This window comes from Solanum lycopersicum, chromosome 6, assembly GCF_036512215.1.
Source record: "Solanum lycopersicum chromosome 6, SLM_r2.1".
NCBI classification, from domain to species: Eukaryota; Viridiplantae; Streptophyta; class Magnoliopsida; order Solanales; family Solanaceae; genus Solanum; species Solanum lycopersicum.
In genome coordinates this window covers 33,545,355-33,617,443 of record NC_090805.1, presented here as the reverse complement: position 1 = coordinate 33,617,443, position 72,089 = coordinate 33,545,355, and the positions used below count along the sequence as shown (strand labels likewise).

Below are 72,089 nucleotides of genomic sequence, written 5' to 3'. Positions count from 1 at the left end.
AAGAGCGTTTTCGGAATATACACTTACAGGTTTATTGGATCTTCTGCTCAATATTGTCTTCTTAATTGTTCTTAGTTGAGCTCCTATGTTCATGAGTTGAGGTTGAAAATGCCTAGTTGGAATGGACTTCTTTTGGGGTTTTGGGGGTGGGGTGGTGTTATTGATTTTAAGCTGGTGGGGCTGAATCCAATGATTACAAGATAAACAATGAGGCAAGTGGGAGAAATTAAACTATTCTCCTTGAGTTAAATGAGGCAAGCGGGAGACCTTAGACAATTCTCCTAAAGTTCAATGGAGCACATTTTCATTAACCCATAAAGAGGATCACATATACCTATATTATAAGTATCTAGAGACAAAAAAAAAAAATTAGAACTGATCAAAAGATTGTTTCAGACAATGAAAGGAAAACCAGACACGAAGCTTAGATCATGAATCAACTTAGAGAAAAATCGAGCGTTCTGATTTGCCGCTGCTTGAGTTTATGACCTAAAATAAGGTTGCAGGATCTTTCTAAGGGTGGCCTAAAACACATATGCCAATACCTAATTTAATTTTTGTAACCTCTGTTTGGATGCTTCGTATGAAAAATAACTCTCTATTTCCTTATAAGAGATACATGATGAAAGTAGTTTTTGTGTCTTAGCTTGCTGGTCAAGGGCGGAACTAGGTAGAGGGAAGGGGGTTTAACTTAATACCCTTTGTTGAAAATTTACGTTGCCCAGTCTATTATGTTTTAGCAATATCATTGTGTAAATAGGTAAACAATAATCTTATTTTTTTGTTGGTTGTATTAAAATGTTGAATCCCCTTGAGTAAGGGAGAATTCTAGTGAAGCGGCAAAGGATAAATTCCTTTTGGTCATATGTTCAAATTCTGGTGTGAAATTCTAATTATTTTTTGCATAAATATTTACCTCTGCCACTTTTCTGCTGGTAGTACGGAATTGTTGTTAGAGATTTGGACATGAACAGTATGCTCATCCAGAGGTTGTTGCTGAAGGTTTATTGTGAAAACAGAGTAAAGAAGTGGAGAAGCTGTTTATTGTTTTTGTTCAGAAAGTGTGATGCGTGTTGTACAATTTTATTGGTGTAGAAGGGGAAAATACTTGGCGCTAGTAAAGTTGGGGCTCTGGTTTGGTATAATGGAAGCACAATGTTGATAGACATTGTTGAATTGTATGTTTACAGATCCAGGTGTTTTAATTAGATTTACTTTTAGTGTCTTTTCTTCTGCTCATCTTGGTGATTTCTATAGCTTAGGCTTCATTTAACAGAGTTCTTTATTGTAAAAACAGAAAAACTATTATATCTTAGTTGTATACAAGAGGTGCTCATTCTCAACAATGAAATTTGTGCTAGAGCTAACTAACTAAGTACATAATAAGGAAGGATGAGCTGAAGATTTTAACATGAGAGTAGTCTCAATTTCCCCCAAATTTGTCCATGGATTCAGGGCAAAGTATCCTATATCCTCATTGGAGAGAAGAAACATGGTGTTAGATGCAATATTAGTTGTACATGTTTGTGACTGCTGTAATATGTATCATGTTAAATGTGAGTGCAAATTATCATATTTCTTATTGAAATAGAATAGAAGCATGAAGTCTTCTGTTTTTACTGTCAATGCCTTCCTCTCTAAATAAGCATAGTCTAAACAGAAATGATAATGTTACATAATGTAAACTGTAATTCAAGAAGGTTTAGGAAGTATAAGGGGAAGGGAAATCAAAATTTGACGCAGACGTTAATCCAAACTCCATTCTTGAAGTTGCTATCTAAAAGTCACTATTTGGACTGTCTAGTCATTTAGGAATTAAAGTATCATTAGAATCACCTCTTCTTAATGAGTCAATCTTGAAAACCCTCCACCAGAGCTTGACTAACTACTAAATTTGATTTCTTTCATGTCTCTTCTTCAACTTTTTCCTGTTAAAGGATAATGAAACAACAATCAGAATCCGGTGTGATTCTTCTCTTCCTTTCTTCTTCACCTTTTGTTTCTTTGTTCTTAACTCTATGCTCATTCATCCATGCCTACACTCTTATCTCATTTCGTCCAGCATCTTCCCTTGCAAATTAGCCTCATACTCCACTTTTTCCTGATTCCCCTTATTATGTTCAAATGTAGTTTCCTTAATTGCGTGTTTGTTAGAATCTTCAGTCTGAAGTTTAACAGTGAAGTTTAACAGTGTTGCATTATTATGACTAACATGCAATATAAAACTTCTTTGCAGAAATTATATATGCTAGTCCCTTTGTTTCATTTATTATTGTGGTTTTTAACTGAACATCACCCTCCTTGTGGTTTTTTGCTGAGCATCATCCTCCTTGTCGTTTTTAACTGAGCATCACCCTCCTTAAATTCCACTTGTGGGATTATAACAGATTTGATGTTGTTGTTGTGTTTAACTTAGCATTGAGTTTAAAGAAAGGCATTGGATATTGTTTTGATGTGTCCTCAATTATTTAGTTCCTTGAGATGGCATCTTATCTTTCTGTGATTTAGCATGGAGTAATTGTGGGTTGCCTGAATATCAAAAACTAAAATATCCCTAGTTGAATTAGTTGTTCATTATTTTAGAATGCTGCCCTCACCTAGCATGTTTTTCTATCGAGTAATGACTGTTTTTATATGTGGTTCATAGGAGGAATATGATACCCATGATCCAAAAGGTCATTGTGCGATGGTACTTCCATTTCTTAAGAAAAGGTCAAAGATAATTGAGATAGTTGCTGCCCGCGATATTGTTTTTGCCCTTGCACAATCAGGTGTCTGTGCAGCATTTAGCCGAGGTAAAGAACAAAGATTAGTAATTCCCAATGTTACATTTCTTCTATGAGCACCTTTGTGATTGGAAGGGAATTGACACACATCATTGGTGGTACAGAATCAAACCGGAGGATATGCTTTCTGAATGTCAGTCCAGACGAAGTTATACGAAGCTTGTTTTACAATAAAAACAATGATTCATTAATCACTGTTTCAGTCTATGCTTCAGATAATTTCAGCTCCTTGAAATGCAGAACAACAAGGATTGAGTATGAAATTTTAATATTGTTGTTAAAAAAAAATTGTCCTTTGATCACATTCTGCTAATTATTTTTATCACTCCTAATACAATATATTTTTCAATGGTATTAGATACTTAAGAAGGGGTAAACCAGATGCTGGGTTTGCTCTATTTGAGTCCGAATCATTAAAATGGCCTGGTTTTGTGGAGTTTGATGATGTGAATGGAAAAGTTCTTACTTACTCTGCCCAGGATAGGTAAAATTTTGGCACTGAAGTCCTTCCTGTACGGCTGTACGATTTGATCAAGTTTTGTAATTTTGTTTGATGTACATATACCTTTGACAGCATATATAAGGTGTTTGACCTGAAGAATTATACGATGTTATACTCGATATCAGACAAGAATGTTCAAGAGATAAAAATCAGGTAACTTCATCACTTCTGCAAGCATGCATATGCATGCTCATTTTTGCCATGACTTGTTAGTGATATAACTATTGAGCATGGCAATGCTCCACGTAGTCTTGCGGTAGATGTCATTTACGGTATATGGAAGTGTGTTATTTACATTTGCTAGAGTTGCTAGCTCCATTTGTTCCTATGCTTTTGTAATTGTATTTTATTTGTTTTTTTTTTTAATGTTTTCCTGTTTTAGTGGTCTCTCTGATTCTTTTTGATGTGTCCTAATGTTGGTGACAGTTAGGTTTATCTCATCTACTACTATTATGGTTATGATTCTTTTGAGAGTCCTGTTAATTCTTGGAGACTGGGATGTACAATGCTCTTTTAAGTCTTGAGATCTGTAAGGTCGTGATTAAGTGAAAAGGATGGTTTCAATTGATGGAATAGTGTACTTATTGGCAGTTTGGTCTGTTGTGTTTATTCATATGCACTTCTCCAAAAATATGCTGTAGTTTGATTTCTTAAGAACTGGTTATCTTGACTTACAATTTCTGTTCTCTTCCTTTTCCAATTAGCAGTCCAGGAATCATGCTGCTAATATTTACCAAAGCTAGCGGCCATGTTCCTTTAAAGATTCTCTCCATTGAGGATGGCACTGTTCTCAAATCTTTCAACCATCTGCTTCACCGAAATAAGAAGGTAGATTTCATTGAACAGTTCAATGAAAAGCTTCTTGTCAAACAGGAGAATGAAAATCTTCAGATTCTTGATGTGAGTTACTATCACCTTTTCTATAATATCTTCTTATCTTTCTTTTTCGTTAAGTCTTATAGCTGTTGAATTTAATAGGTCCGCAATTCTGAGTTGACAGAAGTCAGCAGAGCCGAATTCATGACCCCATCAGCATTCATATTTCTGTACGAGAATCAGTTATTCTTAACGTTCAGAAATAGAACAGTAGCTGTTTGGAACTTCCGTGGGGAGCTTGTAACTTCATTTGAGGATCACTTGTTATGGCACCCTGACTGCAATACAAACAACATTTATATTACTAGTGATCAGGACCTTATTATTTCATATTGCAAAGCTGATTCTGATGATCCCTTATCAGAAGCAACTGGTACGTCAGTATGATAATTTAACAGTATTCTTGGTGTTTGAAAAGTATAATATACTTTTGGACGTGAGATTATATCATACTGCCTCCGGTCCCTATTAAATGGTGGTTCTTGCTTTTACATTTAGTCCAAAATAAATCTTCTTTTTACATAATTAAGAGGGTATTATCTTTTCCCCTTCCAACTTTGCCTTTATTTACATAAGCGAGTTTTTACAAAACCAAAAAACCTTAATAAATAGGTATAAATTTAAATAAGGGCAATTTAGTGAAAACACTTATACGTCTCGAAGGGGAACTTTGGGGGACATAAAGGGGACGAGTGGTGGAATGGGGAGGCTAAGTGGAAAACATGAAGGCTGCTTAAATGATGTTGGGGAGGGGGGGGGGGCAAATATGATGATGAAAAGAGGATGCACATGGAGAGGTATAAAATTGTGAAGAAGGAAGCAAGAATGACGATTATGGTGACTAAGATGACTACATTTGGACACTTGTATGAAGAACTAGAGAACAAAGGTGGTGAAAAGAAGTTATATAGGCTCACAAAGGTGCTCGTGACCTAGACCAAGTGAGGTGCATTAATGACGAGGATGATAAAGTACTAGTGGAAGAGGCACACATTAAACGAAGATGACAAGCATACTACCATCAATTCTTAAATAATGAGGAGGCAATAATATTGTGCTTGGTGATATAGAACACTTTGAGCATCATCGAGATTTAGGGTATTGCAGGTGTTTTATGAGAGAGGGAAGAGAGACCGAGCCAAACGAGATCTTTGCGGAATTGTGGAAGAGTTCATGCAAAATGGGTTTGGAGTGGCTAATTGGGGTTTTCAATGTCATTTTCAAGACAATCAAAGTGCCTGAAGAATGATACAATATGTATAAGAATAAAGGCGTATGAGATTACGACAACTATAGGAGTATCAAACTACTATGTCATGAATGTTCGGGAAAGAATAGATGATGATAAAGAGGAACCCATGTATTTCTGAGAACTGATTTGGATTCATGTTTGGTTGATGAACAACATAAGTCATTTATCTTTTAAGGAGATAGTTGGAGCAATATAGAGAGGAAAAGTGACTTACATATGATGTTCATTAACTTAGAAAGGCATATGATGAAGTCTCGAGAGAGGTTTTATGGAGATGCTTGGAGTCTAGAGGTGTACATGTGGTATTCTATGTCGCTCGGACTCACCAAAAATGCTGTTGCACTAATGTCAAATCCTTTAAATATGCATTACTTTTGGGGATCTGACACATGTCAACATTTTTGAAGAACCTAAGCAACATTGGTGGTATACATTAGAGTGATTATGGACATCTACAATGGAGCCAAAATCAGAGTGAGTGTAGTTGGAGGAGACTCTTAACACTTATCAATCAAGATGGGTTGCCTTAGGGATCAACTCTTAGCTCGTTTTTATTTGCCTTCGAATGGATGAATTGACACAACATATTTCAGGCTAAAGTACCATGGCACATGTTATTTGCAGCCGACATTATATTGATCGACGAGACATGCGACTAAAACTTTGTAGATAGACCCTAGAGTCTTAAGGCTTCTGGCTGAGCAGGATTAAGTCGGAGTACATGGAATGCAAGTTTAGTAGCAAAGAGGAGGTGTGTGTGTGTGTGTGTGTGATGATTGATACATAGATCATCCCCGAGAGGAGCGGCTTCTTGTATCTTGAGTCTATAATCCAAGAAGCTGGAGATTGAGGAGGATGTTACACAATGTATTGGCGAAGTGTGGATGACATAGATGCATGCATTCAATGTTGTATGTGATAAGAATGTATCATCGAGACTTAAAGGTAAGGTCTAAATTGGTTGTTTGACTGACTATGTTGTACGAGTGGAGTGTTGGCTAATCAAGAACTTGCACCTTCAGAAGATGAAGGTAACAAAAGTGATGCTTAGATGAATGTGTGGGCATACTAGAAGAGACAAAATTAGGAACAAAGATATATGAGGCAAGGTGGGAGTAATCTCTGGGGTGGGCAAGATGCGGTAAGTGAAATTAAGATGGTTCGTACATGTAATAAGGAGGAGCACATATGCCCCAATGTGGAGGTGCGGGAGGTTGGTGGTGATAGGTTTGAGGGGAGGTAGCAGTAGAGTGAGGAAGAATTGGGGAGAGGTGAGACATGTCACGTTTTCAGCTCACCGAGGACATAATCTTAGTTTGGAAAGCATGGATGTCGAGAATTAGGGTAGACAATTAGTAGGTACTTGAATATTTTCTCTTCCAAGTGGTAGGGCTTTAGGCTGGAGCACCTATTTGTTCCCTTATGGCCTCATTATTATTATTATTATTATTATTATTATTATTATTATTATTATTATTATTTCGCTAGCATTACCTTGTTTTTTGATTCTATCACTTCTATTGTTTCTTCTACATTGGTTATATATACTATTTTTATTGTTAGTAGTTTTATTTTATTATTATTATTATTATTATTATTATTTCGCTAGCATTACCTTGTTTTTTGATTTTATCACTTCTATTGTTTCTTCTACATTGGTTATATATACTATTTTTATTGTTAGTAGTTTTATTTCTTCAATATTCTCGTCATAACTTTTTACTCTTGCATTTCTTTCAAACCATGTTTTGGAAAACAATTTTTTTGAGCCAAAGGTCTATCGGAATCGATCTCTCTACTGACAAAGTTAGGGGTAAGGTCTATGTGTACCCCACACTCTCCCAACCCCCAACTTGTGGGACTATTTGGATTTTTTGTTGTTGTACCTCTTACTTTCTGGGAGTGAAGTTTTGAAGGGGTGTGCTCAAGCCAAAAAATACCATATAAAATAGCATGGAGGGAGTAATAAATATGATTAGAGCTCCTTGTTAAAAAAAAAGAAGAAGAAAGGATTAGAGCTGGTATGCATTTTATATTTCTATTTGTTCTCTTAAAAATATTGCTTTCGCCCACATTGCTAAGCTTGGAGAAGCGAAGTAAATGATGTGGTCATTAGTCATTATCTGGATTGTTTGGGAGTAGGGTGACTCAGTAAGTTTTGATGCTTGTTTCATGGTTTTATTATTTTTGATGTTCTATTCTTGTTTATAGATCTCTGAACATGAGTGATCTGGTTTTACAGCGGGATCGATCAATATCAGCAACATTTTGACAGGCAAATGCCTCGCTAAAATAAAAGCAACCGAAAGACGTAGATCAGATGATTGCAGTTGCAGTACCAATTGTAACGGGCATGGTGGCAGAAGTTGCAACGCTAAGAAGCGTATCCAAGCTTCCAGAACTAGAAGCACAGTTGCAGAAGCCCTGGAAGATATCACCGCCCTTTTCTATGACGAAGAGCACAATGAGATCTATACTGGAAACAGTTTTGGGCTGATCCATGTATGGTCTAACTGAAGGTCGACTGAATCCCCGTTCTCTGAATATATCAAAAAGGTTACACATATTGAATGCCATTTCCTCTTCTGGCTCGCTCACTCGCTGTGTTCTTTTATTTTATTTTTACTGTTCCCCCGAGAAGGGGAGATGATTTGATTTGTGACATATATTTACTTCACAGTGCATGTCAGTTAATAATTTGGTTTACTCAGTGATATTTCTTTTGAACTAGACTGAGTTGATAATTTCTGGTCTTGGGACTTGGGAGTGTCTTTAACTTTAGCTGTCTACTGTGTCTTTAACGTACATTTGTGTAAAATTGAAAAGCAAACCATAATATAGATGTGATGATGAATTAATTGGAAGTCGTTATCGCAGTGTTAATAAAAGCAAAATATTACAACAAATATCATCAAGAATCTGGTATAGACAAGAGTGAAGAAGATATTGTATAGAATATGCTGTGGTTGGCCTGTAATTGTCACCATAAATAATTCACATATAGAAAATGATCTGGAATGTGTCTCAACATTCTAAGTCGAGAAAGATTATCATATATGATTTAACGGTTCCATACGGGTCATCTGCATTTTTGTCCCGATTACTTTTTCGGATTGAAGGGTACAAGTTTATATCTTCGCATCATAATATTGGAGTTTGATTTCTAAAGGAAAGAAATTGCAAACCGGGTAAAAATTAAAGACCATCTCAATTTTATTTGAAAGACAAAAATTAAAGATCAATTCAGTTGAAGGATAAATCGAGCAATATTTGCCTGTCTCCTTCCCTTTTATCTCAAAGGACTGTTATTTCTCTTTTTAACGTTTTTTAGTACAAATATTACTCTGATAAAATAAGAGAATCTAAGATAAGATTACACTATAATGGTCTGCTAGGACGAATACTCCAAGGTGCAATATTTTGCACGAGGTAAACGTTTTACCTATTTTTAACTTCTAACTAGGTAATCTTTATTATAATAAATTTGCAAAATTCAAGATACATGGAGACTAAATGAAACCAAATAGTACTCACTTGTTTATGTCACATATTTTTCCTTGTAGTTTAATCTGAAACATCTAATAATTACTCAAACAAAACCAGAGTATACATCTAATGAATGCTCATCTAATCCAGCACCTAATTTCCATATATATACAAAAAAACAAAAAAAAAACTAAAAGCCAAACGCTATAGATTACAATCATTATGGTATCTAGTATATCCTATAACCATCGAAGGATGTCATGTAATGAATGAGACTGTCCATTTCTTAATCAAAGGCCTTGAGTTTGAGTCATAGGTATGAAATTTTTTTGGTAGGAAGTGTTTTTTCTCGGAGCCCTACGTCTACGTGACACAAATTCAAATTAATTGAACTCTAATGCGGGTACCAGACATCAAATCAAAAGAAAGTAGTAGCACATCCTCTTTTGTTGTCCTGTCCACACCCAGGCCTCATAGTAAATGTGATTTTTACAAAGGTTGGCCTTTAAACCATTTCAAGCAATGTCAAAAAGCTATATGCATGGAACGTATTGCTTGCATTTACTCAATTAATGTATAATCCTATTTGTAGAAATTAATGTAAGTGATTTTTCTTTGTTTTCACCTTTTCTTTTAACATAACAAAATTAAGATTTACCCTTTCCACTGTTGGAAACAATTGCAAACTACTCAATCCTTTATATATAGTCAGTTAGTTACGGCCAAATTTTAAAATTAGAAAGCTAATGCCCATTCCAATTTCTATGACATTGTTTGATTTTTATAAATTTTTTTAAAAAAAGAAATTTTTTTGAAGTTTGTGTTCTAATAAAAGTCTTAAATATTTATATGAGTGTAAATTATATTTTTAAAAGAATAAACGAAAAATATTAAAGTTAAATTATGCAAATATGTCTTTTTTTGGACAAAGGTATCACGTAAATTGAAAAAAGACTCATTAGCAGGAAAGTACTAACAAAGAAGAAGAATCGGAGGAGAAAGCAACAATAAAAATTTAACAAATAATACTTTCTCCGTCCCAATTTAAATATCTTAATTTGAATAATAACGAGAGAGTTTCAAATTTCTTTTGTTTAAATGTTGAAATTGAAAAAATATATAAATATTTTTATTTAAAATAAAGTTCAAAAATAAAAAAGAATTAACACACTTGTATTAATACGAATGGAATAAAAGATAGATGACCGGTCGATAATTTTATACTAATCAAACTTTAAGTTTGAAAAAAAAAAACAAAATTAAAGAGAAAAAAAAAAGAGTAGAGAAACATTACATGATTAGGCAATTATAAATACATCTAACATATTAATCAAAAGATTGTCCCCACTTGCACTGTCTACTTGGCTTTCTTTGTCTTTCATTCTGCTAATTAGGCAGCCTTTTTCCAAACGCAATCTCACAAAATACAGTGAAATTAATTTGGTGAAATTTGAATTTTGAAGTTTTCAAAAAATGAAATCTTGATTATAAATTAATTAATCATAATTATATCATAATAACACCCATTTTTATGACAATGATATACGTTTTGATTCTCTAAAATGCACATATTTTATTCTTCAAATATATATATATCTTCAACACACACTGTTTCTCAGCTTTGCCTTTAATTTTTTCTTTTATCTTCTCTCACACACTCAAAGTTGTGTGCTTTTTTAGCTTTTAGCTTTACACTCCACTGTGTTTGTCCACAATTTTAAAAAAAAAAAGGAAAAAGAGTGTCAGTTTTACATTTTAGCTTCAAATCCCACTTCAATCTTCATTATCTGTAAGTTATTCCACCTGCATTTTACACTTTTTAACAAACCCAGAAAGAGTATTACAAGTTGATGCATATAGATTTTTTTTTTTTTTTTGCTTTTGAAATTTGAGTTGTTGTAAGGGTGTGCATTGACTTGATGGAACATGGGGTTTGCTTGTCGGTGGTACTTTTTGCCCCAAGATTGAATCTTTTTAAATTTAGATCTAATTTTTCAATGTTGGTTGGTGGGGTCTTCATTGTTTTAGCTCAATTCTTGGTTTACTCACCTTTCACACTTAAGATTTAAGTTGTGTCAAGTTGTTGGTGCCATAGAAATATTTTAGGTAATCTTGCTTGGGTTTTAGTTCCCCTAAAGCTATAATATGTAAAATTTTGATCAGGTGATGTATTGATTTGGTGGCTATTTTTAGTGTTATTCTTGGTGTAAATGTTTTGTTTGTTTGTTTCTTTACTCAATCAAATACGTACGTAATGCAGATGATGAGTTTTCTATCAGGAGCATCCTAATATAGGGATAATGTGATGTAATTTAGTGTTGTTTTTACCAGGTTGAGTGTTTTTGAGAGATCAAGATGGTGGAGCAGGGTGTGGATGCTGATGTCTTGCTGGAGTATGTTGAATTTAAGATTTTTCCGAGTCAGGGGAGGTTAGACTTTTGTTTTCTGTTCAACTGATTTCATTCGTGATGCGATCTCATAGTTCTTACAGTGGTATCTTTAAGAGGTTTGATCAATCTTTGACACATTGTATTCTATGGTCAAAATGAAGTGGATTCTATTTTTAAGATTGACAATTCATTGATAAAGTGCAACTAATTTGAAATACCTGTTGTGTTTGTATATAGTTACTGTAGTAACACAATGCTTAATGAATTTGATATGGATGCTAATTTGGATAACAATTAACTTGTTCAACAATTTTTTTATCCTTCTTGACATAGGTATGAGACACTTATGATCTATGGAGACAAGGCAGAGGCAGCATCCTCGGGGCTTCTGAAGCAGTTAATGCTACATTCTCCCAAAATTAAATCATTGCACTCCAAAGGCTCAGATTCCTGCTTCAAATTTAAGCCTCTGGGTAATCTTAGTGATGCCAAATGGTTTACGAAATCCACGTTAATCAGGTTTATTCATACAGCATCATTTGCTTTAAACTATCCCTTCGTTCGTTCTAAGTGCTCATATTCTCACACTGCAATTCCTCCTCTTTTACAGGTTTCTTCGTATTATAAGTTCATCAGATATAATTGATGTGGCCAAGGCAATGGTAAATGAAATATCACAGCTTGAAGATGCTCGAAAGTTCCATCTTTCTTTGTACTCCAAGGTGCTTTGGGTATTTAACATTTTTTTGCTCCTTCAATTATTTCATAGAAACATGTGTCAAGCAGAATGCTAAGCTCGTTTACTTTTTTAGGGTCCTCAAGATCATACTGGGAGTGAGGAAACAGGTTACTTCTACTATTCTGTGCTTGACAATTACAAACATAAAATCGCATCATGTCCTACTCTGCTTTGAATTAAGCCTAGACTAGTTCGACTCTGTTACCTCGCATGTGATATCCTTTCTTTTTCTTCCAGCAGATGTCAGCTACTCAAATTCTACAGCACCAACAGTTGATGTAATTCGATCTCTCCTTTTTGTGAATCATCTTCTTTATTTCAGAGCTTATAGCTTATATATATATTTGAAGCTAACATGATTACTGATTTCTATTCAGCACGATGGTAACCCTTCTTCATCAGATGCTTCCAAGTATGTCCTCGGGGCTCTTTAAAGTTTATATTGTGTAGTTATTCCTGCAGCTCCTAAAATTCTCATTTGAACAGGAATGAATTATTGCGAGCAATGGACTTGAGGCTCACTGCATTAACAGAAGAATTAGCTGCTGTTTTTGACCAAGCTGTTGGCACCAACTGCTCTTTTGGGGATATCACTAACATAGAGAAGTTCTCTTATTATTTTGGAGCTATTGACTTAAGGTAAGCTAATGACTGAAAAGGCGATTGAAGCCAGAAGGTTTCTCTTTTTAAGTATATCAAATCATGCCCCCCTCTAACTATGTAACTTTTTGCACATGAATGGACATGGTATTGATCAAGCCCAACTCCCTACATTAAGGACTCAGAATCCTTAATGATGGGTTGATTAAAAATAAAATATAAAAATTATTTAGCAATTTCTACGTTTTGTCAATATTTCGGTGAACTTTTAGTTAGCATACTATTTTGAGTGATCATGTTATAATGGAAGCCACATTTACCTTTTGGTTCAATATTAACTACCAGTACAACAACAACAACATACCTCATGAGATCCCACTTGAGTGGGGTCTGGGGATGGTATAGTGTACGTAGACTTTATCACCACCTCGTGGAGATTAAGAGTTTGTTTCCGAAATATCCTTGCCTCAAGTGCATCAAACCCAAGTACGGAGAAGAAAATAATATGAAGAAAATATAGTCATTAATACCCTTGTAACAGTGCAAAGTCTACAAAAAAAACAATAACAATGATAAAATAGTGTGATAATCAAAAACACAATAAACAACACTTAGCAAGAATTATAAGGGTACTACTAGTACTACAACATGCACCCCTACTATCCCTCTACCCTAGACATGCGACCTCCACTCCTTCCTATTGTGGCATGGAAGGAGTTATTTTCGAATTATCAATGAGTTGCTCGGAGGTCTTCCTAACCCTTTCTAGTGGACATAGAACCTTTTGGTTGAGAGAAGAGACTTGAGTTCTGGATTTTGACTTTGTCAAATTGAGGTGACTTAGCTATCCTTGCTCATACGAGGAAATTTCATCTTGAAGGCCTTAGTGCTTCTTAGTTTTACCAGTTTAGATTGGAGCCCTTTTCTGTACGTGTGTTTGTTACAGAGAGATTGCAAATATTCTTCTTCCAATTTCTTTTGATATAATGTGGGAGAGGGAGAATCATTCAGTTCCTTGTGGCAATAGGACTTTGGAAACTAAAAACTTGAGTAGTGAATGTATTTCTGTCATATGTAGTTTAACTTGTAAATAGGCTCGTTCTACCTATCAATGACATGAAACTAAATCTTCTAGAACCGAGATATGTGGATTTGGTAATGACTAAGGATGTGCTATCTATGTTAGGAACTGTCTGCAGAAGTTTGTTGCATTGAGGCAGGAGAACACAAATGGTGATTCTCTTGGTAAAGAGCCACCTCTCTCTAAAAATGATGCCAGGAATGACAGAACTGGTTCAGTAGGGAGTACTTCTAAGACATCCAAACCGCCACAATCAGATACAGCTGTGAAATATAGTGCCTCGCCTGCGAAAGCTGCACAGCTCGAGAGGCAAAGCTCATCAGCAAGTGAGGAATCAACTTTGACAAGTGAGGAGGAACAGCCATCGGAGGAAAGGAGTCGGACACTTATAAGATCCGCATCACCAAGGAGGTCTGCATCTCCAATGCGAAGAGTCCAAATTGGACGCTCTGGCTCACGACGATCCACTGCTTTAACAATAAAGAGTCTGAACTTCTTTCCTGCCAGGGAAAGGTCAGTCTCTCATAGAGATGAATCTGCAAGTGATTGTGATGAGCAAGCACATGAGCTAACCTCAAAAAAATCTGAGAAAAATTTACAAAGAATGAGTGTGCAAGATGCAATTCATCTTTTTGAAAACAAACAGAAAGGTCAAATGGTAGATTTTCAGAAGACAAAGTCATTATTGAATGTCTCAGTTGCTAATAAGGCGGTATTAAGAAGATGGAGTTCAGGGGTGTGTGGAAGTGCTAATCCAGTAGATGTTGCTTCTGGTGATCCAACTTCCCTGGCAGCAAATAAATTGGAAGATCAAGAATTTGAGAGCACTTTGGAAATGAAGCCAGAGTCTTACCCTACTCCTGAAATCTATGATGCTGAGGCTGTTGACAATGATTCCAAATCAAACTTACCTGAAGAAAGAGCATCTAGTCCAGAGGAAATGAGAAAGGAGTGTCTCCCTAACCAAGGTGAAGAAACAGATCAGAAATTAAATGCCTCAGTCGAATGGACTCGAAAAAAGGAAGCAGAACTAAACCAATTGCTGGTGAGGATGATGGAAACCAAACCTACAAAATATCAGAACTTGGCACCTGGTGATAGCAAACTCCAACGTCTTCCCAATGAGCGTAGAGGTGGCTTCTATGGTCATTACAAAGAAAAGAGGGATGAGAAACTTCGTGATGGAACTACCAGGAAGCAAGCAGAGAAGGGAAAACAATTTAAAGCACTGCAACAAATTCTTGATGAGAGAAAAGCTGAGATGGTCTCAAAAAAAGCGAGTAACGATAGTAAAAAATCAAATATAAAGAGAACACAGAAAGCAGTGAAGAACTTACCTGAATCTTCCAATCCCAGAAGTGGAACTCCTAATCCTGCTGTTGTAAAGAAAGTTCCACTGAAAACATCACCATTGCCAGCTACCCGCAAATCATGGCCATCTGCACCTTCACCAAGGGCTGCAGGGATATCCCCTGCTAAAACTCCAGGTACTACACCTACCCGCAGAATATCCCAGCCAGCACCAACCACTCCACGGTCAAGCGAAAAGGTTGAGAAATTACAACCAAAGACAGTGAGAGCAACTGAGAATGGTACCAAAAGAACTGTTAAAGGTGTAAGTGAAAAGAAGTTAGAAACTGTGACAAAAACTAGCAAACCTAGAAGATCCAAAGTTCAGCCTGCATCTGAAGATTCTGCTTTCTCAGCGAAATCTAAGCTCAGCAAGGTAACAAAGAGAAGTAGTGTGATGCCTCTGGAATCAAAGGAGACAAAGCCTTTTCTTCGTAAGGGCTCACGCACTGGATCTGCTCCTAGCTCTGGTCTTGGTCCAGTTGTAAAGGTTAAAGTTGCATCTCAGCCTGTAGAGAGTGTGATGGATTCTGTTGATTCGGTTAAAATGGAAGAGAAAGAGATAGGTTCTGTTTCTTTTGATCTTGTTAATCAGGTGCAGGACTGGGGTCTTGAAGGTTTAAAAGTCCACGAGGATAAAGATTGTGAAGCTCAGGCAGAGAGCCCCCAGATATGTGAAAATGCAGAAAAATTTGATAAGGTCACTTCAAATGACACTGATGATTTTGGAAGGATTGAAGATTCTACCCCAAAAGAAGAGGTCGAAGGAGAGCCAAACATCTCACCTAGTGCCTGGGTGGAAATAGAGGAGCTCGAGGCTAAGTCTTTTCCAAGTAATGGTGATTTATGTAATAATGATTCTTTGGGTGATGTTGCACCTGTAAGAGTCTCAAGTCCACGAGTTCGTCATTCTCTTTCTCAAATGCTGCTCGAAGACAACGGTGAAGCTGATGTAATTGACTGGGGTAATGCTGAGAATCCACCAACCATGATCTATCAGAAAGGTGAACCTAAAGGTTTGAAGCGGCTTCTGAAGTTTGCTCGAAAAAGTAAGACTGATGCAAGCTCAACTGGTTTTTCAAGCCCCTCTGTCTTTTCTGAGGGAGAGGATGATCCAGAGGATTCTAAAGTTCTTACTAGGAGAAGTTCTGACAATCTATTAAAGAAGGCTACACATCATGCAAAGAATGCTGGGCAACAAAAATCGTCATCATCTGAAGTCTACGATCTATCTGGTACATTCTTGCTTCACATCAAGCATTTCATTTTCCATTCTGATCACTGTTTTAGTTTGTTAATTTTAATCATTTCATATATGCAAGAGTGTTAAATTACTTTCTGATGGCCTTTGGTTGATCATTGTTATGGATTCTGGACATTTCTTTCTGTTTGCAGCGCCAACTAGTATAGGCAACATTGGTGCTAAGAAATTGCAAGAGGGACACATCTCAGCGTCAGCGACTACAACAAAAGGTTGCTATGATCTTTTTCCAATTCAAGTTTGACTTACTTTCTTGCCATAAACCTGTAATGGGTATGTTTTGCTAACATTGTGGTGCTTTTATGTTTCAGCAACACGATCGTTCTTCTCTCTTTCAGCATTCAAAGGAAGCAAACAAAATGATGCCAAGCTTCGATGAGAAACCTGCCTTAGTATTGGGGGATAAAATGTTGTAGCTTGTAATGTTTCTGTCTCTTTTTAAAAGAGAAGATATCATAACAGAAGAGCGGCCAGAGCAGCAGATTTCATAGGCCGCGGTTCTTCTTTAGAGATATCACCAAGTGAATAATTTGTTCCTATTAGTAAAGAAAACAATTTTTTCCCCTTCCTATAAAGCATAATATTACCATTTAGCACTTGATCTCATTCTTATGTGTGGAAAAAAATGAAAACAGGAATGTTCAAGTTCAAATAAAAGAGGAATATTCCAACTTTAAATGAAAATAATAATCCAAACTAACATCTCAAAATATATCCTCCCGCCATTGAGAATTTTGTTGGCATTATAATACAATTTTGTTTGTGTTGGTAGAAACGTAAAAGAGAAAACATAAGATTTAATGTGGTTTGGATCCTATGTCTATAAAAGAACATATGCCTGTAAACTATAAACGATGTACCTTATAGACGAAACATAGTAGCAGAGTAGATCAAAGAGGACTGAGAAGAGGTTGTTTTATTAGTTGTTGAATCTTGAAAAAAGTAACAATCTCACCATTAAAACAATTTCGAAGGATATTTCTTATAACAATAATAATAATAATACTAATAGAGTGAATTTACTATAACAGTTTCGTCAAAGACTAGCATCCAAACAAGGTGGCTTTTGAGAATTTCATCCACAAACTTAAGTTGAGTGCCATAAATTTATCATTGATCAGTAGCGTCTACATCTTCATTCAGTTCATCCGAGTGCCTCCAGCCATCTCCATCTTGATCATCAACAAGATCAATAAATCTTGATTTTGATTAAGAACAGGATTTACGCATTAATGAGAAAATTGACTTGAAGAACAGATACTACTGATATATATAGTAATATAGTAATAATTTTTCTTTTACCCATTAGTTTAGGATTCTCTTTCCTTGTTTTTTTTTTTTTTTTTGGTTTTGTCCTCCAAGATTATTTTTCTTTAAATTTATCACACTAGTCATTTGGACGTTTTATTTTGCATTCTCACACATATGCACACACTTAACATTGTTTAGGATACCAAATATGTTTTCTTTTTTTCCCTCATCTATTTTTCTCCTAATAATAATACATATATTATTCGACTTTCTTTACTTTACTTTACTACTATTATAGAAAAGCTTAGTTTTAACATGTCTGTTTTAAGAGTCCGTTTGGATTGATTTAAAAAAAATAGCTTTTAAAAAATACTTTTAAAAATGTTGAAATTTATTTCTAAAATAAGTAGTTATGTGTTTGGATAAAAGTGATTCGGTTAAAAAAATAGTAGTTGATGTGTTTGACAAATAAGTGCCGGTGAACACTTTTTTTGTCAAAATGTTTGAAATACTCTTAAAGTTGTTAACATGATAAAAAATTGATTAATTTAAGGTTTTTATACTTAAAAAATATCAAATCAAAATTAATTTATAATTTTATATCCATAAGTAATAACATTTCCTATCATTCACATATTTCTTTATCATCACAAATTATTTATAAGAGGAATACAAATTTATTATTTAAGTTAATTTTGTATGCGCAACTTAATAATAATAATAATAATAATAATAATAATAATAACAACAACAACAACAACAACAACAACAACAATAATAATAAATAATAAATAATAAAATAAATAAATAAATAATAATAATAATAACATTAAATAATAATAATAACAATAATAATAATAATAAATAATAGTAATAATAATAGCAACAATAAATAATAATAATAAAAATAAAAAATAATAATAATGACAAATATAATAAAAAAAATAATAATAATAAAAATAAATACGATAATAATAATAAATATAATAATAATAATAATAATAATGAATAATAATAATGAAAAATATAATAAAAATAATGATAATAATAATAATAATAATAATAATAAATAATAATAATAATAATAATAATATGTTATAAAATCAAGCTATAAGAGAAGACAAGAGAAGTAGATAGAAGAAGATGAATTTTCTTCTTATTCAAGTGTATTCTACAAAAGCCGAATGATATCTCTATTTATAGAGTTGAGATATCACCCCAAAGGCCACCCCTCTTTTCCCCTCTTTAATGAAGAAATGCCCAATTAGTAGGTACATAGTTATCTAAATGGTTCTTATCACCTTGGAAACATGTATACATGAATACAATTAAGTCTTGAGTATATCTAAAGGACAATCCACACAATTCAATGGATTTATAACAATCCCTTAGATGTCCATAGATAATGTGCCTCATTAAAACTTACTAGGAAAAACCCTGTGGGAAAAAATTCTAGTGAAGGTAAAAGAGTATACATATCTTTTGATACACACTATTTGTCGCCTCATTAAAAACCTTGCCAAGAAATCCTAGTGGGCAAAAACCTTGGTCAAGGAAAAAAGAGTGCAACACGTATTATACTCCCCCTGATTAAAATATCACTTAATTTCTTCTGATGATGTCTCTAATCTTTGTACATTATGGTTGATATATTCTTTTTCAAAGAAAAACCACACATTTCCTGAATATGGTGTGTCATTTATCTCAATCAGACGTACGACTTGCTTCATGGAGGAGTTTTATTTCTGCATAGCAATATTTACTTCATTGATCGCCAGGAAATTATTGTGCCTCCACATGCAAACACATAGAGTGCTTGAGATAGAGCTTTATGCGGATCAGGTAAATATTCTGCATCTGCATAACCAATCAATTTTGTCTTGAATTCCTCAAAATAAAATAAACCCAGAACTATGGTCCTTCAGGGATATTTAATCATGTGCTCAACACCATTTCAATGTCGTTTTATCGGGGAGAAACTGAACCTTGTCAGTAAATTTACTGCAAAATAAATATATGGTAATATTGTTAGTAAGATGCACTAGTGTCCTGATTGCACCAAGATATGAAATTTCATCACCAAGAAGTTTTTCATCCTTCTTTTGAGATCAAACTAAATCATCATTTATTTCAAGCGATCTCATAATCATCGGGGTACTCAATGAATATGATTTGTCCATATAAAACGCATCAAAACATATCTGTGTATGTACACTGATAGACAAATATTTCATTTGTCAAATTATCAATCAGTAGGTCAAGACAAAATTCTATCTTACCAAGACCTTTTCGTAAAATACAAGGACAATTAGGGTCATTCTTTTGTACCTTTTTCCTCCTTGACTATTTCAATCCATATAAAGATTCTTGAAGCTTTATCGAAATAGTTTCTTTCAAACTCTTATATGCTTCAGACACCTCAATTTTTTTAAGGATTTTCATATAACCTTTGTTGTCTAGCTAGACATTGCAATTATTCGTTACATGCATTCAAGTTTTTCGTATGTTGCCAGATCAAAACAAACCTCATTGCATCCACCATAGGAGAAAAACATTTCCAAAAATGTCAGGATTTTTGCAAAAAAAATTTATGCCCCAAGGCACAAACCGTATTTGATATCTTACGGTTATACAATCGCATAATAATTTATTTTTACCCCACTAACATTACCTTGATATATGGACTATCTGTCCAAAACGTCATTTTTATAAGTACTTGAATCATGCATTTTACTTGGCCAACCTTTTATCTGTCCACACTATATGACAAATTTAAATTCAAGATCCTCGTCACAATCTATATCATTGAGCGCCGCTACCTCATATCTAAGATACCGTCGACAGTTATTTGATATTGATTCCAACATGACATAACTTATTGAGATCTCTTCATTTTTCATCATTTTTCAGGTACCTTAACTTTTTCCGAGGTTTTATGAAGTGTTATGTCAATGTGCTATTTTATAGCACTTGCCTCGTTATCATGACCATATTGATCATTTTCTACTTCCTTCTTCAAGAAATTTTATATTTGGAATCGATTGGTCTATACGCTTTCGGCGTATCATAGTCTCTGTCCTTCAAGGACTTCAGATTGATGCATTTGCAGCTGAATTATATCATAGGGTCAGTATATTCATTTGACAATTGATTTGCAACATTATGCAAATGAATTATTCCTTGAACTTTAAGTTCACATATATATTTAACGAGGATCTAGATAATTCATAATTAAGCTCACACATAATTTTCAGCTGTCAAAATCATCTCTCCCATTAATGTTGGAAAATCTAACATTCATCCCAACCTTTTTTGAGAATTCATCCTTGTGCATGGTGGAGCAATTAAAATCATAACCACACATTTAACATTTTAGATGAAAATTATATGGTTCCTGACCCTGAACCTATTTTAATGGGGAGACCTTGTTGGCTTGATTGATACATATGTTGCTACATGTTAAATAAATTAATCTCATACCAAATTTTTTTTGGGAGTTCTGTTCTCATAACCATGATTTAGCTATAGTTGGAGGCATACAATTTTTTGCTAAATCAATTAGCATTATCAATATAATTTCATAATTTGAAATTGTGCTCTTAATTTAACAATTTGAGCAAACAACCTTACAAACACCAATTTGTAAGTTGATAATAGAACACATGTGATCATCGCATAGATGCATCTATCATATAGTTGCAGATAATCCACATGGAAGGTGAATGAGCCCATATTCACCTTTTTATATGTTCCAAAAACTTCAGGGGATTACAATATCAACCTTAGCTGGTACAATGAAAACAAACAATAGAAGAGAATTCTTGAAGAATCTTTTATTTCTTCATCATATAAGCCACATAAATTCTTAATTACGTTTGCATCACATTTGAATGAGAATGGTCAACTGATCATGCCAACTGATCTTTATTTCAGTACACTTATAGTTTACTTTTGCATGTGATTCCATCAGCATGCACATGTTTGTGTGCAACAAACACGAGGAAAAACTGAATAATATTTTTAACCCTCTTCGATTGTAGTAATTTAAAGATATTAAATCTTTTCATAATTTATAGTCTCAATATTTCTCTTCAATTCATCCAAAACTTAAAAAGTTTCTTTTGAGACTTACTACAACCCACTATTATTCCTTTAATAATAGCACAACTCGTTAGAGCTTGCAATTTAATTTTGTGTACTATCACATATTCCATGCCACCATTCCTATGGTGAGCATTTCCTTCAAGGAGGAAATTATATTATCATTGTCATGGTCAAAATCATTACGAGCAAGACATGTTTCTTGCTTTACTTTTGTTGTACCATAGGTACACAACCAATGACAAATTTGTATTACCACACAATAATGACTACAACCCTTATAGGCAAGAACTATTTCTTTCTATTGCCCTTTCGGTAGTTCACAATAAACATACCATAGTGACGTATAAACATACAATACCATTAATTATTTCTGGCAAATAAAATTTACTTCCTCTCAAACCTCCCGTAGAGGTGAATTTTGGTGTATATATCTTTTTTTCTCAAACCTCCCATAGAGGTGAGTTGTGGCATATATTCAACCCATAATGATTTTATCACATCTTGACCCATTCTCTTATAGAATGGTCGAGCATTCACGATACTCATCACAAGTCACATTCTCTTCAAGGAATGGACAAATCATTCGTATGTACTTCATAAATTTGCATTATAAGTATATGTTAGTGAAAAAACAAGAATCTAACAGTATATTGTCATGGTTTTTAAAATTCATCATATTTCCATGACACACCTCAACATCACACTTTGAAAGATCAAGTGTATCATCACTTTATCTTCTTATCTTTTGATGGAGGATTTATAAAGTTGTCAAATTAGGTCGACAACATTCACAAGTCCAATGACATTTCATACCATTTTATAATAAAAATTGCCTTCACATTTTGAAGGACTATTTGGAGAACCCGTGGTGTTCTTCCTTTTATAATTACCACAATGATGACTATTATAATTTCGTCATTTCATGCCCCTTTTCATATCGTTAATCATTTGTCATCTTTCAGACTAACTATTTACTGCTACCACATTCATACGATAGAATGGTGCAAGTGAATATGCGATTCCAAAATTATCATATGTTGCTACCACATTCTTTTCAAGGAATAGAGCAAATTTATTAGGACGAATTTCAAGACTTTTCATCAAAGCCTTAGTCATCATTATATCATCACTATGGTGCATTGACTCAAACTCAATATCTTATCCATATAAGGCATGTTACAACATAATTCTATGGGATTTGAACCCAATCACGGTGCATCAAAACTCAAATTGATGTCTTACCCTTTTGGTGCGATAGAACTTGAATCTATCGTCTTATCCTCAAATATTTTTCATTATGGTGCATCCGGACTATAACATGATGTCTTACCTTTTTGGTGCGATACTTGAATCCATCGTCTGACCCTTAACCAACGGTATAATAGACCGAAGTACAACATGACTCACCCTTTGAGTCTTTTAAAACAATCAAAATAACATTCAAACTCATGCTATTAAAATTTTATACCTTCTTCTATTTAAGAAGTTTTGTATAGCATGTCATATTCAACCAATAGTTGTATATGCCTTTGGTTCCTGATAATTGTTAGTGATTGAATACAATTGTATTCTAAATCATAAAAATATTTTAGAAAACACATACCTGATTTTATGCATATAATACCTTGATTTTTATAACGAGATCAATCAAAACGTCTTAATTGGTTAGAGACTCGTGCTGATAACGTGTTATAAAATCAAGCTATAAGAATATAATCATAAAGAGAAGAAGACAAATGAAGTAGATATAAGAAGAGGAATTTTCTTCTTATTCAAGTGTATTCTACAAAAGGTGAATGATATCTCTATTTATAGAGTTGAGATATCACCCTAAAGGCCCCCATGATAAATGTCCAAGTAGTAGGTACATAGTTATCCAAATGGTTCTTATCACCTTGGAAACATGTATACATGAATACAATTAAGTCTTGAGTATATCTAAAGGACAATCCACACAATTCAATGGATTTATAACATAATAATAATAATAATAATAATAATAATAATAATTACAATAATAATAATATAATAATAATGATAAATAATAATAATAATAATAATAATAATAATAAAGAATTAAAGGCAAAAAGGTAATATACTTGGTCAACATAAAATGACTTTTAAGTTGAAAAAAAAGCATCTCTCACCTAGCTTTTAGCGTTTGACTTAAAATAAGTCATTTTTAACTTAAAATAAGTCACTTTAATAAGTCAAAAACTGACTTTTAAGTCAATTTGACCAGCTTTCAAGCCTAACCAAACAAGCTCTAACTAAGTGTTTTAATTAAAATCTTAGGGCCTTTTTGTCATTTTAGTACTTCATTATAGCTTATGGGTTTACAACGTTGACAGTTTGGTCATTAAATTTATTAAATTGATATGTATTAGAGACTATATACGTGTCTTCAATCGTGTTTTGGTATAGACACGTAACAATGCTTTATGTTTGATTTGAAGCATTAGAGACTATCTCTCAGTCTTTCATCTTGTTTTGACGTAGACATTAGAGACTATCTTTCCTTGATATGACGATTTGTGAATGTTCTGCTTATGTTCTCTATTAGTTGTAATGTAATGTAATTCTTTTGATTTTTTTTCTCTGTGTTTGATATTATTATACTATGTAAAAAAGATCATTATACCAGACGAAGTCAAGAACAAATTAATGAATTAATGTCACAAATTAAAGAAGCAAAACTGAAAGGTGAAATGCTTAGTGGAAATTCATAATATGAGTGAATGAAACCGGCAATCAAAAAAAATATGAATTAATTAAAAGGTAAAATGCTCCCTATTGCTTGTGCAAACATCTCCGCGCATATTATTCATTGTTGAAAATTCAATTTTTTGAATGATTGATATGGTGAACCGTGATATGGTGAACCGTGAATCCATGTTATTTAAGAGGCAATAATGGACATTTAATGGATCAAGTAGTGATTAAGTCCAAAAAAATGTTAAGCTACTTTTCTTGTTTTTTTTTTTTTTATGGTGAGTAAATTGAGTTCTCATTGACAAGAGAAGCTTTATTGTCCAGAAAAAATTATTGGTGAAAGTTATAATTTTTTAATTAATTTCTTTTTTATAGATAGAGTATTAGATTATTAGCATTTTAATATTAATATTTAACATATTAAATTATTTTATTTTGGAGTTATAGAAATGATCATTGGTAGGTATTCGTGTTTTAAACTACCAATTTAATCATGTTATTCATCTTTGACTTAGTAGCCATGTATTCATTGTGAGATTAAAAACATTCCAATAAACATTAGAATGAATAATTTCTACATCATCCATTAGCATTGGTTATCCATCACTTTATTTCATTCTTAATTCCTCCATTACTGTTTGTAACCTATGTAACTCCTTTGTAACCTATGTAACCTATGAAACTTCTAAGACCATTATCTTCACAATTTACTACCTTCATTATCTTCCTATTCATTGCTAGAAAGACTTCTTGTAGTATAAATAGTGGTGGTCTTCATTTGGTTTGGCACACACAAAACACAAGAGAAAACAAAGAGTGAAAGAATTAGTCTAAAAGAGAGTTCTTATTAGTTGAGGGAGGTGTTCTTTTTTGTGGAGCTTTGGACTCAATTCTTGTCCAGAGTTGTTGAGTTATACTTTGTGAAGGCTGTTGTATCCTGGAGGGGACCAGTCAAAGAGGACTACTGCTAGACCGCTGAAAACATTTGCTGCAGTGGGCTTGAATCTCCTTAAAGAGAGCGAGATATCCACCCCTCAGCATGAATAGATTAATTTCTTCATTTTATTTTCAATTGTAATCTTACAATTTTATTATCTTGTAAATTTTTTCACTAACATAGAGAAATAACAGTAGTCAAGCTTTATCATAGTGGTTGTGTGCTAATGATGTTAGAGTACCTTAATAGATTTGCTTAGCTCTTTTGTTTACATATGCTGCTCGAACTAATGTTAACATGCTTTCTTCTTATTCTGACTATAGGCTCTTAAAATATTTGTTTGTCAATGTCATTTGTCTCTGTATTGTTTCAAATATAAATACTAACAACTACTCATAACTTTATAACTCATCTCAAGTTTATAAAGAGTCTACAAAAAGTTACACGAGCAAGAATCAACATCACCATTTCTAAATATGATAATGAGTTATCCTGTATGTGATGATCTTAATTGTTAACAGTGTAGTATGATAAAGCCATGGACATTGGTCCAAAATGTCTATGAATTATGTTTAGAGTTGTTTTTCAAGGAGTAAGCTGTGAGGAGGTATCCTTTGATAAGGAGTATATACATTAATAAAGAGTGTTTAAATTTTTTTACCATTAAAGATTTTAGAGACATACATCACGAATGTTTACTTGTCAATTAAAATTACATATTTATGATAATTAAATTATTATTGTTAATTAATTGTCAGTAAAAATTATTTTCACGTAGTGAAAGGTGCAATTCAAATATGAGATCGACTGCTTTCTCATATAAAACTTAAGAAAAAAGAACTCTACTATATGTTTGTAAAATCATACCATATTAGACATTTATTAGTATTTGAAATTTTTAATTGTCCAGCTCGAATAGATATAGTATAGAGCTTTGACAAGGAATATAAAATTGTTGGATCGTGCTGGCACGATCAATACTCGCTAGTCTATATATATAAAGCGTTTATCTCATAAAATTAATTATTATGCATGAAAATAAAAGGATTAATTACTGATATACACACTTTTTTGTTTCATTTATTTCCATTATCCCCAATTACTTTTAAAAATCTTCAAAATCTCTTACTTTTTAAATGTATTCGAGTTGCATATTAATTTATTCGAGTCAATATTAATTGTATCCGAGCTAGTTTTTAATATATACGAGCTACATATTAATGTTCTGAGCCAGTATTTAATGTATCTGAGCTACATATTATGTACCCGAGCTAGTTTTTAATGTATCTCAACTACATACTAATGTATCCAAGACAATATTTAATATATCCGAGCTATATTAATGTATTCAAGCTTCAATTATTGTATTTAAATTTTTAGTTTATAAGAAATTAATGCAAGTAGAAACTTATTAGGGATAGATTGTTATTTGATATTAAAACTATGAGATTTATGCAATTTACACAAGATAAGAATTAAATTGGTACATATGTTGAATATTGTTATGATCTACTTAAATGTGGTCAGAAGTCTTGTGACTCTAGCTTCTATTCAAATATATATGAATATGTAAAAATGTAAAATGGTATAAAAAATTGATTATATAATAATTATTACAAAGTATAAAAAAATGACATTAAACTCATAATCACAAATAAAAATTTTCAATATTAACTAGATTTAAAATTCAAATGAGAAATATGTGGTCTGCCAAAGATAAAAAAGAAGCATGACAAGTATATATTTATACTAACTAATAGGTGTAGGTGATTCATAAAATGCTTTTTCAACATTAATGATTTGAATAATTAAGATAGTAATTTTTGATCTTCTCATCATAAGTAATAGAATGTTGAAATATTGAAGTAATATGATGACTTCTAAACTATTATGGATTAACTTGTGAGATTATTGTGTCTAATTCATTATGCAAGATTAATATGATAAAAAAAGTATTTTAAAATCCGCTATAAATTTAATTGACTGTACTATCTAATTTCCATATAAACTTATTAATTACGTGCTAATTAAATTAATAACGGGTAAATGCATTACTTCCTAAATTAATGTATAATTTCTTTAGGAGTATTCTTTAGCTTGTAATAAATCTAGGAGGTGAAAAAGACTTCAAAACATTTTGAATTTTACATTTAATTTATTATTAAATAATTTAAAACATCTAAATTTGTATTTTAATCTCCGATACATGTGAGTTAGAGAGTCAGAGAAAGAAGTGATATATTATTTAATCAAATTAAACATTTAAAATATTATTAAAAAATATTATTATTTTGAAATGAGATTTTATCAATATTTTTATTATTAGTATTGAATTTCTTATGTACATTTAGTGATTGAAAACAAAAAATCTTAATCATTCAGTGTTTAGATTTAGAGATTATATCTTGATATTCAAATGCGTATTCAAATCTAAATCTTAATGCACAACTTAATATTCAAATGCTTATTTAGATTCAAACATTTTAATCTTTAATAGAAACAAATTAACCTTAAGCCCCATTAACTAAGAATGAAACAATATGTAAAGCCTGATTAGATTGACAATAAAGTTGGTTTGGTCAAACCTACTGTAAAATTATTTTTATTTTTTAGTAATGTTTGATAAAGTTATTTTAGTTTAAGTTTTATAAAAGTCATTAAATTTTGACCTTTTACTTTTTGATTTTAAAACTATTTTTTTCCAGCCAATCCAAATGGGGCGTACTCACTAGGAGTGGCAGAGTGTGTTTAATGTTGGTAATTTGTCTATTTCAAAATACAACCTTATAGGCATCACAATATTTCAGCTCAACACTTCCACAATCTTGCTACAAGGTATTATGGTCCACTCCAAGGCTTATGCATTGTTGTTTCCAACATCAATCAATATATATATATATAGAGAGTTATAAAATAAAGATTTAGTACTAAAATTAAACTAATAGCAATTAAAGAGAGAAGAATGTGGTAGAGAGATAAAATAGGAAATTTGAATCTTCTTTATTTTTGGTGTATTTTCTACAGAGATTATAATGTCTTTTATAGGCATAAGAGGGATATAATGGACATTCATTAATTTTGTTTACAACACTCCCCCTTGGATGTCCATTTAAAATAAAATTCTTAGTAAAGTAACAAATGTAAATAGTTGTTCCTAATACGCATTACTTGCTGCCTCATTAAAAATCTTATCAGGAAAATCCAGTGGGATAAAATCTTGATTAAGGAAAAAAGAGTACAACGTGTATTTTAATCCCCTGATGAAAACCATGATTTAGCTGCCCAAGTTTTCACATTCCAATCTTGTATAACATCTTCTCGAAAGTTGCGGTTGGCAAAGACTTGGTGAATAAGTCAGCCACATTATCACTCGAACGAATCTGATGTACGTTGATATCACCATTTTTCTGGAGCTCATGTGTGTAGAAAAACTTTGGTTCTATTGCCTTTTATGAATCCTCCCTTGAGTTGTGTTATGCATGCTGCATTATCTTCATATAAGATTGTGGGTACTTTGTCGCTTTTCAAACCACATTTTTCTCGAATAAGGTGTATAATGGACCTTAACCACACACATTCTCGACTTGCCTCATTAATAGCTATTATCTCAGCATGATTTGATGAAGTGGCCACGATGGACTATTTCGTAGATCTCCAAGATATAGCAGTACTCTCACATGTGAATACATAACCTGTTTGAGATCTAGCTTTATGTGGGTCAGACAAATATCCTGCATCAGCATAGCCAACAAGATTTGGACTACAATCGTTAGAGTAGAAAAAAACCATATCAATAGTCCCTTTTAGATACCGCAATATGTGTTTGATTCCATTGCAATGTCTCTTGGTAGGAGCAGAACTATATCTTGCTAACAAATTAACCGTGCACCAATTGCACTGAGATACGGTGTACTTCAGGACCAAGAATTTTCTCATCCTTTTCTTGAGGTCGGAATGAATCTTTATTTACATCAACAATCATTGGAGTACTTAATGGATATGCTTTATCCATATAAAATCTTTTCAACACCTTTTCTGTGTATGCAAATTGATGAACAAAAATACCGTTTGTCAAATGCTAATTTTTTCTTTCCGAGATCTTTCATATCAAATGTATTCTTTAAATAATCGATTGCCCTATGAAGTTCCAATAAGGTTTGTGTCATCGACATAAATAGCAAGTACAACAAACCCTGATATTGTTTTCTTTATAAACACATATGGGCAAATCGCATCATTTATATAACCTTTCTTAGATAAATACTCACTAAGACGGTTATACCATATGCGTCCAAATTGCTTCAAATCATACAATGATCTTTGCAATCTTATTGAGTACATTTCCCGAGACTTTGAACTGTATCTTTGGGCATTTTGAGTCCTTCAGGAATTTTCATGTATATCTCATTATCGAGTGATCCATAAAGGTAGGCTGTAACCACATCCATCAAATGCATTTCAAGTTTCTCATAGATTGTCAAACTAATGAGATAACGCAATGTTATTGCATCCATAACGGGTGAGTATGTCTCTTCATAATTGATGTCAGGCCTTTGAGAAAATCCTTGTGCAACAAGACGTGCTTTGTACCTTTGTATTTCATTTTTCTCATTTCTTTTCCGCATAAAAACTCATTTATAGCCAACAGGTTTAAAACCATTATGTGTTTGTACTATAGGCCCAAAAACTTCGCGCTTGACAAGTGAATTCAATTCTGATTAAATTGCTTCTTGTCATTTTTGTCAGTCATTTCTTTGTCGACATTCTTCAACAGATTGAGGTTCAAGATTCTCATAATTTGCATAATTTCTTATGCAACATTGTACGCAAAAACATAATCCGTCGCTATTTCTGAGCGATTCAGATTTGGATCATCATCACTTGATTTTACGGATCGTTCATTATTTTCTTGAGTCTCAAGCTCATTGATTCCTCCAAGGATATCAGAATTACTCACATTTTGACTTTTTATGTAAGGTTTTTTCATAGTGTCATTTTGATCTTTTAATTTTTTTTTCCTAAGATCCTTTGATCATAATGGTCTGCCACGCTTCAGGCGTGCTTTTGACTCATTAGCTATGATACTAGTTGATGGTCCTATGGGGACAACAATTCAAATTGGGACATTCTTTGCAGGAACATGTGATTTAGTAATCCTTTTCAAATCTGTAAATGCATCTGGCATTTGATTTGAGATTTTCTGCGAATGAATAATCTTTTGTACTTCTAGCTCACAAATGAAAGTACGAGGATCAAGATGAGACGATGATGTATTTTTCCATAAAATTTCTTCTTTAATCTCACTATTTTCTCCCCCTAATTTTGGGAAAAGTGTCTCATCAAACCGACAATCTGCGAATGAGGTTGGAACATATCTCCAGTTAATGACTCAAGGTAGCGAATAATAGAGCGCGATTCAAAACCAATATATATTCCTAACCTTCTTTGGAGGCCCATCTTAGTGCACTGTGATGGTCCTATCGGTACATAAAAAGCGCATCCAAAAATTTCCATATGAGATATATTGGGTTGTTGTCCCAAAGCCATTATAATGAAAAAAAATTATGGTAGTTTATCGATCTGAGACGAATAAGTGCTGCAACATGCAAAATTGCATGAACCCACACAGAAGTGGGCAACTCAGTTTTCATAAGTAATGATCTTGAAATCAACTACAATCGTTTAATAGTGACTCAGCCAAACCATTTTGAGTATGAACATGAGCTACAAAATGTTCAACTCTTATCCCAATCGACAGACAGTAATCATTGAATGTTTGGGATGAAAACTCTGCAGCGTTATCAAGGCGAATAGACTTAATCTGATTATCAGGGAACTGTGCCCGTAATCGTATTATTTATGCCAACAATTTTGTAAATGTCAAATTGCGAGATGACAATAGGCATACATGAGACCATTCAGAGGAAGCATCTATCACGACCATAAAATATCTAAATGACCCACTCGGTGGGTGAATTGGCCCACAAATGTCCCCATGTATACGTTTTCGAAAACGCACGAGACTCAATTATGACCTTTGTTGGTGATGGTGTCACAATTAACTTTCCTTGATAACATGCATCACAAGAAAATTCACCATTTAAAAGAATTTTCAACTTCTTTTATGGATGCCCATTTGAATTTTCTATAATTCGTCTCATCATTATAGACCTAGGATGTCCCAGGCGATCATGCCAAAGTACGAAAGTATTGGAATCAGTAAACACTCGATTTACTATAGAATGTGCCTCAATTGCACTAATTTTTGTCCAATACAATTCAGAAGATAAGGCCGTGAATTTTCTACAACATATGTCTGCCCGAAGACTTTTTTGGTTATTCCAAGATATTCAAGATTCATTTCATCAATTGTCTTGATATGATAACTATTTTCACGAATATCTTTGAAACTCAATAAGTTTCTCCGAGACTGAGGAGAAAACATGGCATTATTTATTATGAGTTAAGTTCCTTTGGGCGAAATTATAATGGCTCTTTCCGGAGCCCTTAATCAAATTAGTACTACCAGATATTGTAGTAACATTCATGTTGCCCATACTCAAGTGAGAAAAATATTTCTCATTTTTGAATATCGTGTGTGTTATACCAGAATCAATCAAGCAAATGTCTTCATAATTTGATAATTTGCTTGGAGAATCATCCATATCTTCAAAAGTAATGAAATAAATTTATATTAAATGATTAATTATCATTTGTTAAATATTTAAGAAATAATGTAAGTGTTAAATAACATTTAAATCATTAATAATGCATAAGATTTTTATCACTCAAATCTTTAACACTAAATTTGATTTAGTTTAGCATGTATAATATAAGTATTAATATAATAATAATTGTAATATCTTGAAAAGACATTTGAGTGACCAAAAAAAAAAAGATGTTTTCCACTTACCAATTTAGGTAGTGGTCTTAGATATACATTTTCCTTTTTATGGCCACAAGTTAAGAAGAAAGTATAATTTTAATATTTTCAATTCTACTTCAAATTATAACATTCCAACTCACTTTTCATTGGTGTTTCTAAAAGAAGGGACTTAAGAGTATGCATGGCCAAATATGAGCACTTTAACTATTTATTTTCCACATTATGATCAATACAAAACAACATATTAATAACATTAGTAAATATTAACCACGATTATTCTTTCATATCCACAGAACCGTCACCAATTAAGTGATCTATATTTACTTCAGGGTGTATGAAGAAATCTGTCACATCCAAGTGTATGATGTCAACATGATCAGTGATAAAATTAGTTTCTGGATTTTTATCGTTCCTTTTTAGTGATGCTTGATAAAGCTCAACCAAGTATTTAGGAATACGACAATCACGTGCATAATGACCCCTTCCACCACATCGAAAATAATTTATTTTAATTGTTTCACGTTTTAATCTTTTTCTTTTCCTCTTTGATGACTATTTTTCTTGGGTGAATGATTAACACCGGAAAAATGATTTTGCTCTTGGTCGTAATTACAACCACGACCACGACCTCTTCCACGCCTAGCGTGGTGGGCGTACACCTCATTCACTTCAGGAAGTGGTGTAGATCCAGCGGGACAATTCTCGTGATTTTTCATTTACAAATCATTATTTTGTTCAGCCACGAGAAGATGAGAAATCAGTTCAGAATACTTCTTGAAATCTTTTTCTCGATATCGTTGCTGTAAAAGCACATTTGAGGCATGAAATGTGGAGAACGTTTTTTCAGCATATCAATATCATTAATTGTATCTCCACATAGTTTCAATTGAGAAGTAATTCTGAACATGATAAAATTGTACTCATGAATGGACTTAAAGTCTTGTAGTCTTAAATTCATCCAATCATATCGTGCCTTTAGATGAATGACCATCTTCAAATGGTCATACCTTTCTTTTAGATTATTCCACAGAACGAGTGGATCTTTGACTATGAGATATTTAATTTTCAAAATTTCGTCAATATAATGACGTAAGAATATCATTGCTTTAGCACAGTCTTGTTTTGATGCTTTGTTTTCAATTTTAATGGTGTTTCCAAAACCCATAGCATCCAAATGGATTTCAGCATCCAATATCCATGAAAGATAGCTCTGCCCAAACTTTGAAAGAAAACGAACTCAAATTTAGCAAGATTAGGCATAATAAAAAGAAGAAAAATAATAATATCTTAGCGTTCAAATTTAGTCTTCAAACTTTGAGATGACAGAATCTCGTGCTGATAAAGTGTTATAAAATAAAGACTAAGTACTAAAATTAAACTAATAGCAATTAAGGAGAGAAGAATATAGTAGAGAGATAAAATAGAAAACTTGAATCTTCCTTATTTTTGATGTATTTTATATAGAGATTACAATGCCCCTTATGGTCGAGACAACCGTATTCATCGTCATTGCGTTAGTCTCAAAGTTGTCCAACAAGCCCGTAGCACAAGTTTTAATCAGATGGAAGAGGTTGCCCTTTTTAATGCAACTTGAGATTTTTACAATGCTTTGAAGATCAGATTTTCACTCTTTGATCATTAAGGTTAAGAATCTATTTGAGGAAAGAAGTATTGTTACACATATCAGAGTTAACATTGATCTAGTTCAGAAAATTACTTGGTTTACATCAATATTCAGTTAGTTAACTATAGCTTTGTTGGGGTTTCATCATTGGTAGCAATTTATAATTTTCCATTACAATTGATTCAACTGTTACCATCAATTTAACATTTCTATATGTAATTTTTAGTATCAATATACAAGTCATTACATTCTTTTAGTCAATCTCTCCTCTTCATCTGTACTTTTATTATTCTATCTATTATTTCTTCAATAATTCATCACCACAATCCTGGAAACATTATTAACTCCTACAATTGAGCTAACTAGAATTCTAACCTTTATAAATTTTTTTTAGAAGTATGATTATTCATAGGTAAAATAAACTTTTTGAGGACTTTAAAATAAAATTAAAAAAAGAATTCCATGGGTTCAAACTTTATAAATTCTCAGTCAGGAATTTATTAGGCTTTAACCTTTACAAATTGAAAATCAAATAAGAATTCATGAGTGTATAAAAATTTGCTGAAGTTTCAAACAAAGAAAATTAAGATTTTCAACCCTTAGCAGATTAAAACCAAGGAACAATTCATGAAGTTCAAACCTTTACAGGTTCTTGTGTGCTCTAGGTTGAGGTACTTGTGCTCAAAATTTATTTTCGTATGTAAGTGTGTATTTTCCTATGACTTTTTATATGGGAGCTAAACACTAATATCAGACTTGAAACTATCCCACCAATGTTTTAAGTTTTCTATGTATAGCAGTTGAAGAGAAAGGTTATGATAAGAGTACTTACTATTCATAATAGCTAAAATGAATTGGGGTTGTATATCCTACCAAAAAAACCTCAATTATCCTCCTGTAACTCAATACTAACATTATAAATTAATAATTAAGAATATACAGAGACTTGCTAGTTACAACAACAATAAAATTTAGAGAAGGATATTCAAATCTCATCCCCTGGAGCAAAATCCTATTCTGTTGATCTCATAGAGGGCAGCAACATCAGTTGTAGGGAACAGCAAATGTAAAAGAGGGACTGAAGGGGATGTGTTAATTTCATTGATTTTGTCCAAAGCTCTTTTAACTTGGAAAGGTGATGGCACATTGTACCATTGTACATACCAAGAAAGAAGAGTTGAGGCCCTTCTTCCATAATCTTCAGTTGGCCATCTTCCATATTTCATGTACTCAGAAAAATCCTTCTGAAATTCCAGAGATGAACTAAGAATCACCTCCACACGCTTCTGGACTGAACCAAGAAAAGTCGATTGTACGATTCCCTCCTTTGAACTTGTTGATCTTTTACTTAGCAAACTATTATTGTAGGCCAGCGCTATCTGTATGCGAAGAAACAAATACAATAATCCATTAAAGATGGATATCAGGCACAGTAATTACAGGTAATATGCAGCTTAAATGGAAAGGCATAGTGAGTAATTATTGCTCACCTTCAATGCTAAAGCATATATGCAATCAGGAAATCAGTACAAGGCCAAGATCAACAAACATTCATTTAAGGATGTTTTCAAATAGATTTGTGATCTTACAGTCCGGTGTTTGTTCTTTGAAGGAGGAGTAACTATCACCAGATAATTAGGCAATATATTGATTGACCGAGGTTTGCTAAGGTACAATCTCTACATGCCACAATAAAATCTTCTCTGATTTGACTTGTGTCAGATAAGTTCTACAGTATTTCACAAGGATGCAATGATAAACTTGAAGAATGTATTAGGTCTTTACAGTGTTGGAAACATTAATGGCCATGACCAAGGATAGGATCTAAACTGCCACAATAGATCCGTCTTTTTTACCTAGAGATAAATTATATTTCATAAAGAGGAAATATAAAAGTTAAGATGGTATTAGGGCTTTATTTCTTATATTTTTTTTGGATGAGCACGGTGTCCAGGCTAGCTTCCGCGCACCTCCACTAATTCCATTGAATACCTGACAGGCTGTCACCTCCCACCGACAACAAGTACCACGTAACTCTATCCACCAAGGCTAAGACAGATGGGAAGAATCACCTAGTGTTTTTGTCTACGCTGTGATTCAAAGCTGAGACTTCATGGCTGGCAACCACTTCATTGACCACTAAACCTCACGGTTGGGTGCAATGGTATTACGACTTTATGATGTTAAATATGTTAATCATGCATAAATGGTTATCAAGTTCTGGAACCAAATCTAAGCCCACATACTCTATAACTCCAAATATATGAACTTCACGCAACAAATAATTTGTCCTCCTAATCTATACAATAGCATACAATTCCACACGTAACACCTTCACAGAAATCTCAACGATCTACATTCTACCATTATAATACTTTTATGTGCCTAGCAAATAGAAAAAGAATTGGCTCATACAAAAAGTTGAATGCAAATAAAGTTGAAGAAATCTCTCTAATACTGATCATATTAATAAACCATAGTTAGCTCCCTCCAGTTCAACTATATCTGATACATTAACCTCTACTTTAAAAATTATAGAGACCTCCCTAGTTGATTTATGTTGTGGAGAGTGGTGACTTCTCAATTCTCATCACTTGTTTCAAAGAGCATTTGGATGGTCTACAACAGACGTGTATACAAAGAAAGCACGCACCAATGCACTACACAGATAACAAATTTCGAGTCTAAAACAAAACCTCAATCAAGTAAGGAGAAGAAACCCACACACTAAGCCCACAAACTTAATTTTGAATGATCTAAACTCAAAAAAATGAAGATAGCAAGCACACACAACAAGCAGGTAGTTAAAAAGGAATTTTGAATCTGAAACAAGATTACTTTTTAAAAAATTCATAGATTATACCAATAAGTCAGGTAAAAAGCAAAAAGATACCTTCAGACTTGAGATGAAGAGAGTGTCCTGTAAATTGCTGGAATCATTAGTAACCCGATCAACCATGGAACCAATAGTTGTGTATAATGACAGGTAAACCTGCAGATTTTCCAAATGTTAAATGACTACCACCAAATACTAACACAAGCTACCGAACAAAGAGAAAAAGTAACACAACCCTCATAGGAAACAACTATAAAGACCCGTAAGTTTTAAATGTCAATTACGACTAATCACGACCCTAACAGCTTGATTAAGGTATCCCCGAGGTGTAAACTGTAACGACCCTCATGGCGGTTTTGTGTTTTCAGTTGGTTTCCCCTGTTTTGACCATTCCTGTAAGCTGACTTCTTGACTTCTTCATGTTATTTGTGACTTGCAGGAATGGGTAACACGATTCCTGAGGTGATCGGATGAGTTTGGAAGTTTGGTTTTTGGAAAGTTAGACCAAAATCTATGTATCAGGTTGACTAGGTCAAATTCAAATTTTGATATTTCTGTTGGATATGAAAGGTGCTTTTTGACTTCGTAGATTGGATTACGCGGTTTTCGAGGCATTCGGGAACATTTTAGAACCTTGGCTTAAAAAGCATTTCATAAACCTAGAATTGACCATAATCAACATCTGATCAAGACGGGGTGATGTTATTGCTTGAAATTTGGTCTTAGCTTTTGCTTTGATTAAATAAATGATAGGTATTTGTCTCGAATTTCTCCATCAATTTTGGTCGAAGTACCCAAAATTTATTGACCAAATAAGGTACGGATCTCACCCCAACGTTGTGTTGACACGTGTGCAGCACCAAAAGTGAAGAGTCATAACACCTTAGCACAAGCTAAGCATCTCCCTCCATCTTAGCTTTTGATGAGCCCCAATACTCTAGTTGTGGCCAGTGTTTCATGATTTTCCTTTGCATAGCTGGGATGTGCCCCGTGCATGGTATTTATTTTGTACATCATAGAGTTTCCATGACATTATTGTGATTCGTGAGTGGTCTAGACTCTAGACATGTTATGAGGCCCTTGTGACATTTTCATTTTGTAACTATTTTCAAATATTCTATGCCTTGTGAACCATATGTTAGGATCTTCACGATTAGGATGAGGTCGATGAGCTTTATGTTATAGTTCCAAATTTATTAAGCTTTACATGTTGTGATGCATGTATTGCTATGAAAAGGGTAATATGTCCAGATGGTTTTCTCCATGGAAAGTTTAAGGCAGCATCAGGTGTCAATCACCCACACAGCTTGAGTTGGGGTGTAACAACTACTTCAGTATTCAGTATATGACATTCTTTCTGAAACGGATAGAACAAATGTTCAAAGTAAGTTCTTCCATGGTAACTACACAACTGCACGGCTCAAAGACGTAGCATTTACTGTACATCATTTAAGAATCTTTTTAAAGAATTATCAAGGTAAAAAACATTTGTATGATGAATCATCACCTGCAATAGGGCTGGCCTGTCCTTGCTTACACACTCAAATAACACTTGTAAGCAAAATTCTTGGAAGTCAATGTCAGATCTGCAAACGTGCAATACAGGCTTTACTATCAACTCATCATTACAATCAGAAGACAAGAATTTCAGTAGGACATTAAAACACATCTTGGAGGCTAGTCTTTCATTATTTGTCAAGCAAGTTTGAAAGGATTCCACATAATATTTCCACATTCACATCATCAAAAACTAATCTTTCATACAATCTTGCTATACATTCAGTTAGTAACCAGCAAATGAATTAGTAAGTACATGTAAATAGTCCCTGCTTTGCAAATGAATTAGTAAGTAGACGTTACCGCTCAGGGAGTATGTTTTTGCACTAGGGACTTGTGCTTTTTCCCTGGAGCTTACGCCCCAAATTCTAGTGCATACACCATATGGATCTACGCCTTTAATTTGCGCCCAGGAGCATTTTTGGTATCCCCTGCCCCGAGACTCGCCCCTTAACGTCTTTGAAAACACTGGGTGGTTTCGGTTCTAGTAAATGAAAAATCAACTTAATTGGTTTGGTTTCTTTTAGGAGAAAATCGACCCAACAGAACCATGAACACCCTTAGTAGAAGATTAAGAAGCATCTTTTACAGTATTCATGATGTAAAGAAGAACCCATAGTTCTGTCCAAAGTCCAGCCTCCAAAAGTTAGCCTTTTCGCTCTTATCCTGCTCTATAACAGTAAAAATATACAAGCCAGCAAAGCTAGTTTAGACTACATATCCAGCTGCAACACTTCAACAGCCAGGCTGGATCAGGATTAATAACTGTTCGTGGGAATGAGACAGAACAATTTTTTCAATCACAGGTTTCTAGGGTGATTTATTTTGTAACCAAGTCATCTTGGAAAAATTCCTTTCCCCCCTACTTGAATTTTATGTAGCTTTCTTGGTTTTTTAAACATTCATTCTGTTAGATTCAGATCGATTTCTAATTCATGTTTAATGATATTTATTCATTTTTATGTGGGATCCATCTGTATGCGAGGTAACACAGAAGTGTCAGAATTAGGAACTAAGAAGAAGGAAATAAAGAACACAACGAGTACACTCTCAGTCAGGAAAATGACCGCTAGAATATTCACTTGAGAATCAGCAATGAATATATGAGCACTTGCCTGCTATTCCAGTTAGGGTCACAGCAGAGCTGGGCAAACGAAATTAAGCTTGGGTTCGACGAGAAAGTACCGATCAACTGATCTACCATGTCACCATCTTGACAATCTTTACTTGCTGCTGAAGCTCTCAGACGTGTCAAGCCAAACACCTACATAAAAGCAAACATAATATGATGTAACAATTAGATGGGACAAAGAAGAGTTGAATTTTTGTAAATGAGAACTGACCTTGTGCATTGCTCGCGACAGCAGTGACTGACACCCTGCAGGATCATCCACATAGGAACATGCTCCAACCTTTCTCTTGACATAGAGGATACCAGAACTAAGTGCATCACCCTTGTCCCCTGAGCTCCACGGTTTTTCTGTAAAAGAGTCACAGATAATATTGAACAAAATATGTTTTTAGCCCCAATGTACAACTAGATGATGCGAAAACCAATGTCAATGTTACCCTCAGGAATGTGATTGATGACTTGAGACCAGTATCGAGGGCCGCAGACACGAACAGCCTTCAACTATAATGCCAAAAGGGAAAATATTGGCTTAACCTAATGTTTCATGTGTTCAATAATCTTAAAATTACTGCATAATTTGCTAGTATGTTGTAACAGAAGACCAGAACTTACAACAGCACGTTCTGGAAGAATGCACGGGGTAACCTCATAAAAACTCGTTTCTGCATAGTGTTCTGTCTCTCGAACAGTAACTTCTAATGGACAATAGACAGGTAAACCACTGTCAACATCAACTGTCTGAACCCAGCGAGCTTCTGTTGCAAGAACATACAAATGCCGAAAAGCCTGTACTATGCAAATTTAATTAACAAAGTATTTGCTGATAAATCACCGGAAATAAAATGGAAGAAAGCAACTACAAATTATAATGATAGTATGAGATGTTTACATAGAACATTAACCAAAACCAAAGACATCTTATGAGATCAAAGAAAGAAAGAATAATATAGTTGCAAAGAGAGATTCCACAAAAGGGGAAAAGGAAATAGTCCATAACCAGACAATTTGAAACAGGGAAACCAATAAGTTGAATAATTTCAATCTCTGCAAAAATAGTATCAATCAAATCCAGAAAGGTGAGTTTCGAGATAAGTGAACTTCAAATCAGCGCCGATCCACTCAATAATATGTTCAGGTATTGCCAGTATCTAGTTGTTCCATGGGATTTTCCGTATCTGAACTCACCACCTCTCAACAGGCTCTAAGTCACATCACACGTCTTAGAGAGGAGGTACATATACCCTCTCCTTTGCATCACATGATAGCTGGATATGTCAAAAAGAGGTATTATCAGTCTGCCTTTCTTTTTTCCCTCATTTAAATAGCTATGGTGGGTTCAATGATTGTCTCTCTTATTTGAACTGTTCATCCTCTGTAAAATTTACAACACTCCTAAAAGGTACTACTACATTTGGCAGATCTATAGAAATCTCATAAGAAAAGTTGTCTAGCAAGTGTCAACTACTGGACTTCTTCCACTGTTAAGTGACGGCCAGTATTCCCAGTATCTACTCAGTAACCATAATCCCCCTAAAAGTCCATACAGAAAAAAAGTGAAAGGAGAGTGACTTTGAAATCCTTGAGAATTCATCTTCTTCCCATAATTTCCATTCAATCGTTCAAAACCCAGATGCAGAGCAACTAAGAAGGTCTTAAATGTCTAAAAACCAAGGGACAAGGTCATCACAATTCGAAATTGGAGAACTATTGTTGCCCGTCTTCTCTCTTTGCTTTATGAGAATGAAATTAAAGAAAATTAAAACATAAACTCTACAGTATTCTTTTGGATTAACATCAGGTCTTTCACTTTCTTTCCTTATACTTGATTCATGTTTGTGGCCAGGAATAAATATTAATTTTACTCTAATTCTTCTTCTTCTCAAAATCTGAACTGATCTATTCAGAGCTTTCAGGCATGTGGCTCTCCAGTGAGTAGGCCCGAGGCATGCCTAGGGATACGCCAGACATGTTAGAGCATCCGCCCAATGGAACTGCGGCTCCCACATGCACGTAAGAGCGATTTTCCATCGCCTTGCCTCAGAACGCACTCCGAACGTGCCTCCCAACGCCTTTAAAAACACTGCTACAAACTGAGGTCATATTTTCCTCCAGTAAAGTATTTCACTTCTGCTTTTATTTACCTGAAGGTGGCACCGATTGTCATTAGGTCCAGTTGGTAATCGCGGATATAGTGTTGTTAGTAAAGCAGCAATAGAACTCTTGCTAGTCGAGAAAGTCTGCATTCCACCCCCAATAAACAAGAAGCCAATGGCTAAGCTTACCTGAAACAGTTTTCAGAACACTGCATGAGAAAGATGGTCATAGAAGAAACTAAAAGTTGAATCCACATTATCTTCTGCATCTTAATGCAAACAATTTGAACAAACAAGTGCATACAGCAGATTCACCAATGTCATATCATAAGATGCTTGCGAATCTATAATGAAAATGTCCAAGCAATTATTTTTTCTTGTTGAAAGAAAATGGTTTATGGTTAGAGCTGTCAATATGGATTGATGGTCCTTAAAACAGCTAGCCCAACCATCTCTATGTGTGCTTCAGGCCGGGTGCGCCAGCAGTTCATATTTTAAATAATTTTTTAAATCTAGATTCAAATCTAGAAATGCTTAACATGAATATTTATCAGAGAAAATTACATGATGTTGCTATCCCAGTATCAAACTAAAATTAAATTATCCTAATAATACTTATTAAGTATGAATTATCAAATATTTTCAATTGTTATAATGTCCATTACATATGAAATTTTTGTATTGAATTGTTGGTTCAATACAATTTTAGTTGTATATGATGTCTCTTATTGTGATATAGGTCTCAGTAGAAGTTTGATGATTTATAGTGACTTCAAGTAAACATCTGATTGTAGCTTCAGATATGAAATATAATATAATTTTGTATTTGCATTTTACTACTTTGATCATTAGACTTTACAATATGAATATATGGTGGGTTATATAAACTTTGCGTTTGACTCATTTCTTGTGATTGTTAGCAGTCTACTTCATTTTATTTATCTATTTTAAATTAAATATTTTTTATTTGGCCCATGGGCTGGCCCAATCCAACCACGCTCAACCCACACAGACTTACTTGGCCTTGGGTAAAAAGCCGAATTCTTACATGGACTACAAATTTGTAGCCAATCCTATCAAATCACAGGCTGGTTTGGGCCAACTCAGCTGGCTAAGTCCATACTGACAGCTCTATTTATGGTATCTTTCCTTTTCTTTTCAAGGAAAATTTGATGAGTAATCCACATTATTTTGTTGGTGGAGCACAAACATTTCTCTAATCCACAGTGGAACTTAGTTAGCAACCAGTGGAATAAACAGGTGATTCAAGAACTCGTTGTAAAATGACAATTCACTTACAGCCATCTGATTACCGAAGCTCAAGTGCCCATCTGCTGAATTTCGACCACGCAAATATTTTAACAACTTGAATGTTTGTAGGTGTCCAGACCCTGCCATGACCTGCACAAGTAGAATTTCTGAACGAATCCTAACCATAAATTTAAACAATTTGTGCTTGTGCAGATATATACTTACCACACATAGAGAGAGAACAATTAGGTGAAGACATGTCTCCAGTGAGCCACGATCAATATATCTAGACAGTCCTTTTGGAAATGCCACACTTGAGACAGATACAGGTTTTATCTGCAGGAGTAGAAGTAAATTGTTACAGCATTATAAATATAAATCGGCACAACAAGGTGAAGAACAGACCTCATTAAGGAAGTATAGTGCATATTTGTAGAGCAGCTCTTGTAAATTGCCATCCCTACTACCAGCATATCTTAACCCTGCCAAATTTATAGCTTGCAAGTCAAGAATAACAAGAAATAAACATCCAACAGATCTGATGTTCAAAAGCTCCAACCCCACCATCCTATGTAGTTCACTAAACGAACAAAGTGACATTATTTAGTTTCATAGTACAAAGTATTTCAGGTACGCAACACTAAACATATCTTCTTTTACTTCCAATTTACATTAGCTGTCAAAGCATCTATAGTTGGTATGTATTGAAACACTATTGTATTGCAAAAGAGCTTTTGACCATATCCACCAACTTCTGAAAGATCCATTACTATAGAAGTTATATTCTCCAACTTTCAGGAATATTCATATCTCTGCCTGCTTTAGTTCATAAACTATAAGAGTAAAATTGTTTAAACTCTAATGCAGATGCTAAGCTGGAGGTCCATTTCTTAACACAATTCAAATTGGGACCGAGCTACTTTCCACTCATCAGTTATTAACATTATCTTTTATATCTCTAAAACCTGATCTGCCCTCCAAAATGAAACTCAATGCAATCTTCCTTAGCAGTGATTTATGTGAACTGGTAGAAGACAGTATTGAATCCGTCGTTGGTACTGCATTTGAATTCTCAAATTCTACTGATTCCATTGTTGGTACTACATTTAAATTCACAATTCAAAACCAGTTAAAGCATATTGTTATGTATATAAGGGAAACTGTTGGATATCAAAATTTCATGTCTGGCATAAAATGGAAGATAGTATTGCATAGCAACTTAGCTAGAAGCTAGAGTCAACAGACGAGGCAATAGCTGTCAATTAGAACTTAGGCTTACCAAGAGAAATGCAGGCTCCAACCACTATGTGAACATATGCTTGAACAAATGCATCAGAATTCATCTCATCTGTGTCACTCATGGTATCACCGAGGCCTTTAACACCATTTTGAATAACCTCCGGAATTTGAGATTGAATCCATTCTTCAGATGCATGAACTCTAGAAGAAATTAAACCATAGTTAGACCTGAGAAGCAACTTATAAATGTTATTGCTGATTAGAAAGTGTTAGGAGCATGTTTTACCTGCTCCACATTATCATATTCCGAGCAATGACACGGAGCATTATAAAATCAGGTCGAACATAGTGTAAATCAAAATGTGTCTGCGGGACAGATAACCTAGAATAGACCAACTCTGACTCTGTCTGCAATAGATTAAGAGCAAAATTAATGATTAGAAGTAAGTTGTATGGGAGGTTATCTCTAAGGAAAGAGTAATATTATGTCTAAAATTACCTTCAAAAACATAAGAGCAAGGGCAATGGTGGCTCCAGGTGCAGTAACATCAACATTAACTGCAGTACCGTCCATTATCTGCAAGTGAAATGGTACAGTTTTGGATGATTGGTACCTATCTCTAAATCAGATAAGAATAGCAGTAATATAATATCTGTGGAGTGACAAGACGACCTGACCTGCCCCGCACTCCGATTGAGTTCATCAATAGATGGAACAAAAAGATGGGACCTCTCCTGAAATTATTCAAAGAAATTGAGAACATCACTTTAGTCAAAAACCATAAGTTTGGAATCTTATCGCATAAAACAGGAGACAAATTCTGCAAGCATATACGTTTTGAGGCTCCTTGCCGCCAATGTACAGGAATAACCGATCAACCAAAGCGTCCACAAAGCCAGGAGCATCTTCTCCACGACCTTCAGTTTTTTTTGTGTTTTTTTTGAAATAGGTAAGTTTATAAAAATACGACCTTTAGTTTTTTTAAAGAAAAATACTTAGAAACAGATATTAGCCATAATAATGCATGTGCACTTTCAATCATACCCAAGGCAACCAATCCCAGTGAGAACCCAGCTGCAACTGCATATCCCTCCCTTTCAAGTACATTATCTCCTCCACTTCTACGGCCTATTTCACCCTGCAAACTGGTTATCAGTGATTGAATTCATGAAAAGCATGCATAAAACTTGGATCAACACTAATTCACAATTTTGGTCAAACACTAAATCATCGCTTCTTGCATGCAAGCAAGATCAGTATGGAGTATGCACTAGTGCTAGCAAATGGACGGGTAAAAAAAATGTAGGGATCAAATTTGGGTTGAATGGACAGATAATATGGGTACTTCTATCCATGGTTTTACAACATCAAAATTCTGAGTGCCTCTCTTTCAAAGTATGATGAATATAAAAATATTTGAGCGTTATAACATGGATAATTATTCCAGAAGCAGTAAACTAGGATTTACAACTATTTTCTCAGTCCAATGAAACAAAATCAACTTATTAAAGGTTAAATCATGAACTTTAGGATTGATCTCAGAAATTGAAATGTTGATATTTTCTTCAGTCAGATCTATCTGTTTCTCTGTCATTCCTTCTGGTTCTACATGTAACCATTTCTCAGGTCCCTTTACACTTTAGAAAAGTAAAAAAAAAAAAAGACAAAAGAGGAAAGAACACATGGAGGCAGCATCTACAAGGGTGTACAGTGGGTTATATGGATAATAATAAAATGCAGCTCACTTTCGTGGCTTGCGGTATCTCTCAGAGTCTTCTTCACATCTTTAGTCCTCGTGATTCGTAATTTGATCAGCCAGTACTCAATTTTAAAGAGTGGTAATATGATTGATCCATATTTAACCCGCTCTTCAAAAATCAGTTAACCGACCCATTTTAACTGGTCAGATCGGATGGAGACTCTAATATCTTGTCCATTTTGCTAGCACTACTATCTATAATCACTTAGGGATCATTTGGTAGGATATATTAGAGAAAACAATACATGTATTACTCATGGTATTATTTATACCTTAGTTTAGTAGAACATTTAGCCTATTAGTTGTACACCCTATTCAGTATTATAGGGTGTATAACTAAGCAAATCATGGTATCAACTATACAAGAATTACCAATATATGGATAAGCATGGTTAAATACAGAACTGCCCTTAATACACCAAACTAAACAGTGGATAAGAAAGTATCAGTATAACTTATCCCAGTATTACTAATACATCCTACTCAATAGTATTCTTATTCACTCTACCAAATGACCCCTTAATCATTTCACTTCAATGCCAGCACAATTAAGTAGATACAAACAAATCTGATATTTCCCTGCACCAACTCCCAGAGGAATAAATTTATTTTAGATGAATTGTCCCACTACTCCAGTTAGCTTTCAATAGCCACCGCTCATAACTATGATTGAGAATGACAAAAGTCATATATTCAAACAAGGGGAACACTTCTATCCTGGCATATCGAAACAACTACCCAATAATACATAGTGACTAATCAACACTTGATCAACAGATGATCCAAGAGAATTTCAGAAGACTATAAACCTCCAAGATTTAGAGAAAGTACCAGAAGAATTTGCATTGTTTGGGGATGTGCAGATCCCTCATACAGGAGCCCAACAGAAAGGAGAGCTGCTGACTGAAAAAATAATCCATAGCAAGAACAATCATTTTCAAGACAAAGATACTTCATTAAAGAGGAAGGTTAGTTACCAAAAGAAACAGTAAAGCAAACATCACTGTAACCCAAGTACATGGAGGAGGGAAACACTGACCTTCAGTTCTTCTAAAGGACAAATAGTTGGAAAGACATATCAGAACAGAAACATATCATGATATCAGCGTAAATATCATGGAAGATTTTAACATATCTTCAGCCCCTGATTTGCTAGGAAAGCATGTTGATATTGCAAGAAAAGTTGAGGGGTCAAAGAGGAAAGTCAGTGCAGCACTTCGTCAAACAAGTCTAGTATTGATAAGATTGATTATAGGAAATCTTAATTCTAATTAATTTGTTGTAATTACTATAATTGATTTCCTTTAGTAGATTGGTTATCGGACATTTTGTATAAATACCCTTGCTCATGGGATGTAAACTCATATGAAGTAGAAACAAATCTGTTCTTATGGGAAATCTTAATTCTAATTAATTTGTTGTAATTACTGTAATTGATTTCCTTTAGTAGATTGGTTATCGGACATTTTGTATAAATACCCTTGCTCATGGGATGTAAACTCATATGAAATAGAAACAAATCTGTTCTTTCTCAAATTCTACACCTATACTGAATTCTTTAATAGCACAGAAGAAACTAACCAATATGAACTGACAAACCCGCAGAGAATCCCGATTTTCTACGAGAATTTAACCATTTACCGATTCACAATGTATACTGCAATTACCTGCAACAGGGTTGGCAATTCCAATTCCGGGAAGGAAGACGGATGACGGGATGGTATATGAACATAGAGAGACTGCACGGAGATCACAAATAAATTCTTGATTCATTAGAAGCAACAGGAGAAAAGCACATCTAATGACAAATCAGTAAACTACAACTAGAACAGATTACTAAGTCAATAATGCAGATAATGCACCCAACAAGAAAGGGACGTTTGAATACTAGAGCTGATTGCTAAGTAGATAATATCATTCAGTAACTGACGGGCAGATTTGGAGTGCTCAAACTGAAAAATGTGTTGAGATACAAGAATCAAAGCTACACTATGTCACTAACTCAGTTTAGCAACTACAGTTCTGCAATTTTATATCTGCAGATATTATGAGGCACTGTACTTGTTAAACTATTAAGAGTCACCTCCTATGCTTCCCAAAAAAAAAAAAACAATCAGGCAGCAGAACAAGAAATGAAGTGTAAGGAAGATTGTCCGGAATATCTCAGAAATAATAAGGCCAGGGTCAAAGCAAGCTGAAAGTTAATAGGGGCTTTAAGATCTGCTGATAAGATCAAGACCTTCATGCAGTACTTCTGTTAACTTCATTAGCACAGGTACTTCCACGAGACTTTTATCAGCTACAACCGTCTATTTTATCCCCTCCCACCACAAACCAAACAAAAAAAGATTAAAAGAACAGCAATCAGACATGCATACCTATGCTGACAATTCCCATATAGTACTATGGTGTAGTTTACAAGAACACTACATTTAACTATATAATAAGTGGGAGCCTTTTGGACGACCAAGGATAATATCATACTTTTGGTCCATTTATCAAGCCCACGATAACCAGAAAGAGAATAAGTACTCTTCGTTACCGCAGTTATACTCACAGAAGGGGAGAAAAGAAAGACAAGAATGGAATAGGCAATGGAGAAAATGAGAAGATATCCTTACCTTTGAGATTGCTGGCTGCATAGTTCCCCTGTATGATGCTGCAAGGCCAAGCATCAATCCAACAGTTGTACTTTCATGTTCCTACAAGGTAGGATATCACCAAATGCACAAAATAAGAATGTGTCTCATAGATTATAATTTGTTAATTTTACTATATATGCTAACCCAAATCTCAAACTAATAATTGTAATACACTCGACAAGGATTTTGAAACCTGAGTATAGTCACTCAAACAAACATGACACAGGGTTGATGCCACATCTTTCATTTTACCAAGTGGACAACTTCAACTATGTATGCTGTGATTATCCTTCCGACCTTTATGATCGTCCAAATAAATTCTACTTAGCATAATTGCATAGAATTTAAGCTTCAATGCAAGTCGACAGTATCTAACAATTACTTTAGTAACTTTAGAAGCATTAATCTTTTCTCCTTTTCTCCATAAGGCGGAGAAAATCATATTTGACATTGCATGCAGTATAAATAGAAGAATGATAAATAAAATGTGTTGAATCAGAAAAAGAAAAGGTTATTGTAATGCAAGTAAGGAGGGGAAAGCACTGCATAAAACTAGATTGGTCCGGAAAGAAATAAACAACCTGAGAATAATATTGATATATATCTGTTATAGTTAAGACGCGAAGATGTCCATGTAATCCTAAAGCAAGTAGTAGTCCAGCATGAACTACACTGGGCTCTTCAGGTTTGTTATACAATATCCATGTTCTTGACATCTTTCCCTGCGTAAGCACATGACAATGCATCAAAACGTGAGGAAGTAGCATCAAGTAAGAATGGAACTTAGAGAAGCATCTAAACAAACAATGGATAATAACAGTTGGATAAAGCCGCATGCAAATAGACAAAACTGAACCTGAGGTGGAGCAAGCCTTAATCCAGCAGCAACTGCATTGTGAAACTCGGGCCAAGATTTGAGTTCTTGAACATTCCTAACATTTGGATCTAAGTTAACCTAAACAAGAACAAGAGGCAAGACTTACACAAATAAACTTTACAAACACACAATTGTTGCAAGGCAATCATAGGCCTGGGGAGAGGAACTGCATTGTGAAACTCGGGCCAAGATTTGAGTTCTTGAACATTCCTAACATTTGGATCTACGTTAACCTAAACAAGAACAAGAGGCAAGACTTGCACAAATAAACTTTACAAACACACAATTGTTGCAAGGCAATCATAGGCCTGGGGAGAGGGGCATATGGGTGGTTAGGATACTGCTCACAAGTGCCTAAAGAAAGCCAACAAATATAATAAGGCTGAAGCCTGAAACATGGGCAATGCCAGAGAAATGCGTACCACATTAGTTTGGAAAAAAACTACTGAACATCATAAAAAGGAACAACCTTCAAGGATAAAAAGTAAACACCAAAATCATGTGTCCATCTACATTTAGTAGTAAAACATCAACCTGGCTCCAATCAATTATGTGAAGACCAAACTGCTAATAAAATAAAATATATGCATAGATGGAAATTGATGTACACTGGAATTTGTCCAGACGTACTGTTGCATTTTGCTGCGCAGGCAGACGACCTGCCAAGATAAGCTTGGGAACTGTGAGTGCCTGCAGATGTTAAAACAACTTCCTTAAACACAAGGACTAACTTCTATATTGTCAATTAAAAAATATGCTGATCTATTCCACTTGTAGAAGAAAGTGAAGGATGGTACCTCCGTTAAGAGAGTGCAGGTTGTAGCAAGTGTAAATGCACCACGGCCAAAGGGAAGGGCCGTAGTCCTTTGAGCAAGCTGCCATAATTGAGCCTAAGGAAAAGAAAAAAAGAGAATTAATGTGACAGACAAACGCTTGCAGATGTATGTGAGGTGTAAAGGATACAGTGATACATAGTCATCAATGTTACAGACTTACAGTAACAATGTAGTGTCTCTCTGGTTAATCTAGGGGTGGCAATTTCAGTCCATATAGGTAAAATGAAACCATTTTGCCCATATTAAATTAAATGGATCACTCATATTTTCTTTCTTTTTCTTAAATGGGTTAATATGATCTTCAACATATTTAAGCTCATACAAATATGGACAAAATGGGTTATAACATGAGAGTCCATATTCAGCCCATATAAGTGTTTGAAACAGTTTGTTTGTTTTAAAAATCAAAAAAAACTTAGGGGTCAGTTGAGGGGGGAGGGGGGGGTTTCTTTTTGAAAAAATAGATTTTTTTTGTTTTTCTAGAGAGTTGGTGGAAGGTTTGGGGGGGGGGGGGGGGGATCCATATTTGCCATATTATATTTGGATGAATTGTAATCCAAACCATTTTTTCTCAATCCAGATTCAACCCATCCAAATCCGATCCAATCCAACCACTTGTCACCCCTAGGTTAATCTATTCAAGTTTTTTCTTTTTATCTTTCTACATTTGTCTTTACTACAGGCAAGTCAGCTGCAGTTCAAAGTTTTTATTTCCTATTTAAGATGCATTTAGAGCTGCAATAAGAAGTGTTAACCGCAAAAAAAATTAGGGTGCAGTTTTCATGTTCTTTAAAATGTCACCAACCCAAGGAGAGCATTGCACCAAAATGCGGCTTAGCATTGCCTTTACTTGTTTGCCTTTTTTTTTCCCAAATCAGTTAGCTGGCTTTCCAACACCTACCAAATCAATGTGTGCCCTAATATAAATTTTGTTCAAAGAACACATATATAGTATTAAATCGGTAATTTAATAAGCAATGAACAGGATATGGAAATGTAAGTGACAAGGTCAAGAGGTGAACAGTGGTTGAAAACCAACAAGCGGATCAGAACAAGAGGCACATGTTGACAATTTTAAGGAAAAACAATTATCATTACATAGCATTGGGGAAAACAGGTAGCGTTGTCTTTAGTTCTGGAAATAACATGTAGCACATACCAAATTATTGAAACAGTATACCTGTTGGAGGTCCTGATCTGATGCACTTGGATTAACAGGTGTTTGAATAACAACAGGCCTAGCAGAGCATAGAAGACGTCTAACCTATAAATCAAAAGCATTGTTTAATGATATTAAAAAAGATAAACAACACAAGTGCAGCACTTGACTGTGCTAGGAACTTTGTGATGAATCCATCGATCAGGTATGCTCGAGAAACAAATTTAATGGTCTAATAAATCATTGACTGGACTGTATCATCATTTACATACTATGGTTTTCACAACAGAATTGACAAGCTAGTGATTAATAAGGAGATCAGTGTAGATAAGGAAGAAATCAAAGCAAGGTTTTATCAAGTATGGTATACAGAGGATCAGCAGTGGAGGCGTAAAGCTAGCTTTGAAAATCTTAATAGCATTACTCAAGCAGAGAAGAGCGGTCTGCAGAGAACTTTTGAAGAAGAGGTAAGAACAGCCATCAACTCTTGTACACCAGACAAGAGTTTCGGATATGATGGTTACACAACGGCGTTTTATTAAACTGCATGGAATTACATCAAGGATGACATTATGGGAGCTCTCAACCATTTCAACCAGCAATGCCACATGGTCAAGTCCAGCAATGCTTCTTTGATAGCCCTTTTCCCAAAGAAGGGAATCTTGCATCTCAGAGACTTCAGGCCTATATCGCTCATAGGGAGTGTACAAAATTTTGACCAAAGTCTGGCAGAGAGGCTTAAAACAGTGGTCTAGAAGCTGGTGTGAGGGGAACGAAATGTCTTTATTGAAAAAAAGACGGATCATTGACCTTTCATTGATTGCAAATGAGATTTTTTTTTTTGAAACTGGTAATGTTGTATTCCTCAACATTAAGGTATGCTGGAGACCTCCAAAAAGGCAGTAACAAGCTAAAACAAGAGACTAATGACAGTAATCCTAAAAGATCTACTAATTGTTCAGCATTTTCTATACAATGTTCTTTACAACAAAAATAGAAAGTTTCAACGCAGTTCCCTTTGATTTTCTGAATGTTGTTGAATCTATCTTCAAAGTTTCTTCCATTCCTCTCCCTCCAGATAGTCCACCAGATACAGTGTGGGATTATTCTCTACCACTTCTTCTGTGTCTTGCTTCCCCCTTTCCTATTCCAGCAACTTAATAAGTCTGTTGTGTGCTCTGGCATTGACCATTTTGTCTCTGTTAAACTGAGGAGCATAGTCCAAAGCTGAGATATGACTTCACAATGGAGGAACAGATGATTATTTGTCTCTCTAGCGTCACTACACAACATGCATCTGGACACAATTGGCAATCCCTTTTTCTGCAGGATCTCATGAGTTAGGCTAGCTTTCCTGATTACTAACCAAGCAAAGCACTTGACTTTAGTAGGAGCCATATTTTCCCATACATGCTTCCAAGGACCTATTTGTTCTCAGTCACCCAGGATACCTCTTTCTTATAAATTCTACCTACAGAGAACTTGCCATCCTTATCATGTTTTCATCTAGAAGTGTCATCCTCTACAGTAGTGCCTTTGAAACCATCAATCATCTGCAATAGCTCCACAAACCTGCCTACTTCCCAGTCATTAAGATGCCTCCTGAAGAAGAAGTTCCATCCCTGTGGGGACCAGCTATCAGCCACTGTAACCTCAAGGTTAGTGCATATCCAGGTGACTTTGATACCATGTGAAATTAGGTCGTAGACCTAACTTACACCCCAAAAGTTAGCTCATAGGGAGGAGGATTGCTCAAGCCTTACAAGGAGTCCACCCATCTCATTAATCACCGATGTGGGACTTTTGTCATTCTTTAACATCTAGTAACATTAAAATCCCCACATACGACCCAAGGCCCATCACACTGACTTCTAATAGCAGATAATTCCAGCAAAGATTCCTCTTTTCGATTCTTTCATACTCAGCGTGAACCGCACTCAAATACCAAGTGAGGTCTTGGTTAATGCTAAGAAATCATTTGGTCACCGCTGTCAACTAATTCACCCAACCAATTCCTTTTATCCCATAACACTACGTTCATGGTAGATTGACAACACAAAGGCCTGGGATTTTGTGTAAACTGGATGTCGAGAAATCTTTTGACAAATTTAGCAGGTCCAATATATTAGAAATGCAAAAGCAAATGGAATTTGGAGACCGGTGGATTAAATGGATCAAATACAATCTCTCAACAATAAAGTACTCCATTCTAGTGAATAGGGGACCATCTTGGCTTTTTCTCTCCATGGAAAGGAACAAGGCAAAGGGGACCCTCTTTCCCCTTTTTATTCATTATAGCCATGGAGGGTTTGAGCAAGATGCTGGACAATGCCAGAACTAACCACTGAATTGAACGTTTAATGGTGGAAAGCAAACCAAATCACTCTATCTCAGTTCCTCACTTCCTATATGCAAATGGCACCCTAATATTTTGTGGGGCTGAGACACTTCAAGTCCTATATCTCAATCTCACACTCATGCTATTTGAAGCCATTTCAGGGCTTCATATAAACAAGATGAAAAGCAAGATATACAATGTCACTGAAGTTCCAAACTAGTTTGATCTGTTAAAGATTTTGGGGTGCGACACGGTTCTTTCCCTTTCACTTACTTAGGTCTCCCCTTGGTTGCAAGTTACAAAGCAACAGAGGTATGGAGTGGAGTGATGGAAAAGGTGGAAAAGAAGATTGGCAAACTGGCAAATGCAGCATTTGTCAATGGATGGTAGGTTGGCTTTAATCAACGGTGTCTTGGACGGTATACCCACTTACACCATGTCCCTCATACCAATGCCATGTAAGGTGAGGGATCTGCTGGAAGGTCTAAGGAGGACATTTCTTTGGAAAGGAAACAGTGAAGGGCACACAATTCATTTGCGATATGGGCAAAGGTCTTATTGCCAAAGGAACAAAGAGGGTTAACTGTCAGAGATCCTAGCAAGCACAAAAATAGATTTAAAGTGGTGGTTTCTGGAAATGGAGAATCAAACCTTTGGAAAGAAGTGGGCCATGCTAAATATGACAATTAGATCATTGGTGCACCAAAAGAGCAGACCCCTCCATGGAGTTGGTCCTTAGAAGCATATTAACAATCTGAGGGATGATTTCTATAAACCGGTATCCTTTAAGTTTGGAAATGGCTCTACTGCCAAGTTTTGGAAGGATAAATGTGTGATCAATCAGGCTCTCAAAGATTCCCACCCTAGGCTCTTCCTAAAAGCCACTGAGCCAGACTCCTCAATAGCTGAAAACAAGGAAGGCAGCATCTTGGATATTCAGTTCAGAAGAAACTTACAAGGTGAGAGCTAGGGGAACTCATTGGTTTATAAGAACTACTGAAAGGTTTCTCAATGACTCTTCAACTTCCAGACAACTTAAGATGGGTAGATCGAGCAAAGGGACTTGTGGAAGCAGGGCTGATGGAATGACTGATTTTAGGCCTTGGAAAGTGGCTTGGAAGACAAAACTCCCCCACCCCCCTTCCAAAAGTTAAATGCTTCACTTGGACATCCTTCAGACTGCCATTGTAACTCATGATAATTTCAAGAAAAAAAGGTTTTCAGGTGGTGAGCAGATGCTTTATGTGTCACCACTCACCACAATATAAAGACAGTAAACCACCTGTTGTTGCACTGTCCTGTCGCAGCTGACCTTTGGCTTATGTTTCTATCAGTTTTTGTGATCAGCTGAAGGACCCCTCTCCTATTTAAACAAAGCAAGTGAAAGGTGGAGTTTGTGGAAAGTGGTTAAATCCATCAAGAAGATCTGGCAAATGATCCCAACTTGTATTTTTTTGGGTGTTCATGGACAGAGAAGAATAGGAGATGTTTTGATGGGACTTCAGACTTCAACTCTTGGTGCTCTCTTAAAACCATATGTTTGATGAATATTTTTAGTTGGAGCAACCTTTCCCCTGTAAATGGCACTATTCTCCTTTCAGATTTTATCAGCCCCTGCTCAGTGGCTTAGCAGCCTTGTGTTTTTGCTTCTCGTTTAACTTCCAGTTCATACTAGGTTCTTGCAGTACCTGAAGTTCTCACCATTTGATTATGGAATCAGTTTGCATCTTCTTGATACCTTTTAATACAAAACTTCATCAAAAAGAAAAAGGACAATACACAGAGGGTCAAGCTCGTCATATATAAAACTGACATGAGAGTCAGGTTTCCATACAAAATGTATGTGGATCGACTCTTAACAAGCGTAATCGGATGGTCACGCAGTTCAGGGATCAAACTCATGGATAGCACTCCTAAAAGTGAGGCAGGATTATATTTACTGAAAAGCAGTGCCTGCAAACATTTATTTTCAGTCATGCACAATATCAATAAACTGACCTCATTCAATCGCAGATCCCGACCATAACGCAACTGGATGCCGGAGTTAAAAATATGCTCCATACCATCAGCCACATATCCCTCAACAGAATCTACATCCTCTAGCTTGTTATCCTCTGACTGTACTGTGTCAGATATTGAGGAAGGAATTGTCACCGGATGGAGGTTCAACATGTAAGGAGCGGACATACATGTCATATTTACATTCATATGGGGCTCAAGCTCCACAGATTTTCTTGAATATGCTAAGCGTGAGAAAGCCAAATCCTCCCGACCAAGAAGAACATATGCAGCAGCAGGCCAATCTATTGGAGGAGAATCACGGCATTTATCCAATGCCTGCATAAGAACAAAATCACCCCTTCTTTAATTAAAAACCAAGTGAAATAAAAAAGAAGATCTTGAATACATGGAAACATCTGAGTATAACTATGTGATGTGAACTGCTGCAATTAAAAGCAGATGATTATACATCCATTAAGGGTACAAAGATATCATTATGTAACACCATTTCACCCATCTTTTGTGTGTTAGGGTGAATAGATCAGGATATCCAAATTTTGCACTTTTTTATTTTGGATAGTAAATTGGATGCAAATTCATTTAGCTCTTCACTTACATCTCGCAGAGGAAGAGAGACTCCAGCAGGTAACAAGTCTAACTGTTGTAGACCTACTCTTTCTCCAACCATTGACAAGACAGTTACTTCCTCCGGAGTATTAAACGATCCAGATGCAATAGCACAAGAAACACCAGAAGATAGCTTCTTCCCCAATAGTTCAGCACCACATAACAGGCTATAGAATGATACAATTTTCCGTCCCCAGTTGACAACAGAACTTCCATCTCTGAAGATCAAAGATGGGAGATGACTAATACTAGCAGAACTGTACCCATGCTTCAGGCAGGACTCAAGCCACCTGAATAAACTAGGAGGAGTTCTCTTGGAGGATGAGGTCAGATATACTTCATGGCCTTTTGAGAGGCAAGGAAAGTCGCGTATGTAATGATCCAAGTAGCAATCTTCGCTCAGGAAAGCTGCAATATCACATAATAGAACCACCAGAAGACCCAAATCTCTGCATTAAGTTAAGTATATTTAGTGGATGATATGAGATAATGGAACCATAGTATGCAAAAGGATCTTACTAACACATCAAGAAAACTTTAATCGGTCACATCGGGAAAACTGCAGAGGTAAATGTGTTAATTCAGATTTCAGTAAAATATTGCTCAGACAAATAGTAGCAAGCAAATAGTTGAGTTATTCACTGTTCAAGTAGAGCTAGTTCAGAGTAGTTCCTCAACAGAAACTGCTTTACTTCTTAACTTCTAAGTGTTGAGCTCTACTTCAAAGGTAGTTTTCGTTTTCTTAATAGTTGCTTGGCTTATAAGTATGTGTAGGTGTGCCTTGGTGGGATTGTCGATAAGCAAGAATATGTTAAAATGTTAACACTGAGTCCTAAACACAATGCCGATTCATTGGCAAGATATGTTTTACCCACTAGAAACTCAATAATCCAGAGCAGAGGCATTCAACCTCCCTACCCTGGAAAAGGGAGATGGCTTATAAAGTCAATCATATGATGTTGATAAAAGTTTTCAGTTGGAAACAACCCTGAGTTCTGATTCAAAATTACCCTAACAACTATCAACCATAGAGTTGAAAACCGACAAGACCAAAAGATATAAACTCATGCATAACTTGCTCCTTTGTTTTTCTATTTTTCTCAGGGACTCGTGGAGGGTTCTCCTACTCAGCCAAATACATCATATTACAGCAAACAGCTCATCTATAGAGAGATTCTTGCAAGTTCACGTTTTACAGATACCTGGTTATTGGATAATAAACAAATCATTGGAAGTAAATGAAAAAACAAAGGACTACACAGAAATGCCAAAGTGAGACGGCCAAACAACCTATATTATGTGACACCATCTTCTCTTCTTTTTTTTTTCTTTTTTCATGATCATTTGCAAGAGCAACTATGGCATCTGGTCAATCCCGTATCGCCAGAACTATGATGGAATCGTGAGGGAAAAAAAAGATAAGCAGTTTCATAATTAAATATCTCTACTCAGAGATAATAATTTACAAGTTTTTAGTATAATTCCAATGGCAAATAAGCTATAATTCTAGCCACTCTGTCCTCCATTAGCCACTCAATTTACGAACCAACATTTCAAAAAAAAAAAGTGGTTTAGAGATGCAAAGAAAGTTAGATCAGCAGAAGAGCTCAAAACTTTCTCTGTATTCATCATGTCCAACTCAACCGATTATACAAATATCTTGACATTGGTCACAGTTGAATTATATTTCACAGACATCAGTCTCATTCTATAAAGGCTCCACCAAAAATTTACAATTTCGCCATCTTATGCCTCCTAAGAAGGGCTCCAATTTTCAGTTAAATGTATAAAAATATATCAAAGAGGGTTTTGGTGTTATTTCTTATGGGATAAACAGAAGGATCTACGACATGTACAGTGAGAAAGGGCATCAAAGCTGAACTTAACAGTACATGTGAACAGTTAGATATAGAAGACATTCTATACAAGGTCAAATGTGAGAAGATAAGCTGCAATTGATTCCTCTCTTTTCTCTGCCTCTTTCAGGTAACACAGATAGAACAACATCGTTTTTGGTAAATATAGGAGGATAGTAAGCTTTAAATATGAAAAAATTAACTTCCAGATTTGGTTTCCTTACTTGAAATATGTTTTCCCCTCTAATTGTGTTCTTTTTTTTAAAGAAGTGCTTTATAAATCACAAAGGCTTTAAGGAGATGCTTAGTTACACAAGAGGGGGAGATATCAGTTCATATAAAGATAACAAAAAACTAACATAAGTCTAAAGAGCTGACAAATCAAAGGTCTAACTCAAGACTAAAGAGCTAATAAAATCCAAAAAAGAATCTGGGTTATATACAGGGGTAAGATTAACCCATCCAGAAAGAGTAGTCAGGCATCTGGCCTTGAGAACTGGCCAGTTGCAATACCATCAAAACTGTTTTGGTTTCTTTCCAATCATAACAAATACAAGCAGGAACCACAGATTCTTCTGATACTTTGCACAGAGAGAGCATGTGTCATTCAGCAACAATATTAGTGAAGAGTTGCAAAGAATTAGTATTAAAAACCCAGATGAAAAATGAACTTAGAAGATGATTTAACATGACCAATGAGCTGATGAAACAATAGATGTACGAATAGGAAAGTTACCGTTTACGAAGATTGTCTAGTTTCAAACTTTCGTATACAGTATGCAGTGTATCTAGGGTCTCAGTCACTAATTCAGCACACAACGAGCTTCGACTATTATCTAATGTACCCATGGATAGTCCAGGTGAATACAATCCCTGCTGATCAATTGAAGTTTCTGAAAGTCCAGTTATAGGATAACTTTTGCTATATTGCTTGTGATATCTGCTATTAATAAGAAACTCCCATGAAGAGCATGAAACAGAATCTGAAAGTTTTTCAGAAGTATGACCAGACTCTTTGCATATTTGTTTAATTACGCTTTGAAAGGATTCCCACTCAGAATCAGCAGTCATATCCGCCCCACTCAGATATGTATGATCTCCATTGCGCCAAAGGAGAACAAGAAAGTGATTATACAACGTAGAGTTCAGCCCCTCAGCCATTGCAGTGATACAATCATTTGCCAAGGACGATGATGGATTGCGGCGCCAAGTACATCGGTAAATCTGAAGTACCAAAAGAAAGAAGGAAATCATAATTCCATCCTGGTCAGAAACTCCAGAGACCTATATCAGACTACATATGGTTATATAAAATAATAGATTTGAGGATAACTTAAAGCAGACTGTCTCCATCCCGACTGATGTAATATCGAAAGTGAAAGTTGAACCCTAATTCTAAGAACAAGAAACAAAGATCAAGTATAGAAAGCAAGACACAAGATGGGAATTACTGGGCAACAATAATTATAAAAAAGCTACAACCTCTGATTAATTGAATATAACTTAAAGCTTGCATCTTCTTGATGCCTTTAAGTGAATCTACTTCATCAAAAATAAATAATTACATCCAACAAACACCTATACATTGAGATGAACCCTCAAAAGGAAGGTTTCCTCTTGCAAGCAATCTATTAGTAATTTCAAGCAACAAAGCCATCGGCCTCACACGGAACTCTCTCAAGAGTGAACTCAAATTATCAAACATCATAATCTAAGTCTATATGAGCTATTCTCACCTATTTAATAGGTCTAGACTAACTACTACATAAATACCCTAATGAGATAAGGCCCTTCTTAGGCATGGGGCTTGCATTTTATGAATAGCCTCTTTGCATACATATCCCTTTTCTCCATACTCTGAGTAGTTTTCCAAGCCTCCAAGTAGTAACTCCACGAAAAGTCTATGATCTCCTTAGCTCGGCTTCGTGTGAAATGTTCTGATGAAACTCGGCTTGCCTCACCTACACCCTGCAACCCCACCCACCCTCTCTCTCCTTCCCATTCGAATCAACAATTACAACCTAGCACAATTACTACTATATTTCGCACCTTTTCCTGAACAGTATCTTCTGATGTGAGATTTTGAGTTAGTGATAACAGATTTTGATCTCCACAAACATCTGTATTATTGCCTTACTTTAACACTTTTAGTGTGAAGGCTTTAAAAGCACTGTAGCATCAACGGCGGATCCATATCCCTACTAATATGGTACACTTAATATATTATTATATATGCTTACTATCTAAGAAACAATATACCTAAAGTCTATATGAGATTTTGCAGCATATGCAGAACCTATAACAATGAGATTGAGATAATTCAAAAACAACAGACAAAAGAAGAAACATTTCCAATCGTGACAACTTAGTACCATCACAGCCCTGAAAAGAGAAGATAGGTTGGAATGTCAACAAGTGTCAATTATATTGAATTTACGCATATAACACATTTTGGGAACGTCCACTTGTCACCTCTGAGTGGGAATTGTTCCAACTCCAACACACCGCTTTGTCAATAGGCATCTTCTTCATTACTTTTTTGGTCTAGTGGACCTTTTAGTCATAAATGGTTCTTCATTTCTAACCCAACTTCACCTTGATTGCTGCTTGAACAAATGGGATGATTAGGCCAAAGTGGTTGGTGAGAAAGTAATTTCTTATAGTTATGCTATGTCCTGCAAGTGAAATTTCCCTGAAAGTGACATTTCCCTAAGTTTGCTGTGGAAAGCTACATCTCTTATTTTTATCCTATTCCATTCAAACAAACTGTAGTCCCTAATAAATGTTACTTCAATATGACAGTTTGAAGCAGATAAAATACACAGATCAATCTTCACCTAGATGATTGCGGAAACGTAAAAGGACATTCTTCATTGAATAGACACATTAAAAGCTAGCACATAGTTAGCCATCAGAAAGGAAAATATAGAACTCCGCCCTTACGTTTCAATAGCATGAAGTTCTCAGTACTTATCTTTTGCACAGATAATTTCATTATTTTATATGATACAGAAATTTAGTGACTCATCCTAGTCATCCAACGCTCATGGAATTAAAGCAACATGGTAGACCAGATAGAGACTCACAATCTCATCATCTGATGTTTGTCCCATGAATGGTAACAGTCACAAAATGGGACACAGCAGTCACAATGAGAAACTTACAGAACTATTTGAGCCTAAAATACAAAAAGCCAAATAAAGTCAGCAATCATACCCGTCCACTGTTCACAATTACATTGATACGCTCCTCAACAGCATCTGCTAACCCAACAATTTTAGGATCATGCAAAACCTGATCTTTGCCAAGGTGAGACAACTTGAACTCACAAAGGCATTGCTTCCCGCACTGCAATTTTAAAAGGTCATATTTCATGAGCAAATCAAGCATCACCTAGTAAGTGGAAGTGATGCACAAAGATGATGACATCATTCCACATAAACTTCCAAATATACAACAACATACCCAGTGAAATTTAACTAAGTGGGGTCTGAGGAGAGTAGAGTGTACGCACACCTTACCCCTACCTCGTGGAGGTAGAGAGGCTGTTTCCGAAAGACCCTCTGCTCAAATGCATCAAAGTCAAGTACAAAAAGAAGAAATACAATGAAGAAAGCATAGCAGTTAATAAGAAAAGCAATGTAAAGTCTACAAAAATGAGACAGATACAGCAGCAAAAATAGTGTGATAATCACACAGAGAGATGGAAGATTGTCCCTGCCTACATTAGGTGGTCTATATGGATGGGGAGGAACCAGACATGTTTTAAAAACAAGAGGTGGATTATGCAGAATCTGAAGCTGAATTTTCTGGTTCTTTTCTTTTTTTGATGTAAACATGAATATCCTCAAGATGCAGAGGATATCCCTAGTATTTTAGAGTACTCTTGACCTTCATAGGACTTCTTTCTTTTGCAACTTTTGGATGTAAGTATTACTAGAATAGTCCTTGTGTATTCTTCTGCTTATAATAAAGTTACATTTCTCGGAAAAAAAATAGTGTGATAATCAAAACGCAATAAACAATATATGGAAAGAACTAGAAGGGTACGACTAGTACCACGCAACAACCTTTGCAGAGCAAGACAAGACTCTACCCCTACTAACCTTCTACCTAATACGCGACATACACTCCTTCCTATTTACAGTCGTGTCCTTGATATATAAAGTTGTGTCATGTCCAGTCTAATCACCTCTCCCCAATACTTTTTTAGCCTATGTCTACACCTCCGCTTACCCCCTACAACCAACCTCCCGCACCTCCTCACTAGGGTGTCAGCGCACCTCCTCTTCACATGCCCAAACCATCTCAGTCTCGCTTCCTCATTTTGTCCAACATGAAGGCCACTCCCACCTTATTCCAGAAATCCTCATTTCTAATTTTGTCGCTCCTAGTCTGATCACATATCCACAACTACATCTTCATGCATTTTCTAAACGAGAGGTTGATAATCCAATAAAATGGGGAGATTAAAGATTGAGGATGGTGTTACACATCGTATTGGAGTGGGATGGATGAAATGGAATCTCAAATCCAATGTCTTGTGATAAGGATATGCCACCAAGACTTAAAAATGAAGTTAAGGTGGTGGTCAGATCAAATAGGTTGTATTGGGCGAAGTGTCATCCAGAAATAAATTCACACATTCGGAAAATATGAGTAATTACTTATGCCATATTCAGAAGATACATGTTTTGAAGATGAGGATGTTGAGGTTGTGTGATCATACTAAAAGCAATAAAACTAGAAATGAGGATATTTTAAATAAGGTGGAGCCCCTCCGTGGTGGACAAGATGAAAAAATGAGACTCGGATGGTTTAGACATGTGAAGACGAGATGCGTGGATGCACCGGTGAGAAGGTGCGGGAGGTTGGTTATAGAGGGTATGAGGAGAGGCAAAGGAGTCCGAAAAAATATTAGGAAGAGGTGATAAGACAAGATATGACCCAACTTTAGGTTATCAAGGACATGACCTAAGATAGAAGGGTTTAAAGGACACATATTAGGGTAGAAGGTTAGTTGGTAGTGTAGTGTTGTCTTGCTTAGGGTGGTTGATGTTTACCAATGTACTAGTTGTATTACTGTAGTTCTTGGTTTTTACATTCATCATTGTTTATTATTGTTTCAATAATCTATCCTAGTATGTTGTTTATTGTGTTCTGATTATCGCACTATTTTGTTATTGTCGTTGTTGCTCCCTTCCGGTAGACTTTGCATTGTTTCCTTGTTACTTCCTATATTTTCTTCTTTGTATCTAAATATGCTGCACTTGAATCATGGGTCTTTTGAAAATAGTTTTTCTACCTCCACGAGATAGTGGTAAGGTCGGCATACATTCTACCCTCCCAGACCCTACTTGTGGGATTTCACTGGGTGGGTATGTTGTTGTTGTTACTTGTATGACCTCTTGTAGTATATTTGGCAACACAAATTATTCACATATTCTTCTTCACTAACTTATAGTTTTCCCTAGGTCCCATCTCATCTTAATTCTTCATCACAGGTGATGAACATTATTAAGTTATACCAACTGTAAACCAGAAAGAAATCAAAAAAGCTACACAGTTCCTAACAACAATTCATACAAAAATTTAAAAAGAAAAAGGGAGTTTAGAGAGCAAAACAATGTTTGCTGCAAATATACCAGATACTGTAAAAGTTTAACCTTTTCGCCAAAGAACTTATGTGGAGAAGATAACAGAACATTAGCATTTAGCACACAAAGAAATAACTTTTGCAAAGTAGAGTCACCAATATCTTCAGCCACAAGCAAAATGAATACAGAGGGTAGACATACTCATGATGCAAATATTCTAGGATGCATAAAAAGGAAGTTCTCCACTTTGACAGGAAAGACAAGAGGAATGCAAGTCATGGCATAGAATTTATCTTCTACTAGCAGGTCAAGTTATGTAAGATAGCCTTAGAACTTACATATAGAAGAAGAGTGTTTTCTGATGTCAGCACGACAATGTCCACAAATGGAAGTCCGGCCACTTTAACTCTGAGGATTAGAATTGGCAGTCAAAACACAAAAGTAATAAGATAGCTACAGAAAACCAAAATATATAGTAAAACCTAACCCTGGTCGAGTGACAACAACTGGTGCTGCAGAAATTGCTGGAATGCTCCAACTCATGTCAGGCTTAATGTCATAGATAACTTCGGTATTTATTTCTACAGTCTGAAGCCGCAGAGACAACAACTTTTTTTGCTCTTGGAGTAGTAAGCAAATAATGGGTGATGCATCATCATCAGTTGCTAGAAACACCTGAGAGAATTACATGATGCTCTAAACAACAAGCACATATATAAGGACAAAGATATATAAAATCATTCATGGAGATAAGATTTTTTATTTTTTATTTTTTATATATTTTTGATATATATCTTATCATTCATGGAGATAAGATATATGAAATCATTAAAATATAGGTGAACTACAGTATTCAGGCGTCTAACTTCCAAGTTTATGGAGATATGATTATAAACTTGGAAGTTAGACGCCTGAATACTGTAGTTCACCTATATTTTAATGCCATGTACAACCAAGTACAGACACTAGGAAGAAAAACCTAAAATGTGCTCATCTTGGAGAGTAATGCCCTGTCAAGCAGAACAGTGAGAAAAAAAAGAGAAAAGTAACAGTTAGTCTACATTTATGCTTAGGAATACTACCTAAAAAGTGTAGTTCCCCTCCAAAACCAAAAGTGTTATATTATATAGGAGCCTAATACTACCAAGTTACAACCAGTCTAGTTGTGTTGATTGCTTCTGAACTTAAATCTTTGTATGCTGCTGTGTGTTCCTTCAAAACATCTCTGGTTCCTCCCTAGCCATACTGTCCACCATATATAAGATGAGACAATCTTCCATCTCTCCTCCTTTCTCCCTGCCTTTCCATCCTTATTCCAGCATTCAAAAACTCTTTGATCCTTCCTGGTTTCACCAGACCTAAGCTAAGACTGGTTTGATGTCGCTGAGGAAAAAGTCCATTACATCGGCTTAGTGACAAACAGTACAGGCTATGGACTATTTTCAACGACTCCCCTAAGGATTTTGAATACTAAGATTACACTTGTTTTGAAGTTTCCCTGGCCAGGACCAGGCCCCATGACATTGCTTCACGAACTAGGCTTTCATCAAACCCATAGTAATTTCTAATTAGACGGCAATGATCTTTTTATAAGTTAAGAATGATATGCCAAACTACGATACCCGAGAACCGTTTACAAAGTTTCCATCTGTTAAACGTAAAATTTTACCTTATCAATAGAAGTTTGACACAGAAGTCAAAAATTGTAGTAGTAGAAGTTACCACTATCTAGTGTCTTTCTTTTTTGACACTAGTAACATTGTATTTCAGTCGGTACTTAGGTAGTACTGAAAAACCATATTTACAAAAAGAAGAAAAAGATTAAAGTCCTTCCAATGCTAAACCAGGAACTAGGTGGACCCTAAACCATCTATGATTGACTCAATCTCATTGGAGTGGACATTTGTACACCAAAAACAGAACAACAAAATACATTTAAGCTTGACTTCCTGCAGGTTGTTGTCCCTATTTTCAAAACATCTATCATTTCTCTCTCTCCAATTCGTCCACCATAAACAAGCAGGTATCATCCTCCATCTTTCTCTGTTTGTAGCCCCAACTCCAGCCTCCTCCTAGTGTCTTTCTAATAATAATCATATAAAATCAGAATTGGTGTCATAAGATTATAATAGATTATGGCCACTTCTTCTTCATCACCTACTGCTGAGGTTTTTAGCATTTCAATTAGAACTCCAGACTAGATCACTACGATTCACTATGGACCTCCAAGTCCAGTATTCTGAGAACATATTATTTAGCACGAATTGGAACTATAAAATGAAGATGCATTGTTCACTAAATTCATTTCCCAAATATGATTGTATAGAAAGAAGCATGACATTCTTTTCATCAAGCAACAAAAGAGTCAATAATAATCAACACCTTACTAGCAGCTGTTTGTGAACCCTTTCCTTGCCATATCCTCCGGAATGAAAATTGCTTCGTTAGCACTCCAAGGGGAACATCAGGAAATCTAGAATTTCCCATTTCAATGTTAGAGTTGATGGTTTCAACAACCCATAAAGAATGCTGGAGCTTAGCTGTATAGTAATTCAGAGACAATGAATGCACTCCATTATCTCTTTTGTCAAGCAGCAAAGAAGGGACAATCTAATAGTTGATTGAAAATAAATAGGAAAAACCTTTGTTGTATGACGCCATCAGGGGTACACAATCTCCAGTCCAAATGGTCCTTTCATCAACTTCTTTGTTAAAGTTCAATTTCCCCCTCTCCTCAATATAGGTTGGCTGTGATAATTACAATAAAAGAAGTGCACTATTATCAAAGTTGTAATTAAAAAACTGGGAGGAAAATTCTACCTCTTCAGCTAACAAATGGAAAACACAATTGGATCACATTTTAATATTACCATAACCCAAGATTAGAAACAGACTAATACAGAAAATAAAACAATACAAATAAAAACAATAGATATAGAGGGGGGCCAAAGAACGCATCATGTATACCTGAGGTTCTTCCAGAGGATCCTTTAATATCAGATGTGAGGACATTGAAGACCCATCTCCCCTGATAGTAAAATCTAAACCATGTACAGCAGTATAATTCTGCTGAGTACTAACATCCCTTTTTGAACGGATTGTATTACGAGCACTTAAAAGTGGGCTCAACGACGAAAAATGGATACGTGATTGCGAACTCCCTTCAGGTGCCTGTTGGAGGAGTAAACCATATGGAAGAGGCCATATGGAGGTGATGCTACGAGGAAGAGGAACAGATGTTACTTCACCTACACGGCAAACCACTCAAACATTTTAACGTTCCTCTAACAACCGATTGCAATGGTAAAACAACAGGGATTCACTTGGACAAAAAGAGGAAAAATTAAATACTAAAATGGTTGCCATGGGTTTGGTAATGGAAAATTCTAAAAGAAGAAATATAGCCCATTTTGGCCTCCTTTGTACTCGGCTATTCTTTAAACTGCCAAGAAAGCCTCATTTAGCATCTCCGATTCTTCCCTTATATTCAATTAACTAGTAAATCAAATTCTTAATTCTAAGGAAAATCTTTATATACAATGAGACTACTCAATATGTGGAGAGAAGCTCCACTAAAATAAAACATGCAACAGTAAAACTGGTTCAGTCACCTGATGTGTCATAAATTGACAAACTATCACTCTGTAGAATGCACAGAACAGTGTCTGAAGTATCGCCCATCCGACACCAACATGCCTAAAATACCATTGAAAGTTGATTATACATCCGTTGAGAAAATTGGAAAGAATGCACATGACAAATGATTAAAAAGAGTAATGAATGAAACTAAATCAAAAAATAAGTAACTAAAAGAAAATCATAAATGAAGTTCCATATATGTGAGATGTGCCATAAGCTACGCACAGCACCAAAATGGAGGGCGGAGAGGACCTACCATAACAAGAAATGAATGAAAATAAAATTGGAGAATACTACAAGGACATGTAAATTTATGTGAAACCACATGTCAGCCATACAGAAGAGTTCATCTCAACATTCTAAGCAAGTCAGTCATACGCATGTTTATTGCACATTTGACAGTATATCTAAAGTAAGAATATCCACAGTTGCAGATGAGATGGATACATTTTCATTCACATGGCTCAAAATTAATTTTCAGTTAAGCCAACCATGACTTGAGCTAGTTTTGCTGATTCACCGAGCGAGAAGTGTTCCTTATGCTTGGCTAGGACACAATTAAGGTAAGGTGGGAAAAAAAGAGTGTTACCATGATTTATGGAAGGAAAAAAAGACATCAAAGGACGAAAGCATATGAAAAAATTGGGTAAACTCAATAAGGTGATACAACTAGAAAAACCTTTTTTTCTGAAAGTTGATTCAATGTTTGAAAACCATTTACTAACCTAGGTAATGGTAGAGTGAGTTTTTATGATTGCAGAGTTACCTTTATCACTGTGGAGGGTGATGTGAACCTCTTATAGACTCGTGAACCTATGCTCCATATAATCCTACAGAATACAAGTAAGCCAAATTTTACGTGTTGATATTCACACAACAAGAAACTGAGAATTTCGACTATGTTGATGACAATTTTGTAAACTTAAACAACAATTAAAGAGAAAAGATTGAAAAATAGAAACTTTTAACGGATAAATATACTTGTTCCCTCTTATAAATAGCTCGTGATCGCTCCGGTCACTTGGAGATGGCAAATCGAGTTCATCCGCTTCATCTCTTTGTTTGGTCACTTCTGGACTGAAGAGGAAGTAACGATAATCATCCACACAAGCATCGGAGGGTTTGCCATCAAGAGCTTCCGCAATCAAGCCAAAGGGCTGGAAGTCACCCAGAATGGTAAGTTCACGAGCACCAATAGACATTTTCGGAGCCAAATAGCCTTGGGAATGAATGAATACCCAGAAAGTATTCTCAATTGGTCTCTCCCGACTCTTTTTCTTTTCTATTTCTTGGTTTGTGTTGAATCAAGTGGCTATGATGTTGTCTGCGGATGGTTTCTTCCACAGTGATGGACAGAGGATTTTTTCAGCGTGAAACACCCCAAAGTTATAGGGTTTCGCCCTTGTTGAGTCGTCCACCACCGTATCAGCTCTTAAAAAGCACTGTGAAACCAGTCGGCAGTCTGCACCCTGCGCCGCTATCGCCCTAAAATTCCAGTGATAATTTCCAGGCAAAAGTAAAATGAAATATGAAAGACAAAAAGGGAGGGAAAATATATTGAAGATATCTTTTAATTTATTTATTTTTGGTAGTCAAGACGAGTTAATATTGATTATATAATATATGCATCAGAAACCACATTACTTGTAGCAATACAGACTAAGTTATGTCTTGGATTTATACATCCATTAGTAATATAAACATTACTGGATTTATTGACACCAACAAAAGAAGTTTCATTCTTGTCTGATTTTAAAACAAACTATTCTTCAAAAAGTTTTTCTTTCAACATCTTTCCCTTCTTGTCTAGCAAGTCGGTAGTCCTGTTTTGTTCCCGAAGCTCATGCTTGATCTGGGGCCTCCCCAATTATACAAACAATATTTGTATAAGCATTTGAGTTAGAATTTAAAATATTCATTACGTCGATAAAGTCCGTAGAGATTTCTATTGGATATTTTTTGTCTCTTGGCTAGTAGCAATTCGTGTAGTAATGTTATAAATTGTCTCTTGGCTAGTAGCAATTCGTGTAGTAATGTTATAAAATATGCATCTGCCGAGTTAGTGCTTATTTTGGAGATGCACTTAGCCACCCAACTTTCTTGCATATCTCTTATTATACCTCATGTGCCCCCTTCTTTGGTCTTTACATTAAAGGAGCCATCAATATTTAATTTTAATATTCATGTGGGGGGGGGGGGGGGGGGGGGGCTTGTGCTAAATAAATTAATTTCATATCTTAGTGTTCGGATATTTGGGGGAGTTATGCCCTTGTGCTAAATAAATTAATTTCATATCTAGTTTTCTGAGAGTTAGGGGAATCTCCTTAGTCAGATTATGGTACGGGTTATTGTTTCTGTTAAGTCATATATTTCACATAAAGAAATGTGTCAAAGATGCTCAGATTTGTCCAATGTTTTTGGACTACAACGCATCCCAGAAAGATGTGTCTACACATTTCAATTTCTCCATAAAAGTAGCAGTTAGGGCCAAGGAGAATGCATGTGGAGTTGAGATATTGGTTTGTAAGTAGTCTATTATGAGTAACTAGCCAATGTAAGAATTTAATTTTGTTGGGGCAACTAGGTTTCCATAGCCAACGATAATTAATGTTTGCATAAAGGTGCTATTGTGGCTCCTCAAGGCATTAGAAGCTAACTTTTTGGAGAAGGCTCCAATTTCAGTAAGGTCCCAAACATTTCTATTCCGAGGGAAAGAGTTTTGAGGAATATGAACAGCTTTAACGAGGTTCTTAATGTATGTAGGGAGCTCAAGGGAGAAATCATTAAGGGACCACATTTTATCCTTGATTATGTTATATATATTAAGATTCAGGTCTTTAAGATTGACGGGTCCTACTACTAGTGTAGAAAGCGCGTTATTATTGGGAATCCATCTATCAAACCATAAGGAGATTTCACCTCCTTTGCCAAGGTCCCATCTGCTATTATTCATGCATTTTTCCCATCTATACATAATGTTTTTCCAAACAGGAGTGGAGGATTTTAAGTGATAGTCGGTCTTATGGAGGTTCAAATTCCTAGTATATATTTTGTTGCGGAAAGACGCCCACAGTGCATTATTTTGGTTGTACAAGTGTCACGCTACCTTAGTGATCAAAACTCTATTTTTAATAGCACATTGTTGTAGTCCTAGTCCTCTTGTACTCTTATCTCTAGTAAGTATCCCAGTTGAGCAAGTAGAGTTTCTCTTTAGCCATTGTGGTACCCAAAGGAAGTTTCATAGAATTTGGTTTATGTGTTTTTAATGGAGACCGACATCATAATAAGTTGCACGGCATGGTTAGTCGTGCTACTGAGGGTGGCCTTAATTAGGGTGGAGTGTTCCATATCAAGGAATTTAGTTTTTCAGCCGGCTAGTCGTGTTGCATATTGTCCAAGATTATTTGAAAGTCGTTTGTGAAAAGTTTTTTGTGAAAATGAGAAAGCCTGAGTATTTACAAAAAAGATTGTGTAGCTTTAATTTTTAAGATGTTAGAAATATGGTTCACACAGAGTATTGTTGACACTGGAAAAGAGAATTTTTTATTTGGAGGTATTAATACTTTGACCAGACTATGAGCGGAAACATTTCAGAATCTAATCAACAACACGATTGATTTTCTTAGTTGCTTGGATCATTAGGATTAAGTCATTAGCAAAGAATACATGGGATAGGTGTGGACCATGAGAATAAATCTATATGGAGGACCATTTCCTTTGAGTTATCGTTGAATTAATTTGGTGGGAGAGTACTTGAGTACTTCCGTACATGGTATGAATATGTAGGGGGATAGGGGATCACTTCGACGTAGACCTCTCGATGTATTAAAAAAGTTTGTGCAGGAGCCATTGCATAATATGGTTGTTTTGTTTGTAATTATGCACGACATGATGAAATTAACGATATTGGTAGGGAAGTTAAAGTAATGGAAAGTGTGCTTACAAAGGACCATTCAACTTTTACAAATTTTTTTCTAGGTCAATCTTGGCTATTATATTTTCAAATTTTCCTTTCATTCTCCTATAGAGGTTGACGGCTTCTTAGACAATGATTGCATTGTCTGTGGCTTGCCTATTTGAGAGAAAACTTATTTGGCACAGTCCTATCTATGAGCTTATCCATTAAAAGTTGCAGCCTATAAGAAATTATTTTGGTAACAATTTTATAGCTAAGGTTGCAAAGACTGATAAGACAAAAAATCTTTAAGCTAGTGGCATTCTTCATATGTTTTATTGCATTGTCAATAAATACATTTTTGCAGAAGGAGACAACGACGAAGCCCACTATATTCCAAAATATGGTAAAATAGGATGTCAAGACCATGCGGCCTAGGTGTTCTTAGGGGGTTTAAAAGAGTGAACTATTCTTGATATCATCTTTGAAGGGAATGGTATTTATCATCTTTAGGGAAGGTTACTGGGCCTAGTGGTACCTGGTAAGATTGGATTTCGAGTGTCTAGATTTGAAGAGATAAGAATAGAAGGATTCTATATGGTTCAAAATTGTGTTGGGTCTTCTATCCATGTATTGTCTTCTCTTTGAAGACCTTAGATATTATTTCTTCATCTCCTGATGAAGTTGTGGATGGAAAAACTATGTGTTAGCATCCCCTTCAATAATCCATCAACCTTAGATTTGAGTGTTCAAAGTCTTCTTCTTGTTTAAGGATACTATTGTAGTCGTTAATGAGATCTTGTTCGAGGTTTAATAAGAAGGAGACATTTGGATAGTTGGAATATTTATTTTTGCACTTGATCCTTTCAAGGATGTTCTTTTTCTTTTTGAATATAATTCTGAAGGTTTCTTTAGTC

The 72,089-nt window shown here is 35.1% G+C and overlaps 3 protein-coding genes across 21 annotated transcripts in view; 2 read left to right on the top strand and 1 right to left on the bottom strand.

Moving 5' to 3' along the window:
- The window catches only part of LOC101246351 (uncharacterized), an 8,878-nt gene extending 735 nt beyond the window's left edge, over window positions 1–8,143 (top strand). Inside the window, exons 1-8 of one of the 3 annotated variants that reach the window (XM_004240790.5) lie at window positions 1–29; window positions 2,648–2,795; window positions 2,891–3,041; window positions 3,145–3,270; window positions 3,361–3,441; window positions 3,996–4,188; window positions 4,267–4,537; window positions 7,659–8,143. The exon at window positions 1–29 is cut by the window's left edge and continues 735 nt beyond it. In XM_004240790.5, coding sequence (XP_004240838.1) covers window positions 1–29; window positions 2,648–2,795; window positions 2,891–3,041; window positions 3,145–3,270; window positions 3,361–3,441; window positions 3,996–4,188; window positions 4,267–4,537; window positions 7,659–7,933 — 1,274 coding nt within the window. In that variant the 3' untranslated portion in view covers window positions 7,934–8,143. Of the gene's footprint in view, window positions 30–939; window positions 1,179–2,647; window positions 2,796–2,890; window positions 3,042–3,144; window positions 3,271–3,360; window positions 3,442–3,995; window positions 4,189–4,266; window positions 4,538–7,658 lie in introns of those variants that run through there. The other 2 variants (XM_010323808.4, XM_026031450.2) reach the window with 2 other exon arrangements.
- Window positions 8,144–10,242: 2,099 nt separating this feature from the next.
- Window positions 10,243–16,916, top strand: LOC101246062 (uncharacterized). Of its 15 annotated transcripts, none has more exons than XM_010323805.4 (11): window positions 10,243–10,691; window positions 11,234–11,331; window positions 11,626–11,811; window positions 11,903–12,014; window positions 12,105–12,138; window positions 12,269–12,309; window positions 12,409–12,443; window positions 12,518–12,670; window positions 13,818–16,297; window positions 16,458–16,535; window positions 16,635–16,916. In XM_010323805.4, the coding sequence occupies exons 2-11, from the start codon at window positions 11,258–11,260 to the stop codon at window positions 16,700–16,702; spliced, it is 3,261 nt and encodes a 1,086-aa protein (XP_010322107.1). In that variant the 5' UTR covers window positions 10,243–10,691; window positions 11,234–11,257; the 3' UTR covers window positions 16,703–16,916. The 15 variants fall into 15 exon arrangements, with proteins under 15 accessions (XP_010322107.1, XP_069155261.1, XP_069155263.1 ...); XM_069299160.1 differs by having other exon boundaries at window positions 10,243–10,848; XM_069299162.1 differs by having other exon boundaries at window positions 10,243–11,065; window positions 12,272–12,309.
- Window positions 16,917–34,650: 17,734 nt separating this feature from the next.
- On the bottom strand, window positions 34,651–68,960 carry LOC101245767 (anaphase-promoting complex subunit 1). Of its 3 annotated transcripts, XM_010323798.3 has the most exons (37): window positions 68,259–68,960; window positions 68,044–68,107; window positions 67,250–67,334; window positions 66,606–66,886; window positions 66,281–66,386; window positions 66,021–66,178; window positions 64,126–64,313; window positions 63,977–64,046; window positions 61,258–61,389; window positions 58,778–59,265; window positions 56,175–56,634; window positions 55,556–55,894; window positions 51,241–51,324; window positions 50,022–50,114; window positions 49,855–49,914; window positions 49,204–49,302; window positions 48,929–49,069; window positions 48,327–48,407; window positions 47,373–47,444; window positions 46,537–46,608; window positions 44,991–45,084; window positions 44,781–44,863; window positions 44,624–44,680; window positions 44,445–44,522; window positions 44,232–44,353; window positions 43,986–44,146; window positions 43,112–43,188; window positions 42,932–43,042; window positions 42,755–42,856; window positions 41,504–41,644; window positions 39,975–40,148; window positions 39,800–39,863; window positions 39,574–39,710; window positions 39,346–39,494; window positions 38,181–38,259; window positions 36,731–36,829; window positions 34,651–35,216 (listed from the first exon to the last, which is right to left on the bottom strand). In XM_010323798.3, the coding sequence occupies exons 1-37, from the start codon at window positions 68,477–68,479 to the stop codon at window positions 34,830–34,832; spliced, it is 5,409 nt and encodes a 1,802-aa protein (XP_010322100.1). In that variant the 5' UTR covers window positions 68,480–68,960; the 3' UTR covers window positions 34,651–34,829. The 3 variants fall into 3 exon arrangements, with proteins under 3 accessions (XP_010322100.1, XP_069155255.1, XP_069155256.1); XM_069299154.1 differs by having other exon boundaries at window positions 42,755–43,042; XM_069299155.1 differs by having other exon boundaries at window positions 42,755–43,042; window positions 66,021–66,111; window positions 68,259–68,744.
- Window positions 68,961–72,089: the final 3,129 nt, after the last annotated feature.

Excerpts from the sequence above, each read along its gene's own strand:
- LOC101246062 (XM_010323800.4), top strand. The coding sequence starts at position 11,258 with ATGGTGGAGCAGGGTGTGGATGCTGATGTCTTGCTGGAGTATGTTGAA. Across the intron at positions 11,812-11,902 it reads ACGAAATCCACGTTAATCAG|GTTTCTTCGTATTATAAGTT; the intron begins GTTTATTCATAC and ends CCTCTTTTACAG. Across the intron at positions 12,671-13,817 it reads TTTGGAGCTATTGACTTAAG|GAACTGTCTGCAGAAGTTTG; the intron begins GTAAGCTAATGA and ends TATCTATGTTAG.
- LOC101245767 (XM_069299154.1), bottom strand. The coding sequence starts at position 68,479 with ATGTCTATTGGTGCTCGTGAACTTACCATTCTGGGTGACTTCCAGCCC. Across the intron at positions 44,681-44,780 it reads GCGGCAAGGAGCCTCAAAAC|GAGAGGTCCCATCTTTTTGT; the intron begins GTATATGCTTGC and ends GAATAATTTCAG. Across the intron at positions 38,260-39,345 it reads GACCCTAACTGGAATAGCAG|ATCTGACATTGACTTCCAAG; the intron begins GCAAGTGCTCAT and ends GCACGTTTGCAG.